At 38.2% G+C, this 72089-nt stretch overlaps 1 protein-coding gene across 5 annotated transcripts; it reads right to left on the bottom strand.

The window, feature by feature from the left end:
* Positions 1-23122: 23122 nt before the first annotated feature.
* Positions 23123-61252, bottom strand: LOC107762827 (uncharacterized). 5 transcript variants are annotated; one of them, XR_012704426.1, is made up of 17 exons: positions 61085-61219; positions 60871-61008; positions 59887-60253; positions 59661-59750; positions 59482-59572; positions 58924-58981; positions 56342-56384; positions 50633-50804; positions 50426-50524; positions 49706-49774; positions 38411-38549; positions 36293-36488; positions 35864-36000; positions 35731-35770; positions 31337-31511; positions 24839-24936; positions 23123-23404 (listed from the first exon to the last, which is right to left on the bottom strand). XR_012704426.1 is itself a non-coding variant. In XM_075242041.1 (16 exons), the coding sequence occupies exons 2-15, from the start codon at positions 61003-61005 to the stop codon at positions 31345-31347; spliced, it is 1803 nt and encodes a 600-aa protein (XP_075098142.1). In that variant the 5' UTR covers positions 61006-61008; positions 61085-61219; the 3' UTR covers positions 24714-24936; positions 31337-31344. The 5 variants fall into 5 exon arrangements, 4 of the variants coding, with proteins under 4 accessions (XP_075098142.1, XP_075098144.1, XP_075098143.1 ...); XM_075242041.1 differs by lacking the exon at positions 23123-23404 and having other exon boundaries at positions 24714-24936; XM_075242043.1 differs by lacking the exons at positions 23123-23404; positions 24839-24936 and adding an exon at positions 30683-31044 and having other exon boundaries at positions 61085-61252.
* Positions 61253-72089: the final 10837 nt, after the last annotated feature.

The raw sequence follows: 72089 nt of genomic DNA, 5'->3' as shown, positions 1-72089 counted from the left end.
CAGTTTTGGGAAAACTTATGTATTGAGTTATGATATCCTATTTCGTTTTATGAAATTTTTATTTATTTAAACCGTTTTAGTCTATTTCAAGTTGAAAGTGTTGGAAATGTCTGAGTAGTCGGCTTGCCTAGTACCATGATAGGCGCCATCACGACAGGTTGGGTTTTGGGTCGTGACAAGTTAGTATCAGAGCCTAGGTTACATAGGTCTCACGAGTCATGAGCAGGTTTAGTAGAGTCTTGCGGATCGGTACAGAGAAATATGTACTTATCTTCGAGAGGCTGCCGAACCCTTAGGAAAACTTCACATTCTTGTACTCTTGTCGTGCAAATTTGTTGATTTCGGGAACTAAACTTTTGTTATTCTATTTTCTCACAGATGGTGAGGACACGTGATACCGGGCCAGACGGGCAGCCACTAGTACCACCAGCTAGAGCCACGAGAGACCGAGGTCATGGTAGGGGCCGCGATAGGGGCAAAGGTACAGCTCGTACAACAACTAGAGAAGCACCTGTAGATCCACCAGTTGCCCCAGCTCAGGAGCAGGTTCCAGATGTGGTTGATCCAGTGGGGCCAGCTCAGGCACCAACTATGCCCAATGTGATTCTAGGCCTTCAGGAGGCTTTGGCTCAGATATTGACTGTGTGTACTAGCCTTGCTCAAGCCGTTTTTGTTCAGATCGAGCCAGCCACTTCTCAGGCCGGGGAAGGTACTCAGACTCCCGCCGCCCGTACTCCAGAACAGGTGATGCAGGGATTTCAGACCCTGGGGGTACTACCAGCCGAGCCGATTGCAGTTGCTCCGGCCCAAGTGGGTCCCGTTATGACTGATGACGAGTATATGAGACTAGAGAGATTTGGGAGGCTCTAGCCTCCATCATTTAGTGGGGCTGAGTGTCAAGCCTCAACCTCGGGAAGCGCGATCGACGCTCAACCGAGTGAACCCGGTCGAGCAAGCCTGTTAGATACTTTCTACCTAACTCACACATGATCAAGAAAAGACATGATTTCATTAATTAGACCGTATGAAGTTCATACATACAATATTAAGCCGTTTCTTCAGTTATTTCACTATTAAGTCTCAAAATACACAACCATAACTTGTTTGACTTTTCTAGCACCCATGTACAAACCCACATAGTATCTACGGAGCTTTTAAGAGATACAAAATAGTCTATGATCGTGTCGGCGACAAGGCCCCGACTATACCTTGAGACGTGATAGTAATATGAACAAAAGATGCAATACGTGACCCCGGAATGAAGTGGGGCTCACCAAGTCTGCTGAGAAGAGGATGTGCCACTATCGCTGATCAACACTGCCTGCTATGTAACCACCTGCATCTATTTAAAGATGCAGCGCCCCCGGCAAAAGGGATGTTAGTATCGTCGAATAGCACTAGTATGTATAGTTAACCACCATCTCAATAGAATGAATAATAATACAAGGGGGAACAGTCAAGAATTCAATAAGAACTTCAAATAATACTAAAACATCAAGTTAAGGATCACATAAGTTTTCAAGTCAATTTCTATGTTATTAGGTTGGGTGATATTTAGTGCCGATAGACCATAATTCACAATACCACCGTATTCTTACACGGAGTCCGATCACGACCCAATCGGCTAGGTCGTCTCATTTGAGACATCAACCATAACCACAATTTAATTATAATTTCCAGCACAGTTACCACTATGTGTGCGGCATGGCGTCCGATTACGGTCCGATCGGCTAGGCCATCTCATCCGAGACATTACCTTTTTAAGTCAATCATCTCACATCATACTTCTTTCATATACTTTCGATTCATTGGCACTAGTGATCATGATTACAAAGTCATTCTTGGCACTTGGCCGTATTTCATAGTTCCAATCCCCTTTTCCACATTCAAATATCATTATGATTATCAACAACAATAAGACTTCCCATTCAAGATATTAAATTCACATATGAGCAATTTGGGAATCTTAGGCACATAGAGGCTTTTCATACAATTTGGAATAACAACCTTTATTTCGATCTTGACATGAAGTCTTAACATTTCTAACACATATTCCATATTTTGAATACATCCTCAAATGGCGAGATGACATGATGAAGCATTTAGAATAAATATTGAACATACATCCTTCAACACAAATACATTAGGAATATCCAATTCTATAATGATCAAGGATTTACTCCAATTACATGAAAACCATGGGATTCGATTCTAAGAAGAAGGGGGTTTAGCCAACATACCTCAATTGAGCTTCTTAAACTCTAAAATGATCCGAAACTCTTAGCAACTTCAATCTATTTTAGAAATATAACAAGTTGAACCAAAATTAGGAAGATGATCATGGTTTTAGCTCATTTGAGCATATTATCAAACACTAGGTGTGCATCAATGTTTTAAGGCCCTTTTGTGGAAGATTCCACCATTCCCCAACCCATTCTCTACCATTTTTAGCTCACAACCTTCCCACATACTTCAAGGATACATGCATGCAAGACAACAACCCCCACACCCAATATTTGTCTCTCTATTTAACCCATATTTGTAAAATTTCGAAATTGAGAGCTAGGACATAGATTCTTACCTTTAGGGTGAAGACTTTCTTTGTTAATCCTCAATTGTTGAGCAACAATTTATGGATAATAGGTTGAAGGTTGCTCCCTCACTCTAAGAACTCCCTCTCTCACTCTAGAATATCAGAAATGTGCTCAAAATGAGCTATGGTACATGTTTTAATGAAGAAGGGTCGGGTTTAAAACTCCCAAAAATGAAGCTCCGGAACAGGATATGCGGTCCGCATATCGGCCGCACAAATTGGGTGCCAAAACTGGAAAGGAACTGACCGGGTATGTGGTCACTATGTGGCCCGCAGACCTGTTCTGCGGTCACATAATGCGTCGCAGAACCTCCCTCCACAAAACTCCTAGGCTGATTATGCGATCAAAGTGCGGCCCGCGAAATGGTTATGCGGTCGCATAATTGACCGCCAAATTGACATCAAAAATGGCCCAGAAGACTGACTCACTCTGCGGCCCGCAGAGTGATTATGCGGCCGCATAATGGGCCGCAGGAATGCCTATTTCTGCCAAATATTTTCCTTCAACTTCCCAGCGTATTGTTCAATCCAAAAAGTCTAAACTGCGGCTCATAAGCTCGCCGCGAAGAATTTCTACTATTATTAACCTCTACGCCTACCCCGGCATCACGAAACCCTTATTTTTAGGAAAAATTTTACGGGGCCTTACACTGAGTCAGAGGATGCCCAGGACGTCTTGGATAGGTGTCAGCGCATTCTTCACACGACGGGTATTCTAGAGACCAGTGGGGTCTCATTCACTACTTTTCAGTTTACTAGGGATGCCTTCAGATGGTGGGAGGCCTATGAGAGGTGCAGGCCAGTCGGTTCAGCACCACTTACATGGCATGAGTTCTCCGTTATCTTCTTGGAGAAGTTTGTGCCACAGACCCGCAGGGAGGAGCTGCGCAGGCAGTTTGAGTAACTACATCAGGATGGTATATTTGTGACCCAGTATGAGATGAAGTTTTCAGAGTTGGCTCATCACGTAGTTTGGTTGGCTCCCGCTAAGAGGTAGAGGATTAGGAGGTTCATTGATGGTCTCTACTATCAGTACCGTTTTGTTATGACACGGGAGAGTGTATCAGGTGCTACGTTTGACGAGGTGGTTAATATTGCTCGGCGTCTGGAGATGGTTCGTAATCAAGAGTGTGAGGAGAGGGAGGCCAAGAGGCCTCGTGGTTTGGGTGGTTTCAGTGGTGTTCCTTCGGGGGGACAGTCCTACCATAACAAGGGTCGTCCTTATAGGCCCGCTCAGATGGCTCGTCCAACTCATCGTGGTGCATCATCCAGCCATGGTTCGTACAGTGCTAGACTAGGTCAGTCATCTCTCAGTGCTCTCCCAACTCAGAGTTCATCTCGTGCCCCTTCAGTTCAGGGTTCATCTGCACCAGGTTCCTCTGGTAGTTATTCTGATTCACTAGGTCTGCCTTAGTATTTGCCACCATTTTTCGAGAGGGGATGTTTCAAGTGTGGAGAGTTGGGTCATGTGAAGAAGTTTTGTCCCCGCCTTACAGGAGGTCCAGTTCACCAGAGGAGTCAGGCCACGACTTTAGCACCAGTTACTTCACCACCCGCCCAGCTAGCTCGGGGTGGGACTCAGGCAGCTAGGGGTCACCCAAGAGGGGGAGGCCGATCAGGTGGTGGTCAGGCTCAATTCTATGCTATTCCTGCCAGACCAGATGTTGTTTCTTCAGACACAGTGATCACAGGTATTGCCTCAATATGTCACAGGGATGCCTCTTTATTATTTGACCCCGGTTCCACTTATTCGTATGTATCATTGTATTTTTCTCGTTATCTGGATATGCCATGTGAGTCCTTAGTTTCACCAATTTATGTCTCTATGCTGGTGGGCGATACTATTATTATGGACCGTGTATATCGGTTATGTGTAGTGACTATTGGGGGATTGGAGACTAGATTTGATCTATTATTGCTTAGTATGGTCGATTTTGACGTGATCTTGGGTATGGATTAGTTGTCTCCATGTCATGCTATTCTGGATTGTCACGCTAAGACCGTGACGTTGGCGATGCCGGGGTTGCCAAGGATCGAGTGGAGAGGTTCTCTAGATTATGTTTCCAGTAGGGTAATTTTTTATTTGAAGGCCCAACGGATGGTTGGGAAGGGGTGTTTATCTTATTTAGCCTTTGTGAGGGATATTTGTGCTGATACTCCTACTATTAATTCTGTTTCGGTGGTGCGAGACTTTCCGGATGTGTTTCCTGCAGACCTGCTGGGCATGCTGCCCGACAGGGATATTGACTTTGGTATTGACTTGGTGTTGGCACTCAGCTCATTTCTATTCCTCCGTATCGTATGGAACCAACTGAATTAAAGAAATTGAAAGAGCAACTTCAGGAATTTGATAAGGGATTTATTAGGCCTAGTGTGTCGCCTTGGGGTTACCAGTTCTGTTTGTGAAGAAGAAGGATGGTACTATACGGATGTGCATCGACTATAGGCAGTTGAACAAAGTTACAATCAAGAACAAGTATCCTTTTCCGCGCATTGATGACCTATTTGACCAGCTTCAGGGAGCGAGGGTGTTCTCTAAGATTGATTTGAGGTCTGGGTATCACCAGTTGAAGATTCGTGACTTGGATATTCTAAAAACAACATTCAGGACCCGTTATGGTCACTATGAGTTCCTTGTGATGTCTTTCGGGCTGACCAACGCCCCAGCAACATTCATGCATCTGATGAACAGTGTATTTCAGCCTTATCTCGACTCGTTTGTCATAGTATTCATTGATGATATCTTGGTGTACTCATGTAGCCAGGGGGAACATGCCCAGTATTTGAAGATTGTACTACAGCGGCTGAGGGAGGAGAAACTTTATGCCAAGTTCTCCCAGTGTGAGTTTTGGCTTAGTTCGTTGGCATATTGGGGCACGTGGTGTCCAATGAGGGTATTAAGGTGTATCCAAAGAAGATAGAGGCGGTTCAGAGTTGGCCCAGACCGTCCTCAGCTACTGATATTCGGATCTTTCTCGACTTGGTCGGTTATTATCGTTGCTTCGTGGAGGGTTTCTCATCTATTGCATATCCTTTGACCAAATTGACCCATAAGGGTGCTCCTTTCAGGTGGTCGGATGAGTGTGAAGAGAGATTTTAGAAGCTCAAGACTATCTTGACCACATCTCCAGTTCTAGATTTGCCTTCAGCGTCAGACTCTTATACAGTGTATTATAATGCTTCTCGGATTGGTATTGGGTGTGTCTTGATGCAGGGGGTAGAGTGATTGCTTATTCTTCGCGTCAGTTGAAGCCTCATGAGAAGAACTACCATGTCCATGATTTGGAGCTGGCAGCCATTATTCATGCATTAAAGATTTGGAGGCATTATCTCTATGGTGTGTCTTGTGAGGTATTAACAAATCATCAGAGTCTCTAGCACTTGTTCAAACAAAAGGATCTAACTTTGAGGCAGCGGAGATGGTTGGAGCTGCTAAAGGACTATGATATTACTATTATGTATCATCCCGGGAAGGCCAATGTGGTGGCTGATGCCTTGAGTAGAGAGGCGGTGAGTATGGGTAGCCTTGCATTTATTCATGTTGGTAAGAGACTGCTTGCAGTTGATGTTCAGGCCTTGGCCAACCAGTTCGTGAGGTTAGATGTTTCGAAGCCCAGCCGGGTTCTAGCTTGTGTGGTTTCTCGGTCTTCCTTATAAGATCGCATCAGAGAGCGCCAGTATGATGATCCCCATTTTCTTGTCCTTAAGGACACGGTTCAGCACGGTGATGCCAAGGATGTTACTTTTGGGGATGATGGGGTGTTGAGGATGCAGGGTCGGATTTGTGTGCCTAATATAGATGGGTTACATGAGTTGATTCTTGAGGAGTCCCACAATTCGCGATATTCCATTCATCCGGGTGCCGCGAAGATGTAACACGACTTGAGGCAACACTATTGGTGGAGGAGGATGAAGAAGGATATAGTGGAGTTTATAGCTCGGTGCCTAAATTGTCAGCAGGTGAAACATGAGCATCAGAGACCAGGCGAATTTCTCCAGAGGCTTGAGATTCCGGAGTAGAAATGGGAATGTATCACCATGGATTTTGTAGTTGGACTCCCACGGACTTTGAGAAAGTTTGATGCTATTTGGGTGATTGTGGATTGATTGACCAAGTCAGCGGACTTCATTCCAGTTGGGACTACTTATTCTTGGAGCGGTTGGTTGAGATCTACATTCGCGAGATTGTTTGCCTTCAGGATATGCCGGTATCCATCATTTCAGATCAGGGCACGCAATTTATATCCACGTTTTAGAGAGCCGTGCAGCGAGAGTTGGGCACACAAGTTGAGTTGAGTACAACATTTTACCCTCAGACGGACGGGCAATCCGAGCGCACTATTCAGATATTGGAGGATATGATACACTCTTGTGTCATAAATTTTGGGGGTTCTTGGGATCAGTTTTTGCTGCTAGCAGAGGTTACCTACAACAACAGCTACCAATAGAGCATTCATATGACTCCGTATGAGGCTTTATATGGGAGATGGTGTCGGTCTCCGGTGGGATGGTTGAGCCAGGTGAGGCTAGGCTATTGGGTACTGACTTGGTTCAGCATGCTTTGGACAAGTTTAAATTGATTCAGGATCGTCTTCGCACGGCGTAGTCTAGACAGAAGAGTTACGCCGATCGAAAGGTTTGTGATGTTGCTTACATGGTTGGGGAGAAGGTACTCCTCATGGTTTCACCCATGAAGGGTGTTATGAGGTTCGGGAAGAGGGGAAAGTTGAGCCCGCGGTATATTAGGCCATTTGAGGTGCTTTAGAGGATTGGGGAGGTGGCTTACAAGCTTGCTTTGCCGCCTAGTTTGTCGAGTATTCATCCAGTATTTCATGTTTCTATGCTCCGAAAGTATGTCGGCGATCTGTCTCATGTTTTGGATTTCAGCACGGTTCAATTGGATGATGATTTGACTTATGATGTGGAGTCGGTGGCCATTTTGAATCGGCAGGTTCGAAAGTTGAGATCAAAGGACATAGCTTCAGTGAAGGTGTAGTTGAGAGGTCAGCTAGTTGAGGAGGCTACTTGGGAGACCGAGCGGTAGATGCAAGCAGAGATCCACGCCTATTTGAGACTCCAGGTATGTTTCTAAACCCGTTTGAGGACAAACATTTGTTTAAGAAGGGGAGGATATAAGACCCGGTCGGTCATTTTGTTAAGGTTGGGTTTTGGGTCATGACAGTTATGACATGATATTGCTTTATTTGTTTTTATAAATATTTTCACAAATGAAAACAATACTTTTACGTATATGTTTTGAACAAGTAGTTATTCAAATTCACCTACGCACTTTTGTTAAGCCTTAGTGTAACGACCCGGTCGGTCACTTTGAGAATTAGCATCTCATTCGGTGGCTTAAGGTCTCGAGCAGCTTTGTATTATGTATTATGACTTGCGTGGCTGGTCGAGTTCGGATGATTCGGGATTGATTTGGAAGAAGGATTCTTGCTTTAGAAGCTTAAGTAAAAAGAGTAGACCAGAGTTTTGACTTTTTTGTAGACGACTCCGAAATGATATTTTGATGATTCCAATATCTTCGTTTGGTGAATTTGGACTTGGGCATATGTCCATAATCGAATTCGGGTATCCGTGGATTGATTTGTAATGTTTTGCCGAAAGTTGGCAATTTTAAGGCTTCGAATTTTCTTAAGTTTGACCGTAGGTTGACTTTATAGCTTTTGTGTTTTGATTTATATTTCGGGACTTGGAATAAGTCCGTTTTGTCATTTAGAACTTATCCGCAAAGTTTGGCATCATTCTAGGTTGATTTGATAGGAAACGGACGCGCAGTTGTGTTTTTGGAAGTTCTTTAGTTTCATGTTAAATTCATGTGTTTTGAGGTTTGATTCGCGGTTTCGGATGTTATTTTGATAAGTTGATTGTGCGAGCAATTTCCTATTATATTTTTAGACTTATGTTGACATTTGGTTTGGAGCCCCGAGGGCTCGGGTGAGTTTCGGACGCGTGTTGAAATGTTTGGAAGAGATTGGACAGTAGCTGGTGTGATATGATGCCTCAGGTCTCGCATTTGCGAGACTAGGATGACAATTGAGATATTAGCTGTGGACTGTTAAGTTTGCATTTGCGAACCATGAGTTCGCATTTGCGAAGGAGGGACCTGGGAATGTTGTTTGCATTTGCGATCATAGGGGTCGCATTTGCAAAGTGCAAATGTTCGCAATTGCGAACAAAATGTCTCATTTGCGAAGTGCCAATGTTCGTAATTGCGAACAAAATGTCGCATTTGCGACTATAGCAGGGGTGTGAAGAGCTTTGCATTTGTGATGGTATTTTCATATAGTAGGGGTGTGAAGAGCTGAGGGACGGGAGTTTGGTCTCAATTTCATATTTTGGAACCCTAGACTCGGTAAGAGGTAATTTTGAAGAGGGATTTTCATATACAACCTTTGAGTAAGTGATTATAATCATATTCCATCGTTATATCTTGGATTTTAACATCAAAATCATGTGAATCAGAATGAAACTTTGTGAAACTATCCAGTTTTGAAACAAAAAATAAGAATTTGAGTCTTGAGAGTCTATTTGGACTCGGATTTTGAAACTAATCACATATATGAACTCGTGGGGTCATAGGTAGATGGAATCTACCATTGGACCCGGGTTTTCACCGGACGGGTCCCGAGTTGACTTTTATTGACTTTTGAGCAATTATGTAAAGATCGTAGCTTTAATTATTGGAGTTGATTTCTTTTGTATTATTTGATGTTAATAAGTTAATTTTGGTTAGATTTGTGCCGAGCGGAGGTGACCTGTAAAGGAAAAGCTATTTTTGAGAATTTGATTGAGGGCTTTCGAGGTAAGTATCTTGCCTAACCTTATGTGGGGAAACTACCCCTTAGGATTTGAGTCATTTGTGCTAATTTTATCATATGAAGGCCATATACGCGAGATGACAAGTACGTACTCGGGATTATTTGTGGAAATTTGACAGTTTAGGGCCCTTAGGTTCTTACGTTCATTAGATGTGAAGTATTTTTAGCATGTTAAATCCTTCATTTACTAAATTCACCCTTACGTGTCTTATTTGGAATTGATTGATTCATGTTCTTCCTGTGTTGCCATATTAACTCTATGTGGTCATGAATCATTATTATTGTTGGCACGTGATTCGTCAATGCGGTTATGAATTGTAATGTGGGCACGAGATGCCAAGTGATTAGGGTTCACGAATTGGGACCCGTGAAATATGACTATGGGGTGAAGTACCTCGGGGAAATCTTTGAATAAAACTTGTGTGGGAGTGGTTGCTCCTATTGAATTATTAATGTTCCCTCTACTTGGTTTCACCGGACTTTATTTGTATTCAGCTTACCCCATGACATTATTACCGGTTTGTTTCCCTACTGCTAATTGTTGTTCTTAGTTTCCTATTACAAGCACTATTTGTTATTGTTATCATGCTTAGATTTATTCTGATATTGTTCCCTGTTAGTTTCGCATTCATACTTGTATATGTTATTTGATCTAGTAGGTGTCTTGATTGTCCATTGTCATTACTTTACCGAGGTTAGTCTTGATACTTATTGGGTACCACTGTGGTGTACTCATGCTACGCTTTCTGTACATTTTTGTGCAGATCCAAGTACTACAAAGTTGATTGATCATTAGCTAGCTATTCGGACTTTGTTGTGGAGACTTAAGGTATACCAGTTGTCGCGCTCGCAGGACTCGGAGTCACCTTCTGATATTGTACTTGTACTATTTATTTCTATTCCGAAATAGTTGTACTTAGAAGACTTTTCTAGTAAACTCAGTAGAGCATATGACTTGTACTACGGGTTTTGGGATTGTAAGCTTTGTATAGAAAATTTATGTTCATGTTTAATAGTTTTTGGTTGAGTTTGCATTAATTCAGTAAGTGTTGGGCTTACCTAGTCCCTAAGACTAGGTGCCATCATGACATCCTACGAAGGGAAATTGGGGTCGTGACAAGTTGGTATCAGAGCTCTAGGTTCATAGGTGCTACCAGTCATAAGCGAGTTTAGTAGAGTCTTGTGGATCAGTACAGAGATGTTTGTACTTATCTTCGAGAGGCTACAGAACTATTAGGACAGTTTCATTTCTTTCATTCCTATCGTGCGAATTTATTGATCTAGGATTTTGATCCTTTGTCATTCTATTCTCTCACAGATGGTGAGGACATGAGCTACAGTTACTGATCACACTGTCCCCAGAGCCGGTGTTTCTAGGGGCCGGGGCAGAGGCAAAGGAGGAGCACGTGCCGCAACTAGGGTACCTATCGAAGCAGCAGTTGAGGAGCCGCCAGTAACTTCGGTTGGGGGACAGGTACCATAGGCGCCTGTTGTTATCCCTGGACTTCAGGAGACTTTAGCAAAGTTCTTGAGCATGTTTGACATATTGGCTCAGGCGGGGTTGATTTCGGTTGCGCCAGCTACTTCACAGGCCAGGGGAGGGGCTCAGACTCCCGCCGCTCGTACTCCAGAGCAGCGAGTCCACGTTGGTCAGGTTTCAAGTGTCATGCCGACACAGCCTGTTGTTCCATTTCAGCCTGTGGTTAGGGAAGCAACATGTGAGGAAGAACAACTTAGACTTGCGAGGTTCAAGAAGTATCACCCTCCTACTTTCAGTGGTTTGGCTTCAAAGAATGCACATGGTTTTCTAGAGGAATGTCACCATATTCTCCGCACTATGGGTATTATGGAGACAAGTGGGGTTGTTTTTACTACGTTCCAGCTTAAGGGAGTGGCATATCAGTGGTGGCAAGCATACGAGTTGGATAGCCCGGCCGATGAAGCTTCACTTTCATGGACTCAATTTTCAGAGATGTTCTTGAGAGAGTTTGTTCCCCAGACCCTTCGGGATGCATGGCGCACAGAATTTAAGCAGCTGCGGCAAGGCAATATGTCAGTATCAGAGTATGCTGTTAGATTCAGTGATTTGTCCAGACATGCACCTGCTTTGGTTTCTACAGTTAGAGAGCGAGTCCGTAGATTCAATGAGGGGCTCAGTCATGATATCTTGTTTAGCATGGCTCGAGAGTTGGAGACGGATGTTCCATTTCAGCAGGCGGTAAAGATCACTCGTCGATTAGAGGGCATACGTGGCCAGGAAAGAGAGGACAGGGAGGCTAAGAAACCTCGTAGATCGGGAGGATCTACTAGTCCCTATTTGGAGGCAGGGTATGCCATGGTAGAGGTTTTGTGGGTCAGCCAGTTCAGTTTGCACTTCAGGCTTTGCACGGTGCTTCAGATATCCATGGGTCTCAGAGTGCCTGTATCGGACAGCTTCCGCAGCCACGCCAACAGAGGGGTTGCTTTGAGTGTGGAGATACCAGCCACATGGTGAGAGATTGTCCCAGACTCCCGACAGATGTATCACAGCGGAGTATTCACGCAGGTAGAGGGCACCCAAGAGGGGGAGGCGCGACCCGTTGATATGCTTTCTTTGATGGGACTGAGACCGCTGCACTTGATGATGTCGTTACAGGTATGGTTTCGATTGTTATAGAGGGGAATCATTCTTAATTTGATTTGGTTCTGATTATCGGTGTGAGTCCTCTTATCTTGCTTCACATATGGGTGAGTTTCGTGATTTTGTACTTTGCTTATGTGTTTACCCCTGTTGGAAGATTCTATAATGGTAGCCCGTGTCTGTTGTTTTATTTTTTCACCCTTGAGAGCTATGTGACTAGAAGTGACTTTCTATCACCCAATACAATAGGTTTTGATGTGATTTCTGGGTGGTTGGATACGATTTGTGAATTAGATTCTCTACCGGTGTGGGAGTTCAGTATGTACAGTGACTTTGCTAGCGGAATTTGAATTAGTGGAAGGTTTCAGTTGGTATGATGTGTATACTACTTGTGATTCAGAGCTGAGGATGGGGTCCTTGCATTTTCATGTGTTTTGATAAGTTTTAACCGGGTTGCGTGCCGCGGTGAAGTTATATTAGGGCGAGATCCTTGTGATTAGTTCATATGCCTTGATTCTCCCTTGTGGAATTGATTTGTTATATGATATTGATAGGGAGTTATGCCTATCGGGCTTGTTTGATAGTTCCCTCATGTGTTTCCCTTTGCATATTTAATTATATCCGCATTGTGCTTATTGGGTTTTAGCTCGTGAGGTATGTGCCCAGGTGGCGTTAGATGTAACTTGTTTATTTGGGTGAATAGTTACAAGGTCTTCACGTTTCTTGCATCATTGTGAGTGTTGTAAAGGTTTGGATCACGGTTCTAGTTGATATGGGGCAAATTGTCAATGTTGGATTTGATTATGGGCAGCCATTGTGATCAAAGATGTTGTTTTAGGCATATGTGTGATGTGTTACGTCGTGTGGTTGTACCTTGTGGGGGGGTAGGCATGAGTTGTTGCAGCTGGTTAAAGTTGATGCCATGCGTCGATGTAGGAATTGGGTCTTTGAGAAATGATCGGATCGTGAAAAAATTGGTTCTAAGGTTTATCAGTGTGGGTGGAAGGAATAATTTTCAGTTGAGATGGCGTTGTCGGGCTTATGTGGATTGGGGTGAGGTAGGGTCACCCACAGGAGTGTGTATGGTAAGTTCACTCAGTGATTTGATGACTTCGGAATAGTTCGTGGCACGTTTGAGGACGAACGTTTGTTTAAGAGGGAGAGGATGTAATGACCCGGCCGGTCGTTTTGGGAATTAGCATCCTGTTCGGTGGCTTAAGGTCTCGATCAGATTTGTATTATGTATTATAACTTGCGTGGGTGGTCGAGTTCGGATTTCGGATGATTCGGGATTGATTTGGAAGAAGGATTCTTGCTTTACAAGCTTAAGTGAAAAACGTTGACCAGAGTTTTGACTTTTATGTAGACGAGTATTAAATGGTATTTTGATAATTCCACTAGCTTCGTATGGTGATTTTGGACTTGGGCGTACGCCCAGAATCGAATTCGGGAGTCCGTAGGTTGATTTGTAATGTTTTGCCGAAAGTTGGTAATTTTAAGGCTTCAAATTTTTGTAAGTTTGACTGTAGGTTGACTTTATAGCTATCCTGTTTGGATTTCTATTTTGGAACTTGAAATAAGTCCTTTTTTTCATTTGGAACTTGTCTGCAAAGTTTGGCGTCATTCCGGGTTGATTTGATAGAAAACGGGCGCGCTGTTGTGTTTTTGGAGGTTCTTGAGTTTCATGTTAGATTCATGTGTTTTGAGGTCTGTTTCGCAGTTTCAGATGTTATTTTAATGATTTGATTGCGCAAGCGAGTTCGTGTTATATTTTTAGACTTATGTTGATGTTTGGTTTGGAGCCCCGAGGGCTCGGGTGAGTTTCGAACGCGTGTTGGAATGTTTGGAAGAGGTTGGACAGTTGCTGGTGTGATCTGATGCCTTAGGTCTTGCATTTGCGAGACTAGGATCGCAATTGCGATATTAGCTGTGGACTGTTAAGTTCGCATTTGCGAAGGAAGGGCATGTGATTGTTGTTCGCATTTGCGATCATAGGGATCGCATTTGCGAAGTGCCAATGTTCGCAATTGCAAACAAAATGTTGCATTTGCGACTATAGCAGGGGTGTGAAGAGCTTCGCATTTGCAGGAGTCGCATTTGCATACCCCAGGTCGCAATTGCGACACCTGCGACTGGGCATAAGAGCTGAGGGATGGGATTTTGGTCTCATTTTCATATTTTGGAACCCTAGACTCTGTAGGAGGCAATTTTGAAGAGAGATTTTCATCTACAACCTTTGGGTAAGTGATTCTAATTTAATTCTAATCATATTCCATCATTATATCTTGGATTTTAACATCAAAATCATGTGAATCAAAGTGAAAATTTGTGAAACTTTGTCAAGTTTTGAAAAAAAATAAGAATTTGAGTTTTGAGAGTCGATTTGGGCTCGCATTTTGAAACTAATCACATATATGAACTCGTGGGGTTATGGGTAGACCTGGATCCGGGTTTTGACCAGGGACGGGTTGACTTTTGTTGACTTTTAAGCAATTGTGTTAAGATCATAGCTTTAATTATTGGAGTTGATTTCTTTTGCATTATTTGATGTTATTACGTCGATTTTGGTTAGATTTGTGCCGAATGGAGGTGAACTGTAAAGGAAAAGCTATTTTTGAGAATTTGATTGAGGACTTTCGAGGTAAGTATCTTTCCCTAACCTAGTGTGGGGGAACTACCCCATAGGATTTGAGTCATTTGTGCTAATTGTGCCATGTGAAGGCCGTGTACGCGAGGTGACGAGTACGTACTCGGGATTATTTGTGAAAATTTGACTATTTAGGGCTCTTAGGTTCTTACGTTCATTAGATGTGAAGTTGTCTTAGCATGTTAAATCCTCCATTTACTAAATTTACCCGTACGTGTCTTATTTAGAATTGATTGATTCATGTTCTGTCCTTATTTCCAAATTAAACTCGTATGTGCCCTAATTGATGTTGTTGCCTCTTTATTGCCTTGTTGTCTTTTCCGTAATTGCTTAACCTTAATTGAAGTTATTATTATTTCTTCTGTAATTGCTTAACCTTAATTGAAGTTATTATCTCATCCGTAATTGAGTAACCATAATAAAGTTATTATTACCTTTTTCGTAATTGCTTAACTTAAATTGAAGTTGTTATTATTTCTTCCGTAATTGTTTAACCTTAATTGAAATTATTATTATCTCTTCCGTAATTGAGTAACCTTAATTAAAGTTATTATTATCTTTTCTGTAATTGCTTAGCCTTAATTGAAGTTTGTTATCCCTTCCATTGTTGACATGTTCTTATTTGGGGTCATTGATTCATGTTATTTCTCTTATCGTCGAATTGTACTTTTGTGGAATCATTGTTACACATTATCTCTCCCTTGTTGAGCTATTCTTGTTGAGACCATTATTTCCTGTTATGTCTTTCTTTGTGAGCTCGTTCTTTCGTTTCTTTGTGTTCTGAAGTTCTTGTGTTGATTTACTTGCTGTACTCTTGTGTTATCATTGTTGTTATTGTTGTTGTTGTTGTTGTTGTTGTTGTTGTTGTTGTTGTTGTTGTTGTTGTTGTTGTTATACTCAGTGTTGTTGAGCCGAGAGCTAGGCGTGATTGTGGTCTTGAAATTTGGTTTGAGGAAAAGTTGTGGCATATGGGTACGTGTGGTGAATGACCTCATATTGTGTTGTATTGTTTTGGCACACGTGATATTGTTGAGAGGATTGTCGGGGTGTTCACACGTGAGTTGTCTGTGTTATTATTGTTATTTATATTTGCACATGCAGCATGGCAAGGCGGGCTATATATGTGAGTTTGTACATGTGGTGAGACAAGGTGGGAATATTATTATGCGCGTGTGGCTAGACAAGACGAGCATTTACTTTATTATTGTGCACGTGGCGAGACAAGGTGGGCTATGTCGAGAAATGATTTGTGATGACTTGTGATGGCCTGTGGGCAGTGTTAATGTTGATATTTGTGTAGTGGTTGTTGACGTTCAATTTTGACCCTCCCTTTTAAAATTAATTTATTTACGCTTAACAATTTACAATAAGTACTTTAAAAATATTTTCTATTAATGAATATCTATTTTATAAATTAGTTAAGTATTAGCTTTAAAATTAATCATGTAGTACTGATATTGTGTAATTACAAATATATTTACTATTATAAAAATAATTTTTGTATATACATTACATAAATTTTATAATTTGACAAAACTACTCCTTAATTTTCAGTGGATTAGGTTACTATGTTAATATTTTGAAATTAATGCTATAATTCGAAATATGTGTTATTTATACATAATTAATTAAAATAATTAGTAACATATAGTAATTATAATTTTACCATATTTTATTGAAATTGTTAAGCTTATTTAAATTAAATTTAAGAGGGTTAAAAACTAAAAGGCTACAATTGTTATTCCTTCATTAAAAATGAAGTGGCTATTCATTAAATCAAAATCAGCCCAAATACCAAACCTAATTCGGACCTGACCCAGTCCAAATACCCCATCTCATTCCAAGTTGGCAATCCATGCCACTCCTTGCGAACCAACCATGTCGTGCCACGCCACTCTCTAATCCCACTTATAAAACAAACATAAGCAATCTGAGTCGGTGATTCAAATCATCAACGGTCATAAATTATCCCTATTTTCCGTTTAATCTCGACCCAATATTAGACATTATCTCAGTCGTTGGATCACACATATCCAACGGTCCCCGTATTTTCTCAAAATTGATTTTCTTAAATGCGTAACACCTCGATTTATCAGGGTCGTTGATCAAACGATCCAACGGCCTAGATCCCTTCCTTTGACTTTAACCTTAGAGACGCCTCAATACCCCAGAAACCCTAAATCATTTGTCATTTGCCCATCCGCCCTTCTTTCCCTTTCTTCTCTCTTTTCTCTCATCTGCCCGGCTCCATTAATCAACAGACCTTGCACAAATTAGTGCAAGGTCGTGAAATTAACTTCAAATCATCCCATTTGCCTTCATTATCCACGAATCCTGTTGACTTTCCCTCTTTTGTTCGCCAAATCAGAAACACCAGGACCTGGCTCCTTGAAATCGAAGCATCATTCCATTATTCCTTACTCGCAAATTTACTTTCTTTGTTCCTAGGAGATAAAGCCAGTAAGCTCAGTTTTCCATTCTCGTTATTAAGATTCAAAAACCCCAATTCAAAACCCTAGACCTAACTGATGAGTTTTCATTTCATCTGGTTCCCTCACTCATTCTGCCAAATCGAAGCATGTATGTGCACGATTCAGAGTTCATCATGAATATTCTATACCTAGAGGTCAAACACAGTGACCTATGGGTTTTAGGATTTGTCCATCGGTCCTTTGCCCTCAGCGATCGACTGTTCTCCACTCAGGTAAACTCAAATACTGAATTCACTCTCTGTCTCTTGATTTTCTTTCGATTTGCTCACATCATCAACTCATCGTCTCTCTCTACTATCTTAGTTTGAAATCTGAAACCCTAAAGCCTTAAATGGCACTATAAAAAAGGGTCTTCAATGCTCTCACCTAACACGAACGGATATACACAGATACGAACACACTAATCACGCAAAAAGAAAACACTAAGAAAATTAGAATTTCTGGTCTTAGCTCTCTTACTGTTTTCCCTCTCTTTTGTCGAGTTCTTTTGCTGGTTCAAGCTCGAAGGTTCTGGGATCTTGAGCAACAAAAAGAATTCGTTTGGTCTGCTGCCCTTAAGAAGTCTTTTAACATGTACATCTGTTTGGGCCTCTGAGTTCCTGATGAACTCAGACCTAGTTCCAACCTTATTGCATTTCGTCGAGGAGCCCAAAGTCAGCTGTATTCGCATTTCTTTACTAATGGAACTACCTTCTTGAGACCCAATCACAGAGCCCAGTCCTCTTTCCCTCAACTCTTTATCGTTATTTACTATCTCGTTAGTGCAATTCATTGTTTATGTTAGTTTAAAATTAATGTTAGTTGTATTTGTTATGTCTTTATTGTTATTTTATTTTTCATGTATATAACACTCATATATTAGATTACATACTTTTCTTTTATGCTTTAGTATCATATAAACTTAGGCAAGCCTTAAACAATATAGGATTTAAAAGGAAAATTAGTTAGAAGTAGATCCTTAACTCACTAATTATAATCTGCTCGCAAATTATTATGTTTTTCGCTCACCTTTCTCTCTTTTAAAAATTTTTAAAATCCAGAACTTAGCAAAACAGCAGCTCTATTTCAAAAGGGGAAAATCAGATCTCAGCTTCATTTTCAAAAGAAAAATCTTAACTTCAAGAATTGTCGGCCTTAAGGAATTTTCGGCAAAATAACCTCTTCTTTGAAAACCCTCTGAATCTGAGGTAATTTTAGGCTCACTTTCTTGCAAAACATCCTTTTAGAGTTATGTAAATAACCATCCCCCCAAATCAAAGTATTTTCATAACTCAATTTCTTTCAATACTCTTATGAACCTCTTCATAAACTCATATCCCTTTACAACCTCTCATTCTTTCTATCAATATCATACTTAGGTATACAGTAAGCAGCATTCCTTATCACTAGTCAAAGAAGTTTATAAATAATTGATCCCAAACTTAGTCTAAATCCTATGGAGCTACCTTAGGTAGATTTTAAGGGGTGCCTAACACCTTCCCCTTAGAAGAATAAGAGCCCTTACCCATAATCTTACCGGTTAGCAGATTAGATAGATACCCTAGTATACCTTTAAATATTAGGTGGCGATTCTCTTTTTATCAACAACAGAGGAACCACAAGTTGAATCATGTCTTGACTAGCACAAAATAGGGTGAAACAGTGGTGTGCCTACTTTATGTGAGTTATACCTTGTACATTTTGTGGTGATTGTTTCTTATGTGCCTTTCATTGTCTCTACTCTTACTTGTTAACTTGAATTGGGATAGAATACTTACACAAGCATACACGTAATTAATCACCCATATCTATTTAAGAAGATGAATCCTGATGTTATTGACCATTTACATGTACTCTCGTTTACTTGCCTTCTATGTGAGAGTTGTTCTATTAGCACGTGAGTTGTCCATGTGGTCATGAATCATTATTATTGTTGACATGTGAGTTATCCGTGCGGATATTTGATATGATCACCCCCTTGGCACGTGAGTCATCCACACGGTTATGAATTGAAATGTGGGCACGAGATGCCAAGTGATTAGGGTTCACGAATTGGGACTCGTGAAATGTGACTACGGGGTGAAGTACCTCGGAGAAATCTTTAAATAAATCTTGTGTGGGAGCGGTTGCTCCTATTGAATTATTAATGTGACCTCTACTTAGTTTCACCGGACTTTAACTGCATTCAACTTACCCCACGGCATTATTACCTATTTGTTTCCCTGCTGTTAGTTGTTGTTCTTAGTTTTCTATTACAAGCACTGTTTGTTATTGTTATCATGCTTAGATTTATTCTGATATTGTTCCCTGTTAGTTTCGTATTCATACTTGTACATGTTATTTGATCTAGTAAGTGTCTTGACTATCCCTCGTCACTACTTCACCGAGGTTAGTCTTGATACTTACTGGGTACCGCTGTGGTATACTCATGCTACGCTTTCTGCACATTTTTATGCTGATCCAGGTCCTACGAAGTTGATTGATCATTAGCTAGTTGTTCGCACTTTGCTGTGGAGACTCAAGGTATACCTGTCGTCGCGTTGGCAAGCCTCGGAGTCACCTTCTGATATTGTACTTGTATTGTTTATTTCTATTCCGAAACAGTTGTACTTAGAAGACTTTTCTAGTAAACGCAGTAGAGCTTATGACTTGTACTACCGGTTTTGGGATTGTAAGCTTTGTATAGAAAATTTTTGTTCATGTTTAATAGTTTTTGGTTGAGTTTGCCATTAATTCAGTAAGTGTTAGGCTTACCTAGTCCCTAAAACTAGGTGTCATCACGACATTCTACAGAGAAAAATTAGGGTCGTGACAGTTAGAGCGATTGCCTTTAGAAAATTCGAGCTCAACAGTTTATAGCGATCACGTTAAATCTTTAAAAATATTTTTTTGTGATTTTTGTGGAACTAAATGTTGAGCATCTTTTCACCGATTTTCAATATCTTTGGTTGTAGCTAGTTGGCATTTCATATTAAATTACTATTATTATGTTTTTTTTTTAATTTTGGTTCGAAAACATTAATTATTTCTTTGAGGTAGGATTAGTGTCAGAAAATTTATCAAAGAGTGTAGAGAAAATTACTTGAGAATATTATACATTAATTTAATCCAATAATGGTTAAAAGTCATGAAGAAATAATGAATTTTCAAGAGTTAATTGACAAAACAATAAAAAAAATAATCACAACTTAAATGAGATAGAAAACTTGAATATATTCATACAGAAAAGAAAGTGTGTTACAAGAGGAGAAATAATTAATATGGAGGGCATCCGACTTGGTCTTATTCAAATGCTCTTTACTACTTGTAATTTAGTACTTTCAGTTTCAATGTTCGCTTAATCTTTACTTTTTTTTTTTTTTTTAATTTCTGGACCAGTTTATGAAGATTCAGCATTGCAACTGTTAGCTTTTATCCAACTTTGTGAAAGAAAAAAAAATTAAACCAACTAAAAAATATATTTTAATCTACTAATTTTCCATTTAATTAAAGAGTTATAATTATTTTAATCACTACGCATGAACTAAATTAATTAAAGAGTTATAATTATTTCACATTATTCAAATAATAAGTAAATAATTTATATAAATAAATATTAGACACATGATCGCTAAACATAAGAAAATAATAAGTTACCTCAATATGCTTTCTTGTGTCTAGGGGTGTTCGTCGGTCGGTACGGTACGGTATTTCGATATTTCGGTTAGGTATTTTCGGTATTCGGTTTCTTAAAATGGTATACCAATACCGTACCTAATTAAATTCGGTATGGTTCGATTTTTCTCTTTTCGGTTTATTCGGTTCGCTAACATCTGTTTATTCGGTTTGAATACTAACAAGTGCATAGAATCATAGACTATAATATTCTTAATTAATGTACTTAAAAGTACAAAACAGAAAACGTTTGTTGACAAAAGTTTTGTTCAAAACAAGCAAATATCAACCTAGAGAGAGAAAACTGCACATAAAGGAATAAATTTGATCATTAGAAATGTCTTCTTACTTGCTTAGAGTTAATTGATGAACTTAGAGAATAAAGGAAAGTAAAATTTCAATTTTTTATATTTATGTTATAATTAATAATATGTATTTTGTGTAATATAATATATATTTCGGTACAGTATCGGTATTTCGGTATTTCATTTAAAAATACCAAATACCATATTTTTTAAAAACTTAAACCAAATACCATATCGAATACCAAAAAATCAAATACCAAATACTAAAATTTTCGATTTCGGTACGGTAATTCGGTATTTACCAAATTATGCACAGCCCTACTTGTGTCAGCTTCAAAGGTTCCAAAAGCTTCTAAGACCTAGATTCCGCAACCTAAAATTGGATAAAACGATACCAAAAAATATAAAAAGAATCTGAGACAAGATTCTTTCCCAGAAAATTGACTCTTAAAGCAATAATGAAGTCATTAAATCAGAGGCGGAGTCAGAATATAAAGTTTATGTGTTCTAAGTTAGTCATCGAATTCATAACTCATTTAGCTACTGGGTTCACGATTAAATAGTTATACATATCTAATGAATTTTTAATACAAATATAGAGTTTAAACAAAAACTATTGGGTTCATCCGAACCCGAAACTCATACTATAGCTCCGCCCCTGCATTAAACATAATTAAAATCTAAATTAAAGACAAATATGCCATAGTTTCCGTCTAAGAAAACTTGTGCGAGAGACAAAATTTCGTTGAATAAACAAATTCTTAATTGACTTCAAAGTCGTCTAAGAATGCTTGTGCCACGATAGACAAAATTTCTAATGAATAAACATCTTAATTGACGTCGTATATATAGTTTGGTAACATACTTTAAATAAGAAAAGAATTTTGATATAGTAAAATCTTAATACATTTTAAAGTCCTCAATTTTAGGACTTTTTACTTATTTCAAATAAGGAAAGATGTAATAATTATATTTTTAATTATTTTCAATGTCCTAAATATTAGGAAAAAAATTATTAAATGACTATTTTGTTTAGTGTGAACTCTATTTTTAAAGGGTAAAAAAGACGAACGACATTTCGCTAAGGGTGTTCGTGCTTTTAATATAGTACTAGTCTCTATGTACGTGCTTTACACGTATATTTCAAGTAAAAAATTGTATAATTTGTACAAAAGATAGTAAAATATTAATCGTCAAACACAACTCATTAACTTGAACATGCACAACTTTTACCAAATTGATTTATCCTTTCTTGTGAACATAGGCTCTACGGCAAAATTTGAGAGTACAATTAGAGAAAGTATGTAGTAATAACTTCCTATCGACATAGTGAATTTCTTATCCTATAAACTTATAATCTCTATTAAAATCAGACTTTGGAATTAAAGAAACAAGTGTAAGGAAATTGTGCAACAAAAACTTCTTGGAAGTAGCAAGAAATCATGCGACGTGGATGTCAGATGAAGCACACTCCAACTTCTGTGAACGGCTCTCTGCTATATAGATCTTATCTTACAAGGAGCAAAATATACTTTAATGAAAAGTTCTCTTTTTTGGCTTAGACTGAATTTTCCTTGAACACGTGTTAGCGCTCTAGGCATGTGTCAAAATCAAAATTAGATTCGCACGCCACATATCAAACCTTGATGAGCATCACTACTAATATGGCCTACTGATTCGTAAGCAAAAGTTATTGTTTTAGTCGACTATGTAGAACTAATGTTCATGAGTCTAAATAATAAAGTTCACGAAGTTAGCTTCCCATAAATAATTAACATACTTTCAGATATCAATTCACCAAAATATTTATTCTTTCCTTGTCTATTGCTTGATTAGCTTGGACAAGATAGAGCATACTATTTACTTCTCAATGATATAACAATCATTGTTGCATACGCCGTTGTTGCATCATATTCTTACCAATTTTCACCAAGTTTTGTTTGCAAGAAGTGGATCTCACAAACATAGAACAAAAAGAAAAAAACAAAGGCAAAGTAAATTTCCTGCTTAATTCTTGAACAATATAATATCGAAATGGAATTGGCTTTGTTTCCTTTCTTGCAAAAATAAGACCCTACATATCAAGGCCTGTTGGACATCAGTTTCAGTCAAGTAAAAAAAAGAGGTTAAATTGATGTACAAACTCTTTAGAAAACTTATATGGAAGTACAGGAAAAGAAATTCACATGCAATTGGAATAAATAATTAGAATGGTACAGGAAAATTTGTTTTTTCTTACTTACTTCTTCTTTTACTTCCGCTTCGAATCTTCAAGTAGATCCTACAACAAAAATCATGACCAAATAATTCAAGAAAGGACTAATAAAGAAACAATCTCCAAACGATAATATAATTTTAAATATTTAAGATCGCAAATAATAAGAATTATTTTCTACAGGTGTTGATGAACTTGATGATATGAGTGCTAAAGTAGATAGAATTTGATTCACAATCTACTGTTTTACAAATTTGAGTTTTCTTCAACATATCATTAAGCTATATTCATATGGCGAGTTGTTTTATATGTGCTATAAACAAACTCGAACATATCACTTTCTCTATGAATCCAAAAACAAAAAGTTGTGAGGTTGTAAAGGAAAAAGGAAAAAGTATGCTTGCGTATCTTGGAGTTGGAGAGATGGCCACAAAAGAGATATTGGCGGACGAGATTAAATACGTAAAGTCAGCGATATTTTGTACAAAATACTAATTAAATTGAGACTCAGCAGGACGTTTCCTTTGCAACCACAAATTCCTCAATCTCGTTCCATCACAAAGTCTTCCTTTGTAAGATCAATTTTTCAATACGTTCCATTACAAAAAATTTAGTAAAGTTTGAATTGATTTCAAAGTCCTAAATATTATGAGCAAATGTTCAATTTTACAATTTTATCCAATATGGAGTTATTTATAAGAAATAATAATTTAGTTCTAAGGATATAAAAGTTGATAAATATTACAAGAATATTTTTGTCGTTCAACATTTAGCATAAACATTCGTGCTTTTATAATAATATAGATAGATAGATATAGATAGATTATCGAAGAACGTCTATATGATCCTCCTTATTTCTGTACAATGTGTACATAAAAGACCCATGGTAGAATAAGTGGAGGTACTTCAGTCTTTCCAAATAAAGCACTAGCTAAGATAGCCCGCCCGAAAGGCATGCTTTTGGTGTTAGTTGTTACGTCGAAAGCTTAGCATTTTGGGAGAATGGCACAATATAATCATTTGGCACCACCGTTTAAATTTTGATTCCCGTAAAAAAAGCCTTGGAAAAATAATCTAAGCACGTAGGTTTCAGAAATTATTGGACAAATCTTATGGTGATTTGTCAAAATTCTAACTATTGTCATAATTTTAGCAAGTTATGGTGATAGTCACAAAATTCTAACTGTTGCCATATTTTTGTGCAATTGGCTACAAAATTCTAACCGATCAACAAAAAATTTCGCATTGTGGGTTAAAATTCTAGTAATCATCAAGATTTCTGGTGCTTTAAAATTCTGACCGACATGCTTTAAAATTCTAACGCGGGGTTATTTTTCCAAAGCTTTAATTTAAATAGGAAGTACATTTGTTGAGATTACCAAATGAGGAATACTAAGATTATATATTAGAAATATTCATAAATATGAAAACTTCACAAATTATCCAATTCTAGTAAACTTGTGCAGAACTTGAAGCAGAATAGAAGTTGAAGAAGGCTACCGAAAAGCTTCCCTCTAGCAACTGCGAGTGCGAGTGCAGCTATTTTCTGTGCAGTTCCTTTCTGGTATTGCTCTTGACTGCTTCTTATCTTTATACAACTGCAATCAAGAAAGAGAATGTGAATCAGTGCTCGGATTATCTAGCTCACTATTTACGAACTTAAGCTGTAAGTTATCTCATATTTCAAGTTAAGAACAAAGATGATACTGGTTTTTGAAGGAAACTAACTAAATGGGATTGTTCCAATCACCAAATCATTAAGGAGGATATACATTAGTCCTCTAATACGTAAGAATTTTCAAATTAATATGACAAATCTAGAACTTAGGTTGTACTAAACCAACCAGTTTAAATACAATACTGAATCACAAGTCTCCTCAAACTTTGGAACCAATATGAAAATATTCAAGAAATCCTACTATGCCTTCATGTAGACTTTTTTTAATAGGTACGGCAAAATATTATTGATAAAACAGTACACAACGAGGTACTGAAATGTTACAAAAAGCTGGACTCCATCAAACACTACGCAAAAACTGTATCTAGAGAGCCCATAAACACTATGCCTTAATGTAGACTTTGTAATCATCTTCCAAATATCAGTTCACAAGCAGTACACAGAAGCTGTAAATATTCAATAGATAGACCCGTCACATCATCTTTCCACAAATGATGCGCCTCAGTGCCAGATTGCCATTATTGTAGTGTATTATATATCCTTTTTCTCTTTGTATTGGAAGTCAGAGCAAGCATCGAGTGCCAAAAGGTAAGTGATAAAGAAATGTTTGCTTGGAATACTCACTTCACTTTCTCGTGCATGGATGCTCAACATCAAAGTTTTAGTCAGCGGAGGTGAATGCAGGGTGGAGAAAGGAAGAAGGAGAAAACGAAGAACCCGAGACCGGACCAAGTTATAATTTTGTTGATTATAATGCAAGAGCAAATCAAACTGTTCCAAGACATACTAATCAGCTCAGATATCTTTGATATTGTTCGTTGAAGTAAAACCAAGGTCTACTTCCTTGACAAATTGAAAACCAAGGTAGCTAAATTACATCTATAATTATCCTTGATTCTCTACAAAATCACCTACTAGGACTTTGATTCAGGGGAGATGAGTTCAGAGCAAGGCTCTCACCCAGATTGATTCATATAGTCACAGGATTACTGTTATCAGTATACTATCTCAAGAAAGAAAACACAATCTCTTATGTTTTTCTGCTGCTAATGCAATTGTTTGAATTATGCTCACTGGAAGCAATTAACCCCTACAAAAGCTAACCTATTAGGAATAGCATTGAGGGAAAAAATATCATGCTACGATAGCAAATAGGATGTCAATTTCCAATCTTTAACGGAATCATTGATTGGAACAGGAAAGAACTGGGTTTTTTTCCCTATATCCAGTTTTCTGTTATTTTCTTACATGGTGGAAAAGTGCTCTATAAACAGTATTTTAGAACATTTGGACAGTCCAAAAGGCGCAAGAGAGAGGCTATTGAATGGAACTATAGCAGTAGCTAGATGGAAAGTAAAGGTCTAGTATAAGATTGTATTCTCAAAGGTCTGGCAAAATGAATTTTTCTCCAGAAGGCATTCTACCGTCTAACATGTTCCCAACCCTATGATGTACTTGCGCAAAAATGAATGTGCCTACAAATCAATACTTACTCAGAGGATAAACAAAGAAAAGCTATGATAATCAGAAGTGATAACAAGATTGCAAAAGGAATGTGCAGCTTTTAGCTTGTCAAAAATCCAGTTCACCTTCTCTTAAGTATTTTAAAGAGAGTCCACAACAAAAATAACCATCGAGATTGTTGAAGTTAGAGCTCACATGTTGATTTAGTGTTTGGAAAATCAGGAAATAGTATAATCTCTTAATTATCAAATAAGAATGATTGCTAACCCATGGCAGACAGATAATATGAATCTAGCAAATAATCAAGAAAGAAAAGAATACTCATTCTCTCATTCTAGTTTCAGAAAGTAAATTGATTGACTTTTGTTTTCAGATGCACTGCTTACATCTGTATGTTAATGTGATAGATATATAAGGATGAGCCTACTTGGCGTAAACATATATTTAAGACCTTAAGCGCTTTTATGAGACAACAGTCTTTAAAGTAGATATAAGTGCAAGAAGCTACTAGGGATATATATTTTTAAGTGTTTGATTATAAAAGAAACAATACAGTGTTTAGAAAATCAGGAAATAGTATAATCTCATAATGAGCATATAAAGCATAACTTTTAACCGATGGAAGCCAAACAAAATGAATCTAGCAAATAATCAAGAAAGAAAAGAATACTCATCCTGTCATTCTAGTTTTAGAAAGTAAATATGTAGACTTTTGTTTTCAGATTGGAAAACCTTTACATGATGAGGAAGTGTAGAAGAAATACACAGTTCAATCGAAGAGCCAACATAATCCGTTTTTAAAAGAGTAAAACTTAGAAAGTTTTATTTAAATTTAAAAGTGCATGACAACTGAGTCACCAATACCTATTAACATCATCTCCCGGAACCATTTAGGGCTGATCAAAATCGAACCGAAACCGTTAACCGAACCGATGTCTTATTGGCTTATTGGTATCGAATTATCGGGGTAATGGATTGTGAACGGATTGAGATTTTATAATTAACGGCTTAACGGTTTGTGGGCGGATTACTCAATTTTCTTATCTGGTAAACCGTTAAGAATTTTTATATTTATACTTTTACCCCTATGTATATAAAGTATTATTAAAACCTAAATGGCTAAATCCCTTCTAATTCTCAATAGAACTGTCGTCTGTCAGTAGCTAATGGCAGTCGTCTTTGGCTTCTAATCAGGAAAAGCTACTACAACTGACAGAGACAGTTTGAACTATGCATTTGGCCGTTTGGTATTGATTTTCAAAAAATTTCTATTTGGTTTAGCCGATAAATCGCCCAATAACCGCCCGATAATTGTCAATCCGATACCAATCCGCCCGTTGTCTTGTTGGATGGCTAGCGGATTACTACATTTATAATCCGATAACCGATAAGCCGAACCGTTAAGCGTAATTATCCGCCCGATAAGCACCCCTAGAACCATCCCTTCTTCAATGTCTATTGACACTAGCTTCTCAAATGTCGTTTCGACGGCATCCTTTTGCACTGGCAGCAGTGGTAGTAGAGTAGCTGGAGCTCCTCTCCTTAAAGTAAAGTGGCTTTATGGTAGGAGAGTATGTTTTAAGTATGCAATGGCCTTAGGCGTCAAAGTTACATCAATATTTTTTTGGTGGGCTTGAAAAAGAGATGGACGCAATACAGTTTAAGGTCCTTGAATGTTAGCTTAGCCAGCCACTTAATAGAATGACAATTTTCCTAACCTCTATGTGCTCATTTAAATTAGGCCAAATACATATACAGCCCCTCTAACTTGACACGAAATTCCATCTTGGCACCTCATCTTAGCCAAGTTCCAATTGAACACTTCATGTACACCTAAACTGTGTCATTTAAACCCTTAAATGATAGCCGTAAAAAAATTAGTGTGCGTGAACTTTACACACGGTGACCTGTCAAATGTAACAAATAAGGAAACACCACATGGCTTTTTAATCAAACTAATGCCAAAAATAAGAAGAAGAAAAGCCTTTGAGCCTAAAGAAAACGAAAGAAAATTATTTTTTAAGAACCCCCTTCTTGAGTATCATCTTCTCCACCATCAACTCAGATTTTTATCCTTTCCGACATCAAAACCCTTCAACCCTTTTTCTCCACCATCTACTATTGACTCAACATCACCACTTCAAAGTTCTATTTCCAATTCGCAGACCATCTCTGTAAGTTGTTGAGAAAAACGAGCACCATATGGGTCTTAGAATTTTATCATAGACCACAATGAAAATTAAGAATAAAGACAGAAGACAAATATGGTACCGCAATTGTGCTGCAGATTTCATTAGGTGATAAATATTTTATTATTGGGGTAGGGTGTTGTAAGATCATTGCAGAGCATTTTTGAAGTATAATAATAATAATAAGCTTAATAATTTGTCATCAAATTGAAAGTTAGCTTTTGGTCCATTTTTTGATGTCTTACAGAGGTTAAACTCCAATTGTATATTATCTACCTGTTTTGCCAAGAATGAAACGGGACCGAGATTCTGGATTTCCTATAAAACTTTTCAAAAGTTCTCAAAATTTTTTCTGAACACAATGATCTCACAGGCTTGTTAAAAAACTTCTCTTTCGATAGCTCAACTTCCTCTTTCTTTTTATTTTATTAAAAAATAATGGAAGAAAGCAGTGATCTGTCAAGAAGAGATCGAAAATAGAAAGAAGAAAAGGAGATATGTAGTAAAAAAAGAAAAAAGCAAAAGGCAACTTTTTAAGGAATGGGGCCCATTTTATATTTGTTAAAGTCATTTTACGCGCGCTAGATAAAAGTGAGAAACAAACATTGATCCATGTCATCATAATTGTTTAATTGTACAGTTTAATGGTACTTAAAGTGTTCAATTGGAACTTGGTTAAGATGAGGTGCCTAGATGGAATTTTGTGACAAGTTTGAGGGGCTATCTATGTATTTGGCCTTTAAATTAACTATAACTTTTGTTGACAAACACAACAAATAAATCTCACTCTTGATTTATATAAGCAATAATTATGCAGTCAGAGAAACAGAAAACTGGGTGTGGAATGTGAAGCACACCAAAAATAATTATGCACCACCCTCGTGATAACCAGTTACCAGTTTCTCAACCGACCATTTTACTCCTGACACACCACTGTAGACGGAGAGGGAATAAGGGACAATTTGTCGAATACCAATTTAACGAAGGGACATGAGTGGAATTCTGATGAATATCGGCATTCCTTTTTTTTTTTTTTTTTTTTTGCCAAGCCTGTGCAGCAACCCACAAAACAGAAGAATTACTAATGGCTTAAAGTGGACAAACTACCAAATCCAAATAACATCATTGTTCGAACTTCCAATTTATGTGGCTAAGTTTAATTGGACAGATAAAAAGGAAAGTGTGCCACATAAAATGGGACAAAGGAAGTACTATTTTCTTCACTACTTGAACCAAAGGGAATTCTTCTTTTACCAACTTATTTCTACATCTTGGAACTCTTAAATTTGTGGACCCCAAGTGGGACCAAGGGCGGGTCTAAGGTAAGGCAGATAAAGCCCTTGCCTTAGGCCCCCAAATAGTAAGGGCCCCAAAATTACAAAATACTATATTAGTATTATATATAATACCAAAATTTATACAAATATTATTAATAAAAAAATTCAAATTTTTACATTTTTAAAATTTTGATTGAAGGTTCCTATTGAGCGAGTAAATAATGATAAATTTTTTCTCGCATTAAAAAAAAGTATATTTACCTTCTCATCAATTCTAATTCTTCTTCCTCTTTGTATACTCTTTCTTCTCTTCATGTTTTTGATGATTTCACTCTCTAATTTTAACTCGGATTCTCTGAATTAGCTAGTTCTTTTTGTCATATTTTATTTATTCATACATCAGAATGCAAGTTCTTTTATGTCTATCTGTTTTAATAAAGAAATTCTCGAAGACAGTAGCGCAAGATTCGTACTCAATGGATAATGAGCTGAATCTTCTACCTATTTCTAAATATCATACTTTTGTCCACGGGAGAGTTCGAAACCGTGATGTGAGCCTAGCATCATCACGCATTGGGCTCGTATCACAGAAAGTCATGTGGGTTTCTTTTGTGTCTTATTATCATATGAATATTATGAAAATTTAAGGGCCTTTTAATATATTTTGGCTTTAGGCCACAAAATTAGTTGAGCCGCCCCTGGGTGGGACCCTCGGCCCAGCCACCAAAATATATTCCAAATAATACCGAAGTGGGATTAGAGCATCATGTAACTTAGGCAGTATGATAAACCATGGTTTTTCTTCATGTCTTCAGCATTCAGTCAGCTTAATCAGCCAGCTATGATGGAAATGCAAAACCAAAAGGGGAAAAAAACAAACAAAAGGCAACGCTATAAGCTTTTATTTATAACTTCCTAATGAATATGGTACAGAAATCTCTAGCCTTCCCAAACATCCGTCTTATATAATAATGGATAGCAGCAGCTGTGCACATTGAGAAATTTTTCCTTACTGGACTTGAGCTCAGGTAATATACTTTATTCCAAACCCTTTTCTGCAGCATTGGTTCTTCAGTCAACCACTAAATACTACTTAGCCTACAGTAGCCGTAGAAGTGATTCAAAAACAACAGGATGGAATTAGTATCATACTTAGTACACTCCTCACTGAGATTAATCAAAGGCTAAAAGGAAAAGTATTATATTCAAGTCCAAAAGAAAACTAAATTACTTGCATGGAAAAAAATACTTTCTTATGAATTAAAATGTTCAACACCCACAACAATTGGCAAGGAAAAGGTTATGGTTGATAGTGATGGAAAACTGTTACTGTTAGATCCACCAAAATAGGAAAGGATATGATTCGTAAAAGAGAGATAAGAAAACTCACAAGACATCTTAGTAGTCTTCATCTTCGGAATAAGAGCCATCGATGTATTGGTCATATATCTGATATTCTCCAAGACTCTGATCATCTTGCACTTCATCCACCCCCGCTGTACTGAATGGAAAATTACCAAAGAGCTCTTGCAAGTAATCTCTTGAAACATTATCGTGGTTTGTATCTGGGCAGCATATAGGAAACTTAAAATTTTGGGTAACTAATATCCGGCTCCAACAAAAACCTTGGCACCCAATTCCCAGTGTTTATAAACCAGAAGTTCATGGCTAGAAGACCCTAGAAAGGAAAAGGAGAAAGGAAAATTGCTCCAAACCACAAAATTAGACCCTAGAGGTACTTGAGCATAAAAAGTAACATATTGATCACTCCATGCAATTTCCATCTTCATTACAATGCAACGAGAGGAATGTCTATTTATGACCCAAAAAGAACTCTTTTTTTTTTGATAACCATGGTATATCCAAATCAGCTTGCACGCACCTCAACTAATTCGACAGGGCCAAAAATAACTTATCTTTTATCACACAAAAAGGAAATCATCACTTTACAACACAATGTTCATGTAACGACCCGACTAGTCGCTTTGCGTTCTAGCATTTCGTTTCGTGATTTGAGACCTTGAGTAAGCTCATTTGATGTTTCATGACTTGCGTATATGGTTGGTGTTGATTTTCGAGAGGTTCGGGAATGTTTTGGAAGATAAATTCTAATTTAGGAATATTTAAGTCGGAAGAGTTTACTATGGTTTGACTTTTGTGTAAACGACTCCGGATTGTGGATTTGAAGATTCTAGTAGGTTCTTATGATGATTTTGGAACTCGTAAGAATTTTTAGTTCGGGCCTCGGGTGGCTCGGGATTGATTCGACACTTCTATTTGAAAGTTGAAATCTATGAACTTAAGAGAGTTGCATAATTTGGATTGATCATTGATTCTTGATTTTGATGTTATTATTCGTGTTTTGAGCCTTTCGATAAGTTTGAGTAAGGTATATGAACTTGTTAGAATGATTGGACGGGGACTGAAGGGGCTCGGGTGAGTTTCGTGGTGGTTTCAGATCATTTTGAGCTAAGTTGGTTGTTGGTTTTTCTATTGTCAGTGATGGTCTTCGCGATCGCGAGGTGTATACCGCGATTGCGTAGAGGGAGAGTGGCAAGTGGAATTTTGTTCACCGCGATCGCATGGAAGCTATCCGTGATCGCGTAGGGTCGATTGGTGAAGCTTCGCGGTTGCGAGCGTTATTACGCGATCGTGTAGTAGACTTCTGGGACTGGAGGTGTTACTCTCTGCGATCGGGTGTGCAGGGTTGCAAATGCATAGGTGTTTGCCAGTGACACTTTGTGGTCGCATAGGTGCGCCCATGCGATCGCGAACTCGATGCATTATTTAGTTCCAGGGTATTTTATGTCCAAAATTTTGAGAATGTTCATTTTTCACTATTTTGAGTTTCGGAGAACGAGAGGAGGCGATTTTGGAGATGAATTTTGTGAGAAAGCACGGGAGAAAAATATATCATTAATCACTTGATTATAATACAATGAGCCTTATTTATAACTATATAAAATACATATCCTAGTCCTATTCTATGTGGGACTAGGACTAATTACATATTAATTACATAACTATCTAACACTTCCCCGCAAACCGATGCATACAAATCATATGTACCGAGCTTATTACATATGTAACTAATACGAGAACCAGTGAGGGACTTGGTGAAAATATCTACAAGCTTATCATTCAACTTCACAAACTTTGTAGCAATATCTCCTAAGAGTATCTTTTCACTAACGAAGTGACAGTCAATCTCAATGTGTTTAGTTCTATCATCGAACACAGGATTTAATGCAATATGAAGGGAAGCTTGATTATCATACACAAGTTCTATCTGGCTGATCTCACCAAACACATTGAGCCCAAATATCTGAGTATACCTATTCTTGAGATATGTTGATATACTTGATTTGGTCATAGTCACAAGTTATAATGTGAGCACACATCTGCACTTGTTATTCTTGTGATATGCCTTAAAATGTTGTACGACTACTTGAGTCTCCTTATTCATGTTAGAGATCATGTTTAGGCTTTTGATGCTTAATTGGACATAATGATCATTTGGAGGATAGATTACATGTTGGAGCTGCAGTAATACGTCACATACATGCATATATCATACATAGAGATCATCTATTATTCATATGCATACATCGCTGCATATGGTTCCCTAGTATGTACTGAGGTTATGACACGTGAGTTGTCCGCGCAGTTGAGATGATTATGGCATGAGGTTTCTGTCGTGCAGTGCACGAGGTTTTTGCCGTGCGGTTGTTATGATATGGATATGGCATGAGGTTTCTGTCGTGCGATGATTGTGATATGAGATTGTTTTGGCACGAAGTCTTTGTCGTGCATTGGACGTGCTAGTCACGATCCGTTCAGCGTGTGGATATGGATCCATCCCCATAGGATCGCCCTCTCATGTTTCTCTCTTAATAGCGTACGCGCAGATTGTGAAAAACTGACGAGTTTCTGATTGATTGTGATGAGGGATCCGATGTGATGAGTTATTGAGCATAAAGGTAGAAGCTTTGACCATCCAAGTGAATTCTTTATGTGTATTCATGCATTTTCATGCTTTATTCATGCATATCTTCTACACATACTAGTTGATGCATTTTACATATGCATGGGACTTGTTAGTGAGTTGATGGACAATTGGAGGGTGTCGGATTTATGTAAAGGAAGAGTCTTCATCATACATTGACATGTTGTACTCATGTAAAGGTTTTCACATAAATGCTATTTGGAAATTGATATGGGATTGAATCTTTGTCATGTATAGACACTTTATATTCATGGTGAAGTATAAGAGTAAATGCTACTTGGTGCATATCTCTTTTGTACGCAAAATTGGTGCATTGTATTTGCTTTGACCTGATTAATTGGAAAAGCATGCTTATTATATTCTTCTTCGATTGTGCACTTTTATTATTGATATCCGTTGTTTCCTTGGTTATTTCTTGGTTATATCTCTATTATTATATATGCTTATGAGTTGCATAGGTTATATAAATTGAGTATCTTTTGACTAAACCTCACCACTACTTCGTTGAGGTTAGTCTTGATACTTGCTGAGTACATGGGGTTGGTTGTACTCATACTACACTTCTGCACCTTGCGTGCAGATTTTGGAGCTGAGCTGTTGTGGAAGACGGAGTATAGCTTTGAAGATGTAATAGCGTTCCAATTGCAAGCTACCATTTTGTTCATGGTAGTTAGGACTTGTACTCATGTTTATGTATATGCAAACTGATGTATTTTCTTCGTACTAGCATTGTAAATCTAAGTCTTAGTGGCTCATGACTGTACTACCAGTTCTTGGGGATAGTTGTATTCATTTTTGCATTTTTATTAAATTGTTTACTTGATGACCTTCAATTCAAATTGTATTATATCTTGGTTGGCTTACCTAGCTGGTTGGCTTAGGTGCCATCACGACTTGGTGGGATTTTGGGTCGTGTCACGTTTTTTCCCCAGTTTCTTCTGGTTGTCAGAACTAGGCTCTAAACCAGGACTCTACAAGATTTTACTAGATTGGGCCCCAAGGAGATGGAAGAGCTAGAGTGACAATCTCAACCAAGGTTTGAATAACATAGGTGTCACTAAGTGAAATCTTCCCATCCACCGAAGCCTTGGACAGAGTTATCCAACACCTGTGTTGGTTGAGGTAGTTGATATACCAGAGGTGTGCAAGTTCATCCAAACCCCACTGTTATCTTTTCATTTTTTTTTTAAGAAAAAAGAGATTGACTAGACCGGTTGCTAAGCTTTCCAATAGAAACTAGCTACTCCCATCTACCTTTATGTTCAATATCATGTAAACTATTGCAGATAGTTACTTATACTCCCTCTGTTACAATTTATGTGAACCAATTTGACTGGGCACGGAGTTTAAGAAAAAAGAGAAGATTTTTGAACTTGTGGTGTAAAATGAGGCACATATATTTTGTGTGGCTATAAATCATTGCATAAAGGTAAATTGTTTCCAAATATGGAAAGGGGTCATTCTTTTTGGTACGGATTAAAAAGGAAATATGTTCACATAAATTGAAACGGAGGGAGTATCTTTTTAAGACAACAATTCTACCCTCCAGTTCTTCTTTATTAATTGCTCTCCTGCTTCTTTTGTCAGGCTGTGAGAAGAAAAAACAAAATTATTAAGGATGAGTATCTGCAAATTTTCCTAGAAGAATCGTTTTTATACTTCGTGCAAATCTCTTGCAGGTTTGCTGATCATTCTACTAATCCCATCCATCAGCATGTAAGCATAAGACAAGAATGACATAATAAATCTGATTGAGTATGGTTTTGTTCCAAGGATACGTGGATCATCATGTATAGAGACATCCCCTTCCTGGCCAACCTAAGAAGACAAGGCATTAGTTGACTTCACAATGAGAAAGATGCTTATCACAAATTGCTTATGAATGCATCTCAAATATAAATATCATCTTACAAGGTCAAGAGGTTCGTACGCATCCATCTCATCTTCAACATTATCATCCTCAAAGTCATCTTCATCATCTTCTAAATAATCAGGTTCATCAACTTCATTGTTTTCTGCTTGGTCATCGACTTCATTGTTTTCAGCTTCTGACATTTCAAGGAATTTATAGGAGAAAAACTTGAGTAAAGGCTCCGATGTGACTATAATGACAACTAGCTGGAAGATAAAAATATACCAAAAGTAAGGTAAAATCTGGAAGCCTGAAAGTACTCCACAGAGCAAATCAGCTGTAGGGATAATTTTAGCTTTGATATTTGCAGTTTAGGAGTTTTAGAAAATACGACAGTTAGTTACATTAACAATTAAATTTCATGATAGATAATTACGTCAATGTTTAAGATTCATGATAGACTACAAATAACTCCAACTGTTTTCAACCTTTATGGACTTTTCCTTGCTCTTCAGATCTTGTAACTTTCACACAAGTGTGAATCCTCTTCGACTTCTCAAAGCGGGCAGACACAGTTTTTAGTAAAGACTCTGCATCGGGATGAGGGCATACTGACATAAATCTCACAGCAATGCACAGTCTCAAGCAATCAAGAATATGAGAGGAGAACCATCCTGTTGTATTCTGCAAATAAAATTATCAGAAGAAAAGTACCATTGGTGATTGCTTCAAGTATTTGTCAGAATACACAAAGATAACTACATTTATGCAAATCGGAATTGTTTTAAGTACATAAGAAGTGAGTTACTAAAGGAAAACCCCCAGGGCCCAACCCCCCAAGAGGCAAAATTATCTGTCCTTTCCACCTATCATCTGTTGTTAACATCCTCTCAGAGAAATTACAAGGAAAAAGGCACCAGGCAGAGCATTTAGGATATACTTGAAATGTTCATAGTAATACATTCAATCTGAAAACCAAAAATAAAGAAATAAAGAAAAAGACCAAGGTGAAAAAGAAGTATCAAGAGATAACATGATCGTAGGCATAAGAAAATAAAAACATTAAACAATCAGTCTCTAGTGGACAAATCTGTTTGCTTCTCTCCTGAACCAGATTGACTTCTAATCCTCAAGATTGTCAAGTCAATAGTTAGATTTGATTATCTTTCAGCACAAGAGATCTCATGAGCAGAAATATGACTTTTAGAATGAATGAGTGTGAGTGCGCACACGCAAATATGTTATTATCGCAAAGATAGTCCGCACGTTTTCATTTCTCCACTCACTCAATTGGTATTGACAAAGATGAATCGCAAGTCTTTTTGAACTTTCATCGGGAAAGGCAAACATGAAATTTGCTATATGAGAGCTATTTAGACTTAAGAGAATAGACCACAGGTCTAACTCAACTCCAAAAAAATTGCACCAGAGGTGAGAATTGTCCAAAACAATATAAAGAGATTACAACTATACCTCCGATCAATGTAGGACTCTAACACTCCCTCCCCTTCTACCCTAAGCTGCACATTAAAACTGGCATCTGGAATATGGATAACATAGTGGTGCCTAACATTGAGTAACACAACACCAGGGATGAGTTTGACTTAGTGAACCCAGCCTCACGTATTCCGCCCCAATTTAGAAACCAAGCAACCCATGCCTTCAAGTGGGCCATGTAACCAACTGTGTGTGATAGCCCAAAAGCTAGCTAACTAAACCCGATCTTCAAGAAGACTTAGAACTTAGGATTTTTGTCTACTCTGGTCCATATTAAGAAAATGGACATAGGACCTAACTCAACCCCCAACGCTAGCTCGTGAGGTGAGGATTGTCCAAGACCATATAAAAAGACTATAATTTATACTCAACCAATTTGGCACTCTAACACCATAGCACACCAGAAAGCGGCGAAGAACAAAAGGTAACACAATATCGGGGACGTGTTTGGCTGTGATACCATGTTGAAGTGTGTGACCAACCCATCTATGACACACTTTATCTATTTAATGATATCTTCAACACGTTTCCCCGCATGCGGGCCTTGATTCTTTTCCATAGGCCAAATATGCAAAAATTTTGGCTTTTGGGGTTAATTTGGATCCAAAATTCATTTTCTTAACATGGTATCAACGTATCTAGAAGTCCTAGATTCAAGAAAGAGTCTACAGTCTATATGCAGAACTACTGCGGGACTCTAGAAACATTATTGTCCTGCCTTTTCAAAGAGACAATAAATTATTGAGATAAAGTGAATAGTCGAAGCATCACTCTGCTTCGTCCCTAAGTGAGAAACAAAGAAAATATGGAACAACATATCCATTAATTAAGAAACTACTTCATTACTTTATTAGTTTTCTACTATCATAAATTTATTATCCCAAGCAAATAGTAGACAAGAATTTACTATGTATACAGCAAGAAGTTACATACTTCCATTATCATAGTGGACAACATACACTGCAATCCTACTGAACAACTAAATGGTAATGGGGTTTCTGATTTGATGAAAGCAAGGGCATCACGAGCACCACAAACCATCCATGCATCAACGTGTCTAGCATACAATAGCTTGTTGAAAAGAAATATTTTACTGAATGATAACATACATCACAAGTTTCTTGATTTGAGGGTTTTCTGATTTCTTGTTGAATGTAGTTGTCCTTGAGTTCACAAAGTTGCAATGATATCTGACATTTATACGGAAAAACACGGAAGGCACATATATCATCCCATCTATGTTTCAATCTGCAGAAAAAAAAGAAAATACGACATAAAAAAGCCGATTAGCTGGCTGTCATTATCCATATGACCAAATCAAATCGGGTTTATGTATGAAGATCATGTTGGCTAGTTCAGCACTAATTTAGTTCTACCCTAGTTAAGTGATGTGAATATCAAAGAAAAAAGTATTAGAAAGAAGCCCTGCAGAAAAGAAGTTAGCAACCGGAAGAAATAATACACGAGAAAAATATTATTGATGTATTAACAATGATACAATGAGCCCTATTACTCCTATTACATGTGGGACTAGGACTAATTACATATGCACAGCGATAAGTATCTCACAATTGCCCTGATACCATGTGAGAAGGCACGGGAGAAAATATGTTATTGATATTGGATAAACAATACAATACAAGAGGTCCTTATTTATAGCTATACTATACAAGGACATACTACTCCTCTACCAATGTGGGACAATACTACACTATATACATGCTGTAAACTAACACTCCCCCTCAAGCCGGTGCATACAAATCATATGTACCGAGCTTGTTACATATATAACCAATACGAGGACCAGTGAGAGACTTGGTGAAAATATCTGCAAGTTGATCATTCGACCTCACAAACTTTGTAGCAATCTCTCCTGAAAATATCTTTTCTCTGACGAAGTGACAATCAATCTCAATGTGTTTAGTTCTCTCATGGACCACCGGATTTGATGCAATATGAAAGGCAGCTTGATTATCGCACACAAGTTCCATCCGACTGATTTCACCAAATTTCAACTCCTTGAGCAATTGTTTGGTCCAGACTAGCTCACATGTTGCCATAGTCATTGCTCGATATTCTGCTTCTGCACTAGACCGAGCAACTACATTCTGTTTCTTGCTCTTCCAGGACACCAAATTTCCTCCTACTAAAACACAATATCCAGACGTAGAACGTCTATCAGAAGGTGATCCTGCCCAATCAGCATCTGAGTATCCAATGATCTGCTCATGACCTCGATCCTCAAAGAGTAACCCTTTGCCTGGAGCCGATTTTATATATCGAATAATGCGGACAACTGCATCCCAATGACTATCACAGGGAGAATTCATAAACTGACTTACAACACTCACAGGATAAGAAATGTCGGGTCTAGTCACTGTGAGATAATTTAATTTTCCAACCAGCCGCCTATAGCTTGCAGGATCGCTAAGCGGCTCCCCTGTCCTGGCATAAGTTTAGAATTCGGATCCATCGGAGTGTCAACAGGTTTGCAACCTATCATCCCCGTCTCCTCAAGAATGTCTAAAGCATATTTTCTTTGAGAAATAACAATACCTGAGCTAGACTAGGCAACCTCAATACCTAGAAAGTACTTCAATCTGCCTAGATCCTTAGTTTGGAAGTGCTGGAAGAGATGTTGCTTCAGATTGGTAATACCATCCTGATCATTGCCAGTAATAACAATATCATCAACATAGACTACCAGATAAATACAGAGACTTGAAGCAGAGTGCCGATAAAACACAGAGCGATCAGCTTCACTACGAGTCATGCCAAACTCTTGGATAACCGTGCTGAACTTACCAAACCAGGCTCGAGGAGACTGCTTTAGACCATAAAGTGACCGACACAAGCGACATACAAGGCCACGAGACTCCCCCTAAGCAACAAAACCAGGTGGTTGCTCCATATAAACCTCATCCTCAAGATCACCGTGAAGAAAGGCATTTTTAATGTCCAGCTGATAGAGGGGCCATTGACGAACCGCAGCCATGGATAGAAAAAAGCGGACTGAAGCCACTTTAGCCACGGGAGAGAAGGTATCACTGTAATCGAGCCCAAATATCTGAGTATATCCTTTGGCAACAAGACGGGCCTTAAGTCGATCAATCTGTCCATCGGGACCAATTTTGACTGCATAAACCCAACGACAACCAACAGTAGATTTACCTGAGGGAAGAGGAACAAGCTCCTAAGTACCACTTGTATGTAAAGCAGACATCTCGTCACTCATAGCCTGTCGCCATCCTGGATGAGACAACGCTTCACCTGTAGACTTAGGGATAGAAACCGAGGACAAAGAAGATATAAAAGCATAATGGGGAGATGACAGACGATGATAGCTCAAACCGACATAATGAGGATTAGGGTTAAGTGTGGTCTGTATACCTTTCCGAAGTGCAATCGGTGTACTAGGAGCAGGGTCCGCAGCAGGAGCAGGGTCAGGTGCAGGACGAGAACCAGTTGGGCCTGATAGAGGACGCAAACGACGATGATAAGTCAAGAGTGGTATTCCTGTGGCTGGGGAACTAGGGGGAACAATACTAGACTCCTAAACGGTTGGTATAGATGAAACCTCTGTGGTCGAAGGTGGAGGAGGAGCTATAGTAAACTCCTCAAAGGTCGGTATAGGTAAGACCTCAGATATATCATGGTGATCAGCAGAGGTAAAGAAAGGTTTAGACTCAAAAAATGTGACGTCAACTGACATAAGGTACCTACGAAGATCTGGAGAATAACAACGATATCCCTTCTGAACACGAGAATAACCAAGGAAGACACACTTGAGGGCACGGGGAGCTAACTTATCTTTCCCAGGGGCTAAAAGTTATGAGCAAAACACGTGCTCCCAAAAACACGAGGTGGAAAAGAGTATAAGGGTGACTGGGGAAACAATACTGAATGCGGAATCTGATTCTTGATGGGAGATGAAGGCATCCGATTAATCAAATAACAAGCTGTGAGAACTGCATCGCCCCAAAAACGCAACGGAACACGAGATTCAATTAGAAGTGTGCGAGCAGTCTCAATAAGGTGCCTATTCTTTCTCTCAGCAACCCCATTTTGCTGAGGGGTATAAGGACAAGATGTCTGATGAATAATTCCTTGAGAAGTCATAAACTGCTGAAATTGAGAAGATAAATATTCTAAGGCATTATCACTGCGAAAAATGCGAATAGAAACACCAAATTGGTTTTTGATTTCAGCACAGAAACTCTGGAATATAGAAAATAACTCAGAACGATCTTTCATTAAGAAAAGCCAAGTACATCTTAAATAATCATCAATGAAACTGACAAAATAACGAAATCCCAAGGATGAACTGACTCTACTAGAACCCCATATATCAGAATGAACTAAGGAGAAGACAGACTCTGCATGACTCTCAACACTACGCGAAAAGGAGGCTCGGGTATGTTTCCCAAGTTGACGCGACTCACAATCTAATGTAGACAAACTAGATAAGCTAGGCACCATCTTCTGAAGTTTGGATAAACTCGGATGTCCTAAACGTCTGTGGATTAGATCTGGAGGATCTGTAACTAGACATGTTGTGGAAGGACTGAGTGAGTTAAGGTAGTAAAGGCCTTCTGATTCACGTCCTGTACCAATTGTCTGTCCCGTACTGCGGTCCTGCATAATAAAAGAATCGTCAATAAAATATATACCACAATGGAGGGCACGAGTCAAACGACTAACAGATGCAAGACTAAAAGGACAGCCAGGGACATAAAGAACGGAATCTAGGGTGATAGAAGACAAGGGATTAGCTTGTCCAACTCCTTTTGCCTTAGTTTGACATCCATTGGCTAAAGTAACAGTGGAAAGAGACTGTGAATATACAATATTCGACAAAAGTGATATATTACCAGAGATGTGATCAGAAGCGCCGGAGTCCATGACCCATGGGCCAAGAGTGCTAGACTGGGAAACACAAGCAAAAGAATTACCAGTAACAGAAGTATCAGTCTGAGCAACTGATGCTACTTGTGGAGATGTCTGCTTACTTGCTCGATACTGAAGGAGCTCATTATATTCTTCTTTAGATAAAGAAAATCCTTGGTTACCTGGAGTCTCGGTCTGAGCAATGTAAGCATTTTTGGGTGGATGACCATGTAAGGAATAGCACATTTCACGAGTGTGTCCAAGTTTGTGACAATAAGAACACTTGGGTCTAGATCTTCCAAAACGACCTCCTCCTCGTCTATACTCCATAGTTTGAGATGCCCGAACATCCATTGTCTGGGATGCAAGAACAGAGGAATCAAGTATCTGTGATGAGATCACTGGTGGACTTGGTGCTGCAGCAAGGCGGAGTAATCGAGAGAATAATTCATCAACTGTCGGGACAGACGGACTAGCCAAAATCTGGTCGCGTACTGAATCAAGATCGTTAGGAAGTCCAGCGAGGGTAAGAACGAGAAACATCTTCTGTCGCTGCTCTTGTTGTTTTTCCACACTAGCAGAAACTGGCATCAACTTCTCAAATTCCTCTATGACTGCTTGTACTTGACCCAAGTAAGTAGACATATCCAATTCCTGCTTCTTTAAGTTTGTCATCCGCAATATCACATCATAGAAACGAGATATGTCATTAGTGTATAAGGTGTGTGCCTTTGCCCAAACCAAATAACATGTCTAGAATGGACGAAACAAGGGCATCAACTTGGAATCAATAGATCGCCACAAGATGCTACATAACTGAGCATCGATTTTTGCCCAAAGTGCTATTGTCTTTTCATCTCCATCGCTAGACTGTTTGATTAGATGATCTTGAACACCTTGACCTCTACACCATAACTCGACAGATGAAGCCCAAGCTAAGTAGTTTGAACCTCCCATTAAAGGTTCCGAGGTAATAATAGCACTAGAGCTTCCAGAACTCATGTTTCTAGACCCAAAAGCATCAAATCCCAAAGACATTGTTGCAAATTATTACCAAATAAGAGAAAGAATCAACTGTAATCCACTGAAACAGTGTACGGAAACACAGAAACAGAATACTGAAATACTGTAGCTGCCGGAATCTACTGTAGCTATCGGAATAGTACTGTAGCTGCCGGAAAAAAACTCAAAGTTGTCGGAATGAAATGAAAACAGTAGGGGTAGGAACGGAATTACCAGGCGACCCAATTGTTCTGAAGGAAGATTTTCAAAAAATGGTCGGAAGTGGTCGTACGCGCCGGCGCGTGAGCTTCTGGTGGCGCGTGGAGGCGCGTGAGGAGGCTGCTGCCGGAACTTTTCACTGGGGTTTGGTCACCGGACAGTGACGACTCTTGTGGTAGTGTTGGATTTTGCACAACACTGACAGAAATGAAGCAGATAGAAAACAGCCTTAAAAAAGTACTGATTTCTCTTTCCCGGAATCGCTGGAATTTATGCACAGCGATAAGTATCTCACAATTGCCCTGATACCATGTGAGAAGGCACGGGAGAAAATATGTTATTGATATTGGATAAACAATACAATACAAGAGGTCCTTATTAATAGCTATACTATACAAGGACATACTACTCCTCTACCAATGTGGGACAATACTACACTATATACATGCTGTAAACTAACACAAACCATATGTACCGAGCTTGTTACATATGTAACTAACACGAGAAACAGTGAGGGACTTAATGAAAATATCTGCAAGATGATCACTCGACTTTACAAACTTTGTAGCAATATCTCCTCAGAGTATCTTTTTTCTGACAAAGTGACAGTCAATCTCAATGTGTTTAGTTCTCGAACACCGGATTTGATGCAATATGAAGGGCAGCTTGATTTTCACACACAAGTTCCATCTGGCTGATTTCACCAAATTTCAACTCCTTGAGCAACTGTCTGATCCAAACTAGCTCACATGTTGCCATAGCTATTGCTAGATATTCTGCTTCTGAACTAGACCGAGCAACCACATTCTGTTTCTTGCTCTTCCAAGACACCAAATTACCTCCTACTAAAACACAATATCCAGATGTAGAATGTCTATCAGAAGGTGATCCTGCCCAATCAGCATTTGAGTATCCAACGATCTGCTCATTGCCTCGATCCTCGAATAATAACCCTTTGCCTGGGGCTGACTTCACATACCGAAGATTGCGGACAACTTCATCCCAATGACTATCACAAGGAGAATCCATAAACTGACTTACAACACTCACAGGAAAGGAAATGGCAGGTCCAGTCACTGTGAGGTAATTTAATTTACCAACCAGCCGCCTATATCTTGCAGGATTGCTAAGCGGCTCCCCCTGTTCAGGCAGAAGTTTAGAATTCGGACCCATCAGAGTGTCAACAGGTCTATAGCATGTCATTCATGTCTCCTCAAGAATGTCTAAGGTGTACTTCCGTTGTGAGATCACAATACCTGAGCTAGACTGAGCGACCTCAATACCCAAAAAATACTTTAATCTGCCCAGATCCTTAGTCTGAAAGTGTTGAAAGAGATGTTGCTTCAACTTAGTAATACCATCCTGATCATTGCCTGTAAAATAATATCGTCAACACAAACCACCAGATAAATACAGAGATTTGAAGCAGAATGCCAATAAAACTCAGAGTGATCAGCTTCACTACGAGTCATGCCAAACTCCTGGATAACTGTGTTGAAACTTACCAAACCAAACTCGATGAGACTGCTTTAGACCATAAAGTAACTAGCGCAAGCGACATACAAGGCCACTAGACTCCCCCGGAGCAACAAAAACAGGTAGTTACTCCAAATAAACTTCATCCTCAAGATCACCATGAAGAAAAACATTCTTAATGTCCAACTGATAGAGAGGCCAATGGCAAACAGCAGCCATGGATAGAAAAATGTGGACTGATGCTATTTTAGCCATGGGAGAAAAAGTATTACTGTAATCGAGCCCAAATATCTGAGTATATTCTTTAGCAACAAGACGGGCCTTAAGTCGATCAACCTGGCCATCCGGACCAACTTTGACTGCATGAACCCAACGACAACCAACAATAGATTTACCTGAAGGAAGAGAAACAAGCTCCCAAGTACCACTCATATGTAAAGCAGACATCTCGTCAATCATAGCATGTTGCCATCCTGGATGAGACAGCGCTTCACATGTAGACTGAGTGATGGAAAACAGAGGACAAGGGAGACACAAAAGCATCATGAGGTGATGATAGACGATGATAACTTGAATCAACATAATAGGAATTAGGATTAAGTGTGGTCCGTATACCTTTCCGAAGTGCAATCGGTGGAATAGGAGAAGACAAGTCCGCAATAGGAGCAGGGTCAGGTGCAGGACGTGAATCAGTTGGGCCTAATGCTAGGAGCAGACGACGACGATAAGTCAAGAGTGGTGTTCCTGTGGCTTGGGATCTAGAAGGAGCAACATTAGACTCCTCAACGGTTGGTATAGGTAAGACTTCTATGGTTGAGGGTGTAGGAGGAGCTATAGTAAACTCCTAAAAGGTTGGTATAGGTAAGACCTCAGATATATCAAGGCGGTCAGAAGAGGTAAAGTAAGGTCTAGACTCAAAAAATATGACGTCAGCTGACATAAGGTACCTACGAAGATCAGGTGAGTAACAACGATATCCTTTCTGAACACGAGAATGACCAAGGAAGACACACTTGAGAGCACGAGCAGCTAATTTATCTTTCCTAGGGGCTAAGTTATGAACGAAACATGTGCTCCCAAAAACACGAGGGGGAAGAGAGTATAAGGGTGACCGGAAAAACAATACTGAATGCGGAATCTGATTCTGGATGAGAGATGAAGGCATCCGATTAATCAAATAACAAGTTGTGAGAACTGCATCATCCCAAAAATGCAATGGAACATGAGACTCAATGAGAAGTGTACAAGCAGTCTCAATGTCTCCATATTTTCTGCCTAATAAGAAGGAAATTTGAAGAAAATTGCTGAAAAATAATCTGTCTTGCCGGAAACCAAATTTGTCTCGACGGAACCTTAACTCCGGTGAACGTAAAATCAAAACTGGTTGGGAAAGGCTCGGAATGTTCCAGCGATCCTAACAGAAAAGAAAATTCCAAAAAAAACTGACCATAAGGAGTTTGTGTTGCGGACAGCCATTAAGAGAGAGAAAACTCGACCTCTTTGATAAAAACAAAACCCTAGTGCTGCGAGGGAGATAATTCACCTCAAAAAGGCAGCAATGGCTCTGATACCATGTAGATTTTGAGAAGAATAAAAGGCTTATTGTATTTTTGTGTGTGTTTACATTCCATGAGCAAGGAAATTTATACAAAGCTCCTAATGCTAATTAAGGAAAAACAAATCTATACAATCAGTCCAGCTATCAAATCAAATCAAATCAAATTATATCTTCTAAGTATAATCAAATCTCCTGAAATCATGCTAATCAACAATCTCCTAAATTAATCAAAACTCTTGAAATCATACTAATCAACAAGTATGCAATGGATTCACAACTTCTTTTGGCATGAAATATTGTACATGTTAGGGGAAGTAATACTTAAAATGTTACTTTCACACCATCTGTGTCCCCCAAAAACTCACTCTACTCCAATCCCCACCATATATGATACATTCTCATTGAACTCTTCCTAACCCTTTAAAATATTCCTCCATAACCCACACCCATATGAGAGTGTAATATTTTTAGTTCTCCCTCCTCATCCCAAAACCCCACATTTCTCCGCAATCACCTCTTCCAAAAGCATTCTCCTGTACCCCAAATCTCCATAACCACTTCCCAAGTAACACCTAAATACTTATGTGAACCTGAAGTGAGACCAAATAAGGCAAATTGAAAGGAAAAATGAAATAAGTTAATTTCTTCACATGTTAGTGAAATGCAATCCATTGATTAAACATTCTAGAGAAACGAATTTCTGAAAGTTGGTGTTGCGGGTGAACAATAAGGGAAAGATGTTGATCACTTATTGTTGCATCATAGAGTGGCCTCACAACTTTGGGCAGTGGTATTCTCATTATAAAACTGAAACACATACCTCACCCGAACACATTGCAAGTTGGAGGTTAAGGAAGCTCGATCACATAAAGCAGCAATAAAGATACCATTGTAAAGAAAATGAACCTAGGGTCTAACTCTTTCCCCCCAAAAACTAACTCATGAGGTAAAACTTACCCAAATTTGTATAAGGAGACAACAATACATTCACTCCATCAAAGTGAGACATTTTAAACCCCTTGCACGCTCGAACCTGGACAACTAGAACATACATAACATAAAAGCCCAAAATTTGAAACATAACAGGATGGGTATGGCTCTAATATCATGTTAAGAAAATGGAATTTGGGGCTAACTCAATCTGAGAAACTATCTCATAAGGTGAGGATTGTCCAAAATAACATAAAGAGACAGTATCTCATTTCCAGAACAAATATGAGACACTCTAACACCCCCTGCATGCCCGGAACTGGACATTTGGAGTGTGGACGATATAATATGAGGGCCTAACATTAGGTAAATCAAGATTAGGAATGGTCGGCTCTAATACCATATTATAAAATAGACCTTAGACCTAACTCAACCTCAAAATCTAGCTCATAAACTAAGAATCAACCGAGACCATACAAAAAGACAACATCCCATTCCCTCAACTAAGCGGGACATTCTACCACATCTGGAATGCTTAGGGATGGCATCTGGAGCATGGAGAATATGACACGAGAACTCAACATTGGGTAAATCCATAATAGTGATGCGTTTGGCTGCGGTATCTGTAAAGAAGATGGACATTAGGTACAACTCAACTCTAAAAGCTATCTCTTAATGTGAAAATTGCCCAAAATCATGTAAGGAAACAACAGCTCATTCCCTCAACTAACAGGGGACATTCTAGTAGCCATTATGCCTTTTTGGTTGACAATTTGGAACGGAAAGAAGAGAAGGATATTTCAAGGCAATGGCAAGTGTTGAGTCCCACATCAGTGGGATTTGAGTTTCTTGGTCTCATTATATGGTTTTGGGAAATCCTCACCTCATAAGCTAGCTTTTAGGGTTGAGTTAGGCCCAAGGTCCATTTGCCATGGTATCATAGCCAAGCCCATCCCAATTTATTGTTACCGATGTTGGGCCTCCATTTATAATGTCCACGCTTCAGTTTGCAAGCTTGGGCGCGAGGGAGAGGGGGGTGTTGAGTCCAACGTCGGTGGGATTTGGGTTTCTTGGTCTCCTTATATGGTCTTGGGCAATCCTCACCTCATAAGCTAGCTTTTGGAGTTCAGTTAGGCCCAAGGTCCATTTATCAACAAGAATTCAAAGATTGTAAAGGGTTCTTTCTTTTTTCATTTCACTTATTTGGTGTAAAAAGGAACAGTTTGTCAAAAGATCAAGACTAGCATGCAGTCTTACATTGTACATATATCTTTTGGCACTCTTTTGGCATAAATGAAATGCTATTTGACTAACTGAAAAGAAAATTTGAGAGACTTTTACTTGGAACATTTGAAGTTTCCCATAATTACAAGATCCCTCTATGTCAATAACTATATAATCCTTTTAGTACGCCCTTTGATGGTTTGACCAACTCAAGCAAGATCTAAATATACAAATAAAGAGAAATTATTTTTCTCTCAACTTCTGAGTTAATCACAAGAAATTAGTTTGATCAAAAGATGGAGAAAGAAAAGATAAGCAAGTCGTTTCGAGTTGTATCCTTATGGTCCTCTGACTTTTTACCGCTACTAACCGATAACAAAAATTTTGGGTGACGATGGGTGGCAGGCGAGACTCGTATTTCCTACCGCATCTCTCCTATCCCCTTACTTGATGTAACGAGTGAGAACTAAAAGTCTATGGACTGATTTTGAGAGGTAATATCTCTTACTGACCATTTTCATTTGAATGTAATTTAGATGCTCTCTGAACCGAAACTCAGTGCGGCCATGACCACTGTAAAAGCAAGGGGCAGTTTCACAGCGCAATCTCTAAACATATGGCTCCTCATAATGATTCATAGATCATGAAGACAGGAAATGATTGCAATTCTAAATGCACCATACGGCTAGCCACATGATTGTTGTTTTCATGTTAACTTTAGCTAAATAAGCTAAAGGAAATTAATGTTTATCAATCTACTTAACTTTATAACTCGCCAAAATTTACTCCAGTTTAGTCAGCAGAACACAACTCAAATAACTTGTATACCTTTTCCATCTGAAACCAAACCTAACTATTTAAAGAGCTTGTAATACATTTCCCATCTGAAACCAGACCTATAGGACATAAGGTACTTCTGAAAAAGCCAGAAAGTGCACTTCGCGCACCAAGCAAGCTTCTTTTAGTTTTAGATAAATATAAATTCAAAGACTGGATAAGGTTCAATGTGAGATGAAGATTACAGCATTCTTAATTACCGAGAGCTCATAGAGATATTTAAATTCTAAGAAACGCATAAGAGATATGAAGTTGTGAACAGATTCAGTACCCAGAAGACGCATGACTCTCACAGTAGCTTCGTAATTCAGGGAGCACTCGGAAATCAATATTCTGGTATCTGTTTTTACAAATTATAAGAAGTAAGCACAAGCATAATGAAGAGTTCGAAAAAATTGCACCTAAAACTAACGTGTTAGAATTGATTCTAAGTACCTTAAGCAACACAAGAACAAGAAAAGTGCAAATAAGATACAAATGGATCACACACCTTTGGTTGATCCCACTTGTGGAGAAGAGGAATCAGCTCTATGTCAGAGGAAGAAGACAAATGGGAAGGGACAAATAAAGAGGGGAACAAAGGAGAAAATGGATAGAAATTCCATCTTTAGGATAAATCAACTAAATTTGGTCAGTTTCATAATCTATATTCAAAAATATTTTACTCGAACTAAAATGTGTGCAGTCATAGGATTTCTGTCACCCTCTCCTAACCTCTCTCTCAACTGCAGATGCCACCTCTTAAAGCAAAAATTTACTGATTTCCCAAGGTTTGCATGGGTATATACAACAGAACTATTAACAAGCAAGTGGAAAGATACATTTTCGATGACATATGAGACAAAAACTCTAATAAATCAGGGACAAGGGGGACAAAGTTCAGAAAGCATCATTAGTGAATACATATAACTAAGTGAAATTCACAAGGAAAACATTTCTTTGATAAGTAGCAGTTAAAGATTACAAGAAAAGATTACTGTTTCATTCTTACATGCGGGATTCAGGATCCTTCCGAGGATCATAACCTTTCCTTATCCAGAATCTACGGAAAGGCCCACTCGAAAAGTAATATGCTACTCTAAAGAGAAGCCTGCATAATGACGGAGATAGACCAAAAATTTATACTATGAACAGTATCATTTCCAAGACTTAATCCAACTAATAGAAGTGAAGACTGTATAAGAATTTCATATGCTACCTTTTGATCCTGCTCTCTCCAAGCTTCAGACCCCCATCACGCAAGCGCTCAGCTAATGACTCTTTGACCCATATTTGACGCTCTTCAAACAATTCAGATACCACCTTCTGCCGTCTCCAATCTTCTGAGCCCTGAAGTATGTGCTTTTCCCAATCCACTGGTTTAGGAATCTGTATGAATGTTAAGCAGAACAACCAGGAAGCTGCAATACCATCATACTGCAGAGTGACTTTATTGTTGTGTTTGTCTTTGTTGAATAAGATGTCAAGTATCCGTCTTTTCAAGATAATATAATCTTCAGTAGACTTCTCTTCAGGGATGAAGAAAAGTGCAATTAATGAGTGGCAGCAGAGTTAGTAATGAAACAGCTTCCCAATTATAATTTGCTGATGACTCCCACCACGATTTTACCAAGCCAGCAAACTCTTCCATCCTTAAAACATGAAGTACGAGGGCTTATTTTCCCATTCGCTGCACTTCAACAATAGAGGATGCCTGACCAGTGCATAAAAGAAGAAAAAAATGCTGATCTCGGCGAAACAGCGAAACTTGTCCTCGTTGTAGCAACAGAACAAGCTGAAACCTGGGCGGGCGGAGTCGAATTCAAGACGCGACCCCCCGAGAGTGAAAACCGTGGTTGGGATGTGGCTGGAAAAGCCTGCATGCACCAGCGCAGGCATATGCCACGCATGGAGGGCCCTATGGTAGTGGGCTTTCTTGGCTAGGGTTGCAGGAAGTTATGAGTCTACTGGTGGTACTCCTACACGCACAATGTCCCTAGAAAGTATAGTAACCTCGAACAGATGCATTTAGTTGCCGGACAATTCCATGACAACAGGATCTCTCTCATGTATATGTCACAGATTACTATACAGTGTCTACTAATCTTGTTTGATTATTCCCTCAAGCTATAGAGTTTTAAAATAGTAAAGCATACATGTTCTAAACTAGGAAAGCAAATCAAGAATTGCATAATTACAGAAAACTGTGAGAAAGCACGGGAGAAAATATTATTGCTTATTTTCTATGTTACAATAAGCCCTATTTATATGTATACATAACACATAACTTACTCCTATTACATAAGGGACTAAGACTAATTACATACATTTCACATAACTATTCTAACATTCCCTCTCAAGCTGGTGCATATAAATCATATGTACCGAGCTTGTTACATATGTAGCTAATACGAGAACCAATGAGGGACTTGGTAAAAATATCTGCAAGTTGATCATTCGACTTTACAAACTTTGTAGCAATATCTCCCGGGAGTATTTTTTCTCTGACAAAGTGACAGTCAATCTCAATGTGTTTAGTTCTCTCATGGAACACTGGATTTGATGCAATATGAAGAGCAGCTTGATTATCACACACAAGTCTCATCTGGCTGATCTCACCAAATTTCAACTCCTTCAACAACTGTTTGATCCAAATTAGCTCACATGTCGCCATACCCATTGCTCGATACACTGCTTCTGCACTAGACCGAGCAACTACATTCTGTTTCTTGCTCTTCCAAGACACCAAATTACCTCCTACTAAGACACAATATCCAGATGTAGAACGTCTATCAGAAGGTGATCCTACCCAATCAGCATCTGAGTATCCAACGATCTGCTCATGGCCTCGATCCTCAAACAATAAACCTTTGCCTGGAGTTGATTTTATATAGCGAAGAATGCGGATAGCTGCATCCCAATGACTATCACAAGGAGAATCCATAAACTGACTCACAACACTCACAGGAAAGATGATGTCAGATCTAGTCACTGTGAGGTAATTTAATTTACCAACCAGCCGCCTATATGTTGCAGGATCGCTAAGAGGCTCCCCCTGTCCTGGCAGAAGTTTAGAATTCGGATCATTCGGAGTGTCAACAGGTCTACAACCTGTCATTCTTGTCTCCTCAAGAATGTCTAAGGCATACTTCCGTTGTGAGATCACAATACCTGAGCTAGACTGAGCGACCTCAATACCCAGAAAATACTTTAATCTGCCCAGATCCTTAGTCTGAAAGTGCTAAAAGAGATGTTACTTCAACTTAGTAATACCATCCTGATCATTGCCGGTAATAACAATATCGTCAACATAAACGACCAGATAAATACACAGATTTGAGGCATTTAAAACACAGAGTGATCAGCTTCACTATGAGTCATGCCAAACTCCTGGATAACTTTGTTGAACTTACCAAACCAGGCTCGATGAGACTGCTTTAGACTATAGAGGGACCGGTGCAACCGACATACAAGGCCACTAGACTCCCACTCAACAACAAAACCAGGTGGTTGCTCCATATAAACCTCATCTTCAAGGTCACCGTGAAGAAAAGCATTCTTAATGTCCAACTGATAGAAAGGCCAATGGCGAACAGCAGCCATGGATAGAAAAAGGCGGACTGATGCTATTTTAGCCACGGGAGAGAAAGTATCACTGTAATCAAGCCCAAATATCTGAGTATACCCTTTGGCAACAAGACGGGCCTTAAGTCGATCAACCTGGCCATCTGGACCAATTTTGACTGCATACACCCAACGACAACCAACAGTCGATTTACCAGAAGGAAGAGGAACAAGCTCCCAAGTACCACTCATATGTAAAGCAGACATCTTGTCAATCATAACTTGTTGCCATCCTAGATGAGACAGTGCTTCACCAGTAGACTTAGGGATGGAAACAGAGGACAAAGATGATACAAATGCATAATGGGGTGATGACAAACGATGGTAACTTAAACCGACATAATGGGGATTAGGATTAAATGTGGACCGTATACCCTTTCCGTAGTGCAATCGGTTGACTAAGAGGAGACAAGTCCACAGTATTAGCAGGGTCAGGTGCAGGACGTGAATCAGGTGGGCCTGATGCTGGGCGCGGACGACGATGATAAGTCAGGAGTGGTGGAGCTGCAGAAGGTTGAACTGGACTAGGTGGTGGAACTGGAGCTATAAGTGATGGAACTGGAGCTATAAGTGATGGAGCTGCAACTGGAGCTGTAGGTGGTGGAGCTAGAGTTGTAGAGGAAGATGAATGAGAGATAGTGACTGAATCTCCAAAAGATGGAACTGGTAGCACCTCAGAAATATATAAGTGATTACCTTGACCTGTGAAGTATGACTGGATTTCAAAGAATGTAACATCAGCAGACGTAAGGTACCGTTGGAGGTCAGGAGAATAGCATAGATACCCCTTTTGCGTTCTCGAGTAACCCAGAAATACGCACTTAAGAGCACGAGGAGCTAACTTATCTTTTCCTGGAGTAAGATTATGAACAAAACACGTGCTTCCAAAGACACGGGATGGAAGAGAGAACAAAGGTAAGTGAGGAAACACGACAGAGGATGGAACTTGATTCTGGAAAGCTGAAGATGGCATACGATTAATAAGATAGCAAGATGTAAGAATTGCATCCCCCCAAAAACGCAACGAAACATGAGATTGTATGAGTAGGGTACGAGCAATTTCAATAAGATGTTTATTCTTTCTTTCAGCTACCCCATTTTGTTGAGATGTGTGCGGACAAGATATTTGATGAATAATCCCATGAGAGTTCATAAACTGCTAAAACGGGGAAGACAAATATTCTAGAGCATTATCACTACGAAATGTGTGGATAGAAAACCCAAATTGATTTTGAATTTCAGCGTGGAAAGTCTAGAAAATAGAAAACAACTCAGACCGTTTTTTCATTAAAAATATCCAAGTGCACTTGGAATAATCATCAATGAAACTGACAAAGTAGCGGAATCCCAAGGTAGAACTGACTCAACTAGAACCCCAAACATCTGAATGGACTAAAGTAAAAGGTGAATCTGCTCTATTATCAAGACGCCGGGGGAAATAGGAGCGGGTATGCTTACCGAGCTGACATGACTCACACTCTAGAGTGGACAAGTGAGATAAACCAAGTACCATTTTCTGACGTTTTCACAAACTGGGATGTCACAACCGTTTATGTAATAAATATGTTGAATAAGTAACAGGACAAGTTGTTGAAGGAAGACAAGATGTGAGTCTATGTGATTTAGCAAGGATAAGGTAATAAAGTCCATTTGATTCACGCCCGCTACCAATGATTACCCCGTACTGCGTTCCTGTATAAAAACAAGGTCATCAAGAAATAAAACAGCGCATTTAAGTGATTTGGCTAAGCGACTAACGGCTATGAGATTAAAAGGACTACTGGAAACATAAAGAACTGAATCTAAAGGTAAGGAAGGAAGTGGGCTTGTTTGACCTATTGCAGTTGCCATGGTTTGAGACCCATTGGCCATTGTGACTGTTGGAAGAGATTAAGAATACGAAATACTAGTGAAAAGAGATTTGTTACCAGAAATATGATCAGATGCACCTGAGTCAATGACCCAAGAATCGGAGGATAAAGATTGGGAGACATAAGTCACGCTATTACATGTTTGAATAACGGAATCTGTCTCTGAAGATGTCTGTTTACGAGCTTTATACTGAAGGAACTCAATATAATCCAGTAAATAAACCATCCAACTATTCATAGTATTGGATCCCATGTCGCTACAATTAATTTCTCAAATTCTTGACTAAAAGTTGTAGTGTTAACTTGAAATAGTGAAAAGTAACTTCTTGAAAACTGAAGATATATCTGGAAAACACTGTTCACAGCAGAGAAAAAGAGCACTATTTTATGCCGGAAAACACTGTAGCTCGCCGGAAAATTCCAAAGTTGTCGGAATCTGTCGGAAATAGTACTGGTGGACTCGGAATTGCCTTGCGACCAGGCTGTCCTGAAGAAGCTTGGCCAAAAAATGGCCGGAGAAGCATGCACGCGCCGGCGCGTGGGACAGACGCGCCGGTGGAATCGCGGATCTGGTGGCGCGTGGAGGCACATGGGCTTCTGTTGCTGGAGAATCTTTTTGGGGTTTGGTCGCCAGAGATTTCTGAGTCTAATGGTGGTGTTGGTTTGTGCACAACACTCACCAAACGTGAGATGACGCAAATCAGTCACTTAGGTCACCGAGAAATTGTACGGTGACTGAGTTATTTCTTCCTGGATATCGTTGGAATGACGCACAACGATCTTTTCTCACTAATGCTCTGATACCATGTGAGAAAGCACGGGCGAAAATATTATTGCTTATTTTCTATGTTACAATAAGCCCTATTTATATTTATACATAACACATAACTTACTCCTATTACATAAGGGACTAAGACTAATTATATATATTCACATAACTATTCTAACAGAAACTAATCATCCTAATTAATTTTTTCTGATCCTAATTGATATACAGTATATTTGAAATATCATTAAAAACATCGATCACAATAATTTACGGAGGGAGAGGAAAAGTACCCTTTTCGGGGTGCACTTTGGTAAAAATAAGGCAACAAAAGTTTTCAGCGGATTAGCTTTAATAGATACTTTCAAGGAGATTGGAAGGTACTTTCACGAGCTTCTATTTTCTATGTATTGTAACTCCAAGATACCGTTTCAATCCTCATTAATCCTACTTGTATTGATGAATAAAGTTGTTTCTTCTCATCCCAAAAGAAATAATCAAAGTTGAAAAAAGCTTTGAGATCTCCCTTATATAGGTCATGGAAAGTGCTTCTATGAGCAAGGGTTGTTCTAGATGCATTAAAATGGAAAGGTGGAGAAGAAATTATCAGAGTCTAACAACAGACACGGAACTAATACTGATGCACTGCTCAGACACTTAAGGATATCTTTGATATTAACATCAAGGTTAAGACTCTGCTCCATCTCCCTCTACATTGAAAAATAAATAAAAATTCATCAGTAAAATATTAGTGTGATCGAAGAACATATGGAGCATGTCAAGTAAAAGAATATGGAGTATGTCAAGTATGCAGCTCTGGAAATGCTAAGGGAAGTGAAGATAAAATAAGGTAGAATAAAATAATTCATAATGGCCTCATCACGTAAGCAGACAAATAAGAAAGAGTTGAAAAAACAATTGAAACATCCAAAAAAATCAGTCAATACATAGAGAAAAAAGACACAACAAGGTGAAACTGACTACCCTTATGTTGTGTATAGAGCAGCAATAAATGGATCAATGAGTATAAGTAAGTGAAATTGATTATCTAGCATTGTTCATGAAGCCACTAAAAGTTCTTAAAGAGAACTAAAGATGTCAATATGCCTTATGGGTGTGGGTTATGGAGGAATATTATGAAGGTCTGTGTAGAATTTAGTGACAATATATCACTCAGGGTAGGTGATGGGGGGAGTGTTAGTGTTTGGGGGCATAAATGGTGTGGGGATAACATGTTGAAAGCGGAATTCCCGAGCATTTACAGGGTTTCATGTTAAAAGGGGCTGACAGTCCAACAAATTCGGTGGTACAAGGTGAAGAGGTTTTTTGGGATTTGAAATTCAGAAGGGATTTCCACAATTGGGAGGTGACTGAGTTCCAAAGATAGCTAGTTTTACTTCATAAGCAAGGTACGTTATTAGATAGCCATGATACTTTCAGGTGGGATTTGGGGAATAACAAAGTGTTCTCTATTAAGTCTTTCTATGAAAAGTTCTTGGTTAGGGAGGAGGACGCCTTTCCATATAATTCGATCTGGATTCCTAAGGTGCCTAGGAAGGTGTGCTTACTTGATTAGCAGCCAGAGGGGCGATCTTGACGGCCGAAAATCTCAGAAAGCGGAAGGTTGTTTGCGTCAATTGGTGCTACATGTGTAAGGAGGCAGGTGAAGATGTGGATCACGTTCTTCTACATTGCAGTCCAGTAGTGATGGGGGATATGTGTAGTTGGTTTGGTGCCTCATACGTGATGCCAAGAACTGTAAAAAGAACTGATGTCTAGCTGGAAGAGTGGGAGAGGGAGGAGAAGGCGCAAGGCATAAAATGTTGCTCCACTTGCAATCATGTGGGTCGTTTGGAGAGAGACAAATAGAAGAGCTTTTGAAGGGGTAGAGATGAGCTTTACTCAGCTGAGGAGTAGCATCCGATCCCTCATTTTCTTTTGGTGCACCCATGAAATTTCTTGTTGTATTGATGATTAGGTGACTTTTGCAGGGATTCATATTTTCGTTTAGGTTTTTCTTCTTTTTGGTCTACTTGATCAAAAAAAAGTTCTTAAAGAGGATCAAGAATCTGCAGCTAACTTGTGCTCATCCCTCTTGCAATCTTCATAATTCTACATATATCTCATGATTAGTTTCAGTATATAGAAAAGAACTGGAAGCTTTCTCATCAAGGTTAGCAAACATTATTGGGGAAAAATTATATTTCTTCCATTGAAAAAAAAAGGGCAGCCCAGTGCACAAAGCATCTGCGTTCACGCAGGGTCCGGGAAAGGGCCGCACCCTGGTGTCTTCCATTGTGTCAGATTAACTTATATTCGGTTCAACTATTTGGAAAAATGCATTTGAATTCCTTTTCATGACAAATTGTGTTGTTTCCGGTTAATATCTTTATTTTTCTTTACATGAGCAAATGTGACTTACATATAAAGTACATGAGTAAGTATTCGCAGTACAAAAGAGGAATCTTGGTATATCAGTTAGTATGCGAAACAAAAGGAGCTCTGCCGAAGTGTTACGGAAGAAATCAAACATTTGGGAGACCACAGGTCCAAATCTCGGCAGAGACAAAAAGAATAATTTCTTCCCATCTGTTCCCTAGTGGGTAGAGTTACCCATGGTGGGAGTTAGCAGGTACTAGGTGAATTGATTGAGGCACACACAAGCCTGGACACCACTTAGTATCAAGTACCAAAGATCCATTTTTACGCTTTAATTTCAAATCAGCACTAACATTTAACTGATTTTTTTTTTCTTTTTGAGAAAGAACAGTTAACTGAATTTACATCGGTTTCATACTAATATACTATTGAGTAAACTACTTTACAGCATTGATCGGTTGTTTATTGCCGTAAGATTAGTGCTAGAATTAAGAGTGGAGACAATTTAACATATAGATTAGACGGATCTAACCTATTATGGTTCTTGCAACATGCAGAAGATCAATAATGACCTACTAACAAGAGCTAGATATCACTAGGGAAAAAAAATTATATTCCCATTAGACTGGAGACACAGGATAAGAGAATACTTCAAAGGTAATCCAGATCCCTAAATTACTCAAACATGGAAATTTGAAGACACGCTTTCCTTGTTCAGTAATGTATTACTGCCTAGGCAGCATGACAAAAGATCTGCAGTGTTCTTGTTAAATTGATTGAAAGATTAAAATAAAATTGCAGAAAATATTTGACTGAAAATAAAGAATTTAAAACAAGAGAAAATTCCTCCATGCCGGCAGAAAAAATTACCTCCCAATTTTGCCGGTAAAGCACCTCTTGTTTTCTTTTTGGTGCAAGTGATTTTAATCTGCAATTACAAAAAGTTTGAAATTTACAAATAGGAAGATACCTCTCTTAAAGAGAATGCTTTAACTTAGACAAGGAAAGTGGTCTGCATCACATAACCTATTGTGGTGAGACAACTAACATTACATGGACTCTTCGTTTGCCTCTGTGTCGATCAGTTGTTATGCGTAATACGTGCAAATCCTCAAAATACACTAAAATCATGATAAAAGTTGAATCTACCCACAACGGATACTTATGCCCGCAGCAAATACATACCCATACCCAAGTCCATATAACGTAGGAGACAACAGAGCATACAGGAGGAACAGAAGAAAAAGCAGAAACTTTTCCACCAACAGCAACTGAGAGAGAGAGACAGACAGACAGAGACACATAACAGAGAGGGTAAGAAGTGGTGGATTGCTAAAACCATGGTGCAACAAGAATGTGTGCATAGGTATACAATATCTAAAGTTAGTTAAAACTGTAAGAACAGATTAACAAGCCAGAGCATCTTACACAATATTCTCAGGCATATCTTTTAAGGAAAACAGAGGAGGTAGTAAAATCATCAAATCCTCCTGATCGACATCCATAAGACCTCCCTTCTCTACAAGCAGTAAACTAAAGAAATTAGGTATTGGAACAGAGGATTTCCCACATTTTGAAATTGCTGGAATAATGAGAGAATGGCTGACCAAATTTAGGTTCCACCTCTGCCCACTGTCTTTTTTTTCTTCTAGCAACATCAGCATGAACGGCAAGAACATGCTGATAGTCTACCATTCCTTTGAAAGCAGCACAATTGTGCACACAGAAGAAAAAAGGGGAACAAGAAATTATAAAGTTAATATGTGCTCAAAGAAAAGCAGAAAGACAAACTGGGGAACATGAAGTGGTCTAACATTAAAAATTAGTTCTCACCATTAAAATGATAAGCTTCAGCAACATGAGAAACAATATTAGCTGAGAGATGCACCTGCAATTTTGTAGTATTCTGCACTTCAAATTCTTTTGAAGCACCAGCAGATAACCATCTAGACTCATTCACCTTTTCTGCAGCTAACGAATGTTCAACACGAGAAATTTCTTGTTCACAATTAACAGGACTCCCTGAAGATTGCATCGATATTCCACAACTATTGTCAGCGGTTTCGACATCCCTTACTTTAGTCTTGGATATTTTCAACAGGAAATTATTTCTATGCCTAAGCTCCCCAAAGGCAGGGTGTGAATAAGGATCTTCTGGCCGGAAATGGAGCTCCAGCTTATTTGACTGTGAAGTTCGAGCCTGAAATTACAATGAGTGTGAGCAACAATCAGATTCTAAGATTAATTGACATCAATTACCACATGTCTATAAAGCCAATTAGCCAGCCATTAGTATAAATATTAGTTCACAAACATCAGGGTGCTCCATAAAGTGCTTCTTTTGGAGTAAATTTCCACTACTCATGAGTTACATTCTTAATGCATGAAACCTACGACTACTTACATCAATTTTCAACTTTTTTTAATGAAAAAGGGTAGCAAGCGGAATAGAATTTGAAACAATATTTTAATGAGCAATCTCAAAGGAATCCATTATGACATGCACCATTAGTACCACCAGCTGAGTAACTTTATAGAGGCAGGCTCAGTCCTTTTTTTCTTTTATTGGGCTAAAGCAGTTAGGAATGTTTTCAAATTTCCACCATCACCAGGTGAAAAAGGACACCTAAGTTCTCACTGCTCCCGGAAAGTGAATTAGACAAGTGGAACTACTAAATGAACTTGCTCTTCCTTGACTGAAAAAGAATTAAAAGAAAAGGTACTCATAATAGCACAGAATGTGACTAAGAATTGAAGTTTCAAATTCCAATGCGGGTAATTTTGCAAAAGTTGTACATACAACAAAATGTGTAATACCTTGACAATGCCTTGAATGCCGCCAAGAGTCTCAATGGCACGTTCCATTGAAGAAGGGTAAGCAGGGTAATGAACAGCAAAGACCTTGTTACTGGGTAAAATTCCTGATACTGAACCATCTTTTATAATCCCCATAATCTGTTATAAAACCAGTAAAAAACCCGAAATTTGCTTAACACAGTAAAAATCTTGGTTTTCTGAAAAAAAGTCTTACCTGATGTGGAGAGGAGCTAGGGGGTAGAGAGGAATGGGGAGAGGAATCTCTAAATGAAATATTTATATACTGCTGCTTCTGCTTGCCAATGCCACTCTGTTCAGTCAAACAAACTTCCGAGTTTCCAAAGGGTAGAGATTTAATCCTGACACAAAATTTTCCATTATTAATAGTTAATACTGGGCAGACGTAATGGCTATTTTTGTATTGAAAGATTCCGTTAGAATTACCATTTTTCCTTTTTAATAAGCAAAACATAAACTTTTTCCTTTTTAAAAATATTCTTTAGTTTACTTCTTATTGTATATTAGCTTTAGGGCACGATCCTTTTTTAAAATTTAGAATTCATGCACTTTAAATTCTATTTCTGGCTTTGAGTCAAACCCACGTGTCTCCACAAAAATATATTATAGGTAGCTTGTTTGGCGAAGTTTTTGAGAAGTCAATGGTGCTTTTTTTTTAAACAAAAATAACTTCTAAGAAAAAAATAAGTATTTTTTTAGTAGAAGAAATTATTTTTGAGAAGCTAAGAAAAATATTTTTTTCCTAAAACACTTTTGAAAGCTTGCACAAATTGCTGCCTAATGTTGGTAAAAATATTTTTTAAATTGATTAGTCAAATAAAAATTATTATTTTTTAAATGTTTAAAAACATAATTTTAAAAAAAAAATTAAGAAAAAGTATTTTTAAAGTAAGCTTTTAAAAGATTAGCCAAACAAGCAAATAGTCTATTTGAAATACACAAAAATGACAGTGTAAAATATGTCAAGTCAGTTCGCTATTTGCGACTGGTTTGCGGTTGCAAGATTGACATTCGGTCGTTTGATTTATTTCCCAAGTATTGCTTGTGTTACTTTTTTTTTTGGCAGGAAGACATCATTTATCGAATTCCTTTTAAGAAAATGACAGATTAGGAATAAATTTAGATATTAGACTTGAATAAAAGAGATAATTGTACTGATGGTCTTTCAGTTGTTATTGATAATTCTGATTTCAATCCTTGTAATATTTGATTAAGTATATTTTTAATCTATAATTCTGTAAAAAAAAACAAATACTAATATTTATATAAATAAAATGAATATTTTTTGTCTCTCTATATAGGAAATATGTGATATTATAAACTTTTATTAAAATAATATAGATCTTAAAAAGGAGTAATAGTATAAATTTAATATAACATATTAGTAATTAAATAATTTAACACTTAATAATTCTTTAAATTTGTAAAGATACACATTTAAGGGATAAAATATACATATCAATTAATTTAAGATTAATTGTGTTTAACCAAAAATCACAATGACCAATATTAAAATTTATGCAAATTTGAAAAACTAAAAACTCAATTTATTCTCTAACTCCTCGCGCCATTTTCCATTGCACTTTTGGTAATTGATTGGTGCTTAATGTCATTCAAGATTTGTAAAATATGTGGCTTTTATATTAATGCAAATCTAAGAGCCTGTTTGGCCGAGTTACTGGGAGGTTAAAAGTACTTTTTTGTTAGAAAAAATACTTTTCTGAAAATTTGATATGTTTGGCCAAAATGGAGAAGTGCTTTTGAGCAGCACCATTACCAGTTTTTCTGTTTTTGGGAAGTGTTGGGGTATATACAATTAATCATAGATTTGGGTATACTATTTATTATGAAAAAATTATTTATTCAATTTTAATAAAGATTTAAAAGATTATGTATTCATCTATGTCCTTTACTTATATAGTAAATGATTTAGTGTATAGAGTTTAGCTTATACACGAAAGATTAAATCACCTTATAAGTATAAAGGTTATATTCAAAATCTAAGATGAAATTGGCCAAACCATCTGAATGATTGTATCACAAGATTAAATAAAATTTATCTTGATTATGGAATAGTATAATTTCGACTTCTTATGCTAGTTTATTTTATATGTATCGAACGGACCAAGTAGAGACAAGTATTCTATACAGACTTCATAAAATAAGTCTCTAGTCTATTAAATGTACTTTACTCTTAATCCAGATATAATTATTATTAGTTGTGTATATTATTTATTGTTTGATTTATTAAAAGGCGAGATTCTTTTGTGGGTCACTATGCCTGATAAATTGGACAATAATCATATGCATTGGTGAAGTAATAGTTAGTTGATTAAATTCATGTCTCGGACTAGAGATTGATCATGCACATTTATGAAAGCTTATACGTTTTAATGTGTAAATCCTGCACGTAGATTTTGCATCTGTCACATGAAATAAGTTAAGCAAATGTCTAAAGAAAATAATCAATGAATTAAATTGTCAGTAATTTAATTTATTTGATTAGTATCTGAATCTTAACATGAGGAGTTAAATAAGGTCTAGTGGAAGAATTTTAAAATTGAACTGAGGAGTGCAATTACGAATCTTTAGTGGAGTAATTCGTAATTTATTATGGTAATATTAATTCAAATATCTCGAACTAAGTCTGTAATAGGAAGCCTCATTAATTAAAATTTATATGGTCCTTGTTGTGCCTGAATAATTAGGAATTAAATAGAATCATATATCTTGGTGGAAAAGGAAGACCCAACATGTTTAGGAAAATATTTTAAACCCTAAAATATGTGGCTATATAAAGGGGTCTTATTCCATAAGGAGGCTATGAATTTACTACACGAAGAAAATTCGCCCACACGATTTCGCAATTTCTAGTATTATTTGAGTAACAATAGAAGACCATAGAACTGGAGGATGTTCTCATGGATATTTTTGCTCATGCTTGAAGGTATTTTTGCGATCGCGGTCACGCTTCAAGAGATAAATACCGATTTTATGTTCGATTAAAATTTGTGATTATGTATTGTTTATTGTCTATATTATATGAAAGTGATGCTGACCGTTTGCTTCAGCAGTTTATACTTATTTTTCATCAGGAAGAAGCTACAAATTCTAGCTTCTTCCAAGAAGCAAAAGCAGAAGCAGAAATTAATTATTTTAAGAAAAAGTATTCTTATTATAAATTTATATTTTCTAAATTATCCTTCATTAATTTAACTTTTTTTTCTTTTTTATTTCTAACATCCTTTATTTATTTATTTTATTTCTATCGTATTTTTATTCTCCTTCTCCTATTCTTCTTTTAAATAGTCTCACTATAAATAGATCTCTTCTTTTACATATGATTAAACGAAGTAGATTTTTAATTTATACGGAATGACTAATATTTTAAAAATATTTAAATCATCATATAAAATAATGGAAGACGAGATAGAGGTGAGGCTCGATACACAAGTCATTCCCAAGAGAGGAAGTTTCAGGTACCTTGGGCCAGTAATACAATGAAATAGGGAGATCGATAAGGATGTCACACAGCGTATCGGAGCAGGGTGTATGAAATGGAGGCTCGCTTTCTGGTGTTCTGTGTGATAAGAATGTGCCACTTACACTTAAAGGTAAGTTCTATAAAGTGGTGGTTAGACTGACTATGTTGTATGGGGCAGAGTGTTGGCCAGTCAAGAACTCTCGTGTTCAGAAGATAAAAGTAGCTGAAATGAGAATGTTGAGATGGATGTGCAGGCATACAAGATTTGATAAGATTAGGAATAAAGTTATTTAGAAAAAAGTGGGAGTGGCCCCATGGAGGATAAGATGCGAGAGGCGACGCGGAGATGGTTCGGGCATGTAAAGAGGAGAAGCATTGATGCCCCAGTTCGAAGGTGTGAGAGGTTGGCCATAGGGGTGTGATGAGGGGTAGAGGTAGGCCAAAGAAGTATTTGAGAGAGGTGATTAGGCAAGACATGGTACAACTGGAAGGACATGTCCCTTGATAGGAGGGTGTGGAAATCGAGAAATAAGGTAAAAGGATAGTAGGTAGTCGAGCGTTTTGCTCTTTCTTTCTCAGACCGGTAGCATTAGTATTAGTATGGTATCCCTTTTACTCGTAGATTGCTATATTTACCTACTATTTGATTGATGTCTTTCGCTTTGATTTTATTAATTTCCTTCCGTCGTTGTTACTGCTTGTGGCCTATTCTTACTTTCATCTGCTCTCTAGCCGAGGGTCTATCAGAAACAGCCTCTCTACCCTCCTAGGACAGGGGTAAAGTCTGTGTATACTTTACCTTCCCCAGACCACACTTGTGAGAATTCACTGATTTTGTTGTTGTTGTTGTATATAAAAACAATAAGTAATACCATATACGCTAAAAAAAACCAAACAAAGATGCCCTCTCATCTCCGTCTAAGCGACATGGAGGAGAACTAGGCAGCCATGGCTGCCAACGCCTCTCCCCAGTCTTTGGATGTGGGAGAGTTAAACCTTAGCCGGCATCTTATGCTATGCAACTAACAATAACACAAACAGTCCAAAAATCAACAAAAACCAAGTAGAAACCTATTAATTTTAGTCATGAAATTCCAACTATCAAACTTACGAGGGATGAAGTTGATCAATACACAAAGGAAGAAGGATTTAGTCAAGATTTAGTTCTCAAATTCTCATATGGACAACCGGATATTCAAGAATTGCGTAAATTACTGTCCATGCTGTTTAGGACGACAAATCGAGTCTTGATTGGATTGTTGGCTCGTAGACATATATTGATCATATTCGTATGTGTCGTCTTATTTTACTTCATATTTGGTTATGACTCGTGATTCTCTAGATACTTCTGTCTATGTGTCTATACCTGTTGGGGTATCTATTACGGTGGATCGTGTCTATCGTATTTGTTTGTTCACTACGGGGGTTATAGATGCTTGATTATCGACTCGATGTGTTGTCTAGGCTTAGATATAGATGTGTTAGTAGATCCTTCAGTTGTTCATTTTTGGGACGAAGCAGTTTCTTATATATGGTTGACGAGTATAGACTCAGGAGGATTGTGTGCATATCGGTTGTGACTGTAGTAGGTCCATAGAGAGATATAGGCCGGGGGGCTAAGTAGGTGGGTTATCTCATGCGAGAAGATTTGAGGTTTTGTAATTCATATGAGGCTTCTATTAAGAAAAATGCATACTACTACTATTTCGGAGGGCTTGAGGAAGTTCGCACGACTATCACAAGGGTGAATATGCACTTGGCAAAGTCTTTATAATGTTTTATGACCAGTGTTACATAAGTTTATGAAGTATTTAGTTAATTAACAGTATAGGATCGGGGCAGCTATAAAGGAAGAGTACTATAGGTTATAGACTATGTGTTCTATGGCTTCGAACCAAGTGGGAGAGTCTGCTATCGATGATCAGATTGCATGATCATGTGTTATATCAGTTTCTGGACTAAGGTACACTTGTGCGTTAGCTATGGCTTGAAAAGGATGACTTCTAGGATGATTTTGAACAAGAGATCGGTTGGGTGTATGATGTATTGCACCTTATGGGTATGTAAGGATCTTGGGATGATTCAGGTTTGATACTTGTTGTGGATGTAGTGTGCAAGAAAAAGGAATCACTTGGTTAGTTCTTTTAAATATTCATGTACTGGTGGAGCGCGAGTTGTTCAGTGCGTATTCGCTGCGTATTAAATATTGGAGCGAGGTGAGTGACTGTCGAGAAGGTTCTGTTGAGTTCAAGATTTATATGTAGTGTTTAAGGATTCTCGGATTTGCGCATGGATAGAACTTGGGGCTTGCGTTGGATGGGTCCGAGACTTGAAGTATGTTTGGATTAGGCTACATGCCGCAACTGGGTCATGATAGGACATGATTCTTCGTGCTTACTTCGTGTGCTTTGCTTCTCCCCTGTGAGATGGGTTCATAGCATTGTGCTTGTGGTGGTGTTTGTGGGACTGGTAGGGTGGTTCTCTTATTTGGTTCTCCTTCCATCTTTGGTTATACTCGAGTTGTTGCTTGTTAAGTGCAGGGATTGCATCGTATGTGACTAGGTGGCATTTGGTGTGGCTTGTCAGTCGAATAGCTTGTACTGGGTGAGATGAGATCATTGGACCTAGAATTAGTGCGATTGGACTTGGATGAGATATGTTTGGATAAGAATGTCATTAATCATCTTAGAGTTTGGCAATGATTTTGATCAGGCGAGAGAACTCCATGATTTGTTGATTGGGTGAGTGGTTATGAGTTTTCACGTGTTTCTTACATCACTAGCAACGTTGTGAAGGCCTGGAACAAAGTTTATTTGATATAAGGTTTATTACCAGTACCGGGTTTAGATTAACAACTATTATGGTCGGGAGATATTACTATGAGCACGTGGGTTATGTGGTATATCGTGTGATTGTATTACTTACTGGGTACCGACCGTGGTGTACTCATATTATGTTTCTGCACATTTTTGTGCAGATCCAAGTGTTGGAGGTAGCGGACCCCCGCACTGATAGCTTCTTTGACTGCGAGGATTCAAGGTAGAAGCTACATTGATTGTCGCAGTCCCTTGGAGTCCTTTCTTTACATTTATACTTTCAATTGTCTATCCGAACAATATTGTATTTTGAAATATTTCTGTATATTCAGTTAGAGATCATGACTTTGTACTACCTAATTTTGGGGATACACTTGTGCTTATTGTTGTTTTGGCTTGTATTAACTTTATTCCGCATTTATGTTAAGCTCTGTTTTATTAATTCATGCTTTTATTGAGTAAAATGCTGATTAGTGATCGACTTACCTAGTTTTAAAGACTAGGTGTCATCACGATCCCTATGGTGGGACTTGGGTCGTGGCACACAATTTATCTATCAAATATTGTAAAACGTACTTCTCAAATGAATTGGTCAAACACAAATTGTAACTCTCCAAAAGTACTTTTAAGCAAAAGCATTTCTCAAAAGAAGTAATTTTTGGCAGCTTGACCGAATGGCCTCTAAAATATTTATTCTAGTGAGAAAGACTCAAACGATTTTTTACACTTTTTTTAAACAAATAAACGTCCTTGAATCATGGCTTCATACCATAAGCTACAAAGAGTCAATCTCTCTCTATATATACAATTATAAAAGCACGAATATTTAGAAGCTAAATATTGAGTGTCAAAAATATCCGTAAGATAATAATCGACTATTTTATTCTTTTTAGTTAAATGTATCTTCCACGGAACAATTTAATCAAGGATATAATTGTAATATTAGATAGAAACTAAATACTTTAATTAAACGAATTCTATGCTACATCGGATACAAGTTATAGTTGAAATCCAATAGCAACATATACCCTTTCAAATCATAACAAAACATCTATGACCTGCGATTACAATCTAACCTCAATTAGTTTTGTGATCTCCACGTAATGATGTCTAACACTCCTCTTCATAAGCAGAAACTAATAAAGATTCTACTTAAGTTAGAAAATCATATCTATCAAAAGAAGATACTCCTTCGCACTAAGTTGTGTTAGTTCAAAGATTTTTAATACCAACTTCTGAAGTGTCTTCCATGAGCTTTGTATCTATCAAGCAAAAATACTATAATAATAAAAACGTTAAAATTACAATAGAATTCTTCCCATGTCCAAACCGATTATCCAAATTCCAACGAAGCCGTGATGGAATCTGACACCGATTGCTAGGCAAGTCAACAATCAATATACATAAATAAACTTCAATAACAGTAAGAAATAGTCTCAAAGCGGAATAAGAAAAATAGCTGTAGCCAAATAGCAATACAACTGAAATACCATTCCAGAACCTGATGTCAGCGAGTACATGAGCTCTATAGAATATGTAAGTACAACGGTATGAATAAAGATATAATACTGTCCGAAGAACTTAAACATCAATAACAAGAAGTAAGGAAAGGGACTCCAAAGCCTGCGAACAGAACATCAGAGCTACCTTAAAATCTCCAAGACGTACTGATACAGCCCTCTAGCAATCAACTCTATTAGCAACACCTGGATCTGCACACAACGTGTAAGTGTACTATGAGTATAACCGACCCCATGTACCCTATAAGTAGCAAGCCTAACCTCGGATTGAAGATAGTGACGAGATTAGCAAAAGTCCGCTACTCACTTTTAACAACTAACAATAACATTAATAGCATAATAATAATGGCAAAAGGTAAGGCATCTCAATAATAGCAAAACTCAATCACATTAACAGGAAAATAGGCATGCTTTCCAAAGAAATCACTTAAGGCATCAATCTCAAGATATGAAGTATCAATAAGCACGAGAAAGATACGACTCTAAGCCTGCATGACAAATATCCAAGCCAAGAGCAACATCTTCACAGTTAAATCATCAAGTAAGCACAATCTTAGCACTGTATGGGTGCTTGGCATAAAGCCTCTCACTAAGAACATACCAAGTACCTGCACTCATAGGGCCTAAAGTAACATGGGTTATCACCTGGCTCCGGAGGGGTGGATCCTAGCTCAACCGCTGATCGGATGAAAAGTCAACGATCATCATAACTCAACCTAAATGGCCTGGTGTACGCATCACCTCACTATCAATACCACTCAACCAAATATGGGGCCTAGCGTACGCATCACCTTGCTATCAATATCAATACGGCTCTATGGCCCAAGTTCAGTCATTAATCCGCTAAAATCTCAATATGCCAACATATTTATAGTATCAAAAATCAATATACCATATAAATTATACCAACATACCACAAATTCACTCAAACCCGTGTCACACAAGTAAGAACACTAACAATATATGAGATAATATTTAAGAAGTATACAAAGATTGTGATATAACATGCAGATATGATATCATGACTAAAAAGTATGACTACAATTAAGACAAACATCTCCACATAGCAAAATAGGCCTATCATGTATTAAACAGATAAGCACATAGTCTAGGCATAATTTCTAGCATGAATAATAGCTCAAGTAGTCATACAAGTAGAGAAAACACAATAATAAGGAGGTATGATAGCAAAATAAGGCACATAAAAACGTAAAGTCTACCCAGATCATGAATAACCACAATGTACGCATATAGCTCGTCACCACGTACGTGTGTCACCCCTAACTTATAGCAAGCATCGTAGTCTATAGGGAAAATACCCTTAAGCCTAGGCAATATACTTACCTCAAAGCGAGAGAATCAGTACTCCAAAAAGCCCTTGCCTCTTAAATCGGTCTCCGGACGAATTAAATCTAGTAAAAAATAACTTAATAACGTCAAACAAGGCTATAGGACTTGATTCCAAATAATAAAGCTTCAATCTTTATCAAATTGCACAAAGTCAATCAAAAAGTCAACCCGGCCCCGCTTTCTCGAACTCGACAAAAGTCACAAATCCTGACTACTCATTCAAATACGAGTCCAAATATACAAATTTTATCCAAATCTGACTTCTAATCCGGTTCAAATCTCCTTTTTTCACTCTCCAAAATCATAGTTAAAATCCCCATATTTCTCTTTCAAATCCCATAATCTATGTATAATAATCAATGGGGAAACAAGATATAATATCAAAATCAAGTAGAAATCACTTACACTCTTGCCTTGTGTGAAAATACTCTTAAAACAATCGCCCCTCTTCAAGTCTAGGGTTCAAAATATGAGAGAACGAGCTAAAACCCCGAAATTAGATCTTCATATAGTCTGCCCAGCAATACTCTTTGCGAATGCGGCCCATGTCTTGCGTTCGCGAAGCACAAACTAACTCCTGCCTCAAAAGATCCATCGGGAATATGACCTACCACCCGCGAATGCGGTGCACTGCCAACCTAAGTCTAAGCGAACACGACCCTAATCATGCGAACGCGATAGCTAATCCCCAGTCGGCTCCCAACTAGCCTCTCCTCTTCGCGAATGCGAAGACCAATGACCCCAACACTTCGCGAATGCAACACCCAGTTCGCAAATGCGAAAAATAAAAGCACAGCTACCCAAATAAGCTTCTGCGATCACGAAGGACACTAGACACCAGCAGTCATCAGCAATTCAACCAAGCTCCGACTGGTTCGAAACTCACCCGAGACCCTATCCAAAATATCAAAAAGTCCATAAACACTAACCGGACTATTCAAAGCCTCAAAACACATGTAAGATCACCACATCTATGAATCGATGATTAAACCATTAATTGAACTTCTCTTAAATTCTTAAACTTTTAAGTTTCTAACCAAACTTCTGATTCCTATCAAACCAACTCGGAATGCAACCAAACTTTGATTATAAGTTCCAAATGATATAATGAACCTACTCCAAGTTTCAGATCAACAATCCGAACCCGATATCATCAAAGTCAATTCCCGATCAAACTTATGAACCCTTCAAACATTTAACTTTTCAACTTTTGACAATAAGAGCCAAAACATCGTAGGAACCTCCAAATCCAATTACGCCTATGTCCAAAATCACCACAAGAATCTATTGGAACTATCAAAATACTAATTCGAGGTCGTTTACGCATAAGTCAAACCTTAATAAACTCTTATAACTTAAGCTTCCAACCATAGAACTAAGTGTTCCAATTCACTCCAAAACCTTTATGAAACCAAACCAACCACCCACGCAAGTCACCCAACAACAAGTACACATAGGAAAAATATCAAAAAGGGAAAACGGCTCAAATCTACAAAGCGACACCGAATCATTACATTCTCCCTCTCTTAAATAAATGTTCGTCCTCGAACAGGTTTAGAATCATACTTGGGATATCAAAAAGATGAGGATATCCATCCTGCATATCATGCTTGGTCTCCCAAGTTGCCTCGACCGGTTGACCTCTCTACTTGTCATGCCCCAATTCCCACGATAGGTCGTAATGGCGCCCAACGTCACTCTTTAGGCAAGCCAACATCGAACTCTCTATTTAATTGCTCATCTTATTACTTTTGAAATCATAAATTTTTATTTAATAAAGAAACTAAGTATAGAAATCCATGGTGATATAAATCGTGAATAAAAAATAAAAATGAAATGGTGATAATATTAGGCAAAAACCATAAACATCCACTTTAACTTCCCAAAATCTGGTGTCACAAGTGCACGAGCAATCTAGTAGATTATACAAATCACTACAACTATTGTCTAAAATAAAATAGATAGAAATATAAAATGCAACAGGAAGGAGACTTCGGGTGCTGTGGATCGGAGCATGGGGGAGCATCTCAC

The sequence above is a fragment of the Nicotiana tabacum genome, chromosome 21 (genome assembly GCF_000715075.1).
Source record: "Nicotiana tabacum cultivar K326 chromosome 21, ASM71507v2, whole genome shotgun sequence".
NCBI classification, from domain to species: Eukaryota; Viridiplantae; Streptophyta; class Magnoliopsida; order Solanales; family Solanaceae; genus Nicotiana; species Nicotiana tabacum.
The sequence above is the reverse complement of the archived record's forward strand: the minus strand, read 5'-3'. Positions and strand labels throughout refer to the sequence as shown.

What these genes read in the sequence shown, in the direction of transcription:
- LOC107762827 (XM_075242043.1), bottom strand. Translation starts at nt 61,005, where the DNA reads ATGGGGATTATAAAAGATGGTTCAGTATCAGGAATTTTACCCAGTAAC. An exon ending in GAGAGTCATGCGTCTTCTGG is followed by an intron (nt 38,550 to 49,705) that starts GTACTGAATCTG and finishes TTTTTTCTGCAG; the next exon opens with ATTGAAACATAGATGGGATG. An exon ending in CAAATCAAGAAACTTGTGAT is followed by an intron (nt 36,489 to 38,410) that starts GTATGTTATCAT and finishes TTTTATTTGCAG; the next exon opens with AATACAACAGGATGGTTCTC.